The sequence below is a fragment of the Prionailurus viverrinus genome, chromosome C2, assembly GCF_022837055.1.
Source record: "Prionailurus viverrinus isolate Anna chromosome C2, UM_Priviv_1.0, whole genome shotgun sequence".
Lineage (NCBI taxonomy): Eukaryota > Metazoa > Chordata > Mammalia > Carnivora > Felidae > Prionailurus > Prionailurus viverrinus.
Window position 1 is genome coordinate 143,763,273 of NC_062569.1, and position 72,089 is coordinate 143,835,361.

General features: G+C 39.6%; 1 protein-coding gene across 4 annotated transcripts; it reads left to right on the top strand.

Moving 5' to 3' along the window:
- Positions 1-38,953: 38,953 nt before the first annotated feature.
- On the top strand, positions 38,954-60,331 carry N6AMT1 (N-6 adenine-specific DNA methyltransferase 1). 4 transcript variants are annotated; one of them, XM_047875600.1, is made up of 8 exons: positions 38,954-39,104; positions 41,061-41,147; positions 43,114-43,204; positions 43,560-43,658; positions 47,191-47,274; positions 50,043-50,184; positions 51,238-51,358; positions 59,007-60,331. In XM_047875600.1, exons 1-7 carry the CDS (start codon positions 38,971-38,973, stop codon positions 51,354-51,356), a joined length of 756 nt encoding a protein of 251 aa, XP_047731556.1. In that variant the 5' UTR covers positions 38,954-38,970; the 3' UTR covers positions 51,357-51,358; positions 59,007-60,331. The 4 variants fall into 4 exon arrangements, with proteins under 4 accessions (XP_047731556.1, XP_047731557.1, XP_047731555.1 ...); XM_047875601.1 differs by lacking the exon at positions 59,007-60,331 and adding an exon at positions 57,626-58,018; XM_047875599.1 differs by lacking the exon at positions 59,007-60,331 and having other exon boundaries at positions 51,238-52,111.
- The last annotated feature ends 11,758 nt before the right edge of the window (positions 60,332-72,089 follow it).

Below are 72,089 nucleotides of genomic sequence, written 5' to 3' on the forward strand. Positions count from 1 at the left end.
CCTACTTCCAAAAACGTGAGACTGTAAATAAACATAACCAAAAAATTATATACTCACATAGACACACAAATACCAAAAGCCTGTATCCTCCAAAGTAGGCGATTTGACAAGCTTCATTTGTTTGAATTTGTCATTGGGATTTTCTTTTTATTTTTTTTAATGTTTATTATTTGAGAGAGAGAGAGAGAGAGAGAGAGAAAAAGAGAGAGGGAGAATGGGTGGCGGAGGGGAAGAGAGAGGGAGACAGAATGTGAAGCAGAATCCAGGCTCTGAGCTGTCAGCATAGAGACCAACGCGGGTGGGGCTCGAACTCAAGAACCACGAGATCATGACCTGAGCGGAAGTCAGATGCCCAACCGACTGAGTCACCCAGGCGCCCCTCGGCATTGGGAATTGGATTCAGTCAATATCGTGCAATTTTATTTCCCCAACTATGGCTAGTATTCATCCTTTGCGAGTGGAGAAGGGATTGTTTCCTTTAGGAATCTGTCTTCTTTCTCTCCATTCCTCACATTATATGGGCACATATAACTGCCATATAATCCCCAGCCATGTAATTCTATAGGGAAATGTACATGAACTAGGTCTACATATATGAGTAGTATGGGTCATTTTACAAAAGAGGATCTTAACCTTTCCACCTCTTGCTCTTCTCTCTCAAAACTACTTTGTGGAAATCACTGCAAGTCAACAGCTGCACCACTGATTCATTATTTCTAATGAGGTTTTTGCCACTACGAACACATGGCCTTGCATACTGGTGCCTTCCTTTCTATGGGAAAGAGTCCAAGGACTGGAACTGCTGGGCCAAAAAGTATACACATTTTTAAAAATTTAATAGATGTTGGCAGATGGATTTGCCAAAACCTATAACACTTCATATTTCTACCAGCCATGAGACTAATCCTTTCCCTCAATCACCACCAGTAAGTGTTATCAAAGTTCTTTTCCATTTTTGTCAGTCTGGTGTAAAATGACATTTTGTTTTTACTTTCATTTGAATTTTCCTTGCTAATAATGAATTTGAGAATTTTTTTTAAGTTTATTTATTTATTTTGAGAGAAACAGAGAGAGTGAGTGGGGGAGGGCACCAGAAGGGGGCAGAGGATCTGAAGCAGGCTCCACGCTGACAGCAGAGAGCTTGATGATGGGCTCAAACTCGTGAACCGCGAGATCATGACCTGAGCTGAAGTCGGAAGCTTAACCGACTGAGCCACCCAGGTGCCCCCTGGGAATCTTTTTATAAATTTCTTGGCCATTTAGATTCACTATTCTTTGCCCATTTTTCAATTGAGTTGTTTCTTTTTTTATCAAATGTTTGGCTATTTGGACAAATCAGTTACAAATTATTTTGTTCTAAACTGAATGTTTGTCTATTGTTTTATTTATAAGATCTTTTGTCATATCAAGGTTCTTAGCTTTTATAAATTTAAGTATGTCTCTCTTTTCTTTTATAGCTTCTGGACTTCTATAGCTTCTGGAAAAGATGCTTCTCAGCCGATAGATTTTATACAGTCTATAGATTTATACATTTTATACACTTATAGTCTATTTTATTTTTACCATGTAAACTTTTCATCCACCTAGAATTTATATTTAAATGTATAATAGGGTAAGGATTCACTTCTCTTTTCTTCCAGATGGATAGTCAGTTGTCCAAATACCATTTGTAAAATAACTGATCCATTTCCCACTAAAATGAACTACTAACCTCAAAAATACATTAAACTATCATCTGCACTGGGCTCTATTTTTCATTCTTTTTCTTTCCTTTTTTTAATGTTAACATTTATGTATTTTTGAGAGAGAGAGAGAGAGAGAAAGAGAGCAGGAGAGAGGTAGAGAGAGAGGGAAAGAGAGAATCCTAAACATGCTCGGCACTCAGCACAGAGCTTGACATGGGGCTCGATTTCACAACTGTAAGATCATGACCCTGAGCCAAAATCAAGTTGCTTGAGGTACATAGGTGGCTCAGTTGGTTAAGCGTCCAACTTCAGCTGAGGTCATGATCACCCAATTTGTGAGTTCGAGCCCCACATCAGGCTCTGTGCTGACAGCTCAGAGCCTGGAGCCTGCTTCAGATTCTGTGTCTCCCTCTCTCTCTGCCTGCCTCTCTCTCTCTCTCTCTCTCTCTCTCTCTCTCTCTCTCTCCCCCTCTTTCTCTCTTAAAAATAAATAAACATTAAAAAATTTTTTTACAAAAAGAAATTTTATTAGAAATGGCTAATGGTTTCTGCCAAATGAGTTATAAGCATCTATTGACATAATTATATTTTTTTCCTTCAATGTATTGACACAATAGATTATGTTACAGATTTTCTGATATTAGACAACTCCTAAAAATCTGGGAGGGGAAATCTGCTATGGAAATGCACTGCAGATATTATTTGATAAAATTTATTAAGAATTGCCCTCCACATTCCTTAGACAGAATGATATAAGGTTTTATTTGTTGGCCATGTTTAATAGGTTTTGTTTTTAAATGATTTGGGCTTGATAAAATTAATTTGAAAGATTTCCTTTAGCCATTCAAATAAATTGTATAATTACCCACTCTCTAAAGATTAGCTAAATCTTGGTTATGAAAACATCTGATCGTGGTGCCTTTCTCAATGTTAAATCACCTTTCCTGTGCTACCTCTAAGAGTTAACCTACACTTAGGTCACTTTTTAAAAAAATTTTTTTTTAATCTGTGTTGATTTTTTAGAGAAAGAGAGAGAGCACGAGCAGGGGAGGAGCAGAGAGAGAGGGAGATGCAGATTCTGAAACAGGCTCCAGGTTCTGAGGTCTCTGCACAGAGCCCAATGTGGGGCTCCAATTCATGAAAGTGAGTTCATGACCTGAGCCAAAGTCGGACGCTTAACCAACTAAGCCACCCAGGTGCCCCATACACTTAGGTCACTCCTAATCTACCCTCTTATTTTGTTAGGAAATTATTTATTTGTTTCTAGGTTTTTCAAATTTATTACCCTAGAGTCACATGCATCTTTTTTTTAATATATGAAGTTTATTTATTTATTTATTTATTTAGGGGGAGAGAGAGAGACAGAGAGAAAGAGCATGAGCAAGAGAGGGGCAGAGAGAGAAGGAGAGAGAGAGAATCCCAAGCAGGCTCCATGCCAACAGCACAGAGCCTGATGTGGGGCTCAAACCCACAAACCGTGAGATTGTGACCTGAGCTGAAACCAAGAGCCGAACACTTAACCAACTGAGCCACCCAGGCACCCCCATGCATCCTTAAATTAGAATTATTTTGAACTTTTCTCTTTAATTATTTCTTTTCTTACTCTTAATATAATTTACCCTTTTTCTAACTCTTTTCCTTGATCAAGGTTGTAGATATTCATCTATTTAATGGGTATATTAAAAATTATTTTGGATTCATTTATCCTTTTCTCTAATTTTTGTTTTGTTATTCATTAATTTCAGATTTTCTTCATTATAAAATGACTTTGTTATACTTTGTTTTTCATTCTCTAATTTCTTAAGTGGACTCATCATTCCATCTGTTTGGTTTTCTTCTTTTACTACAGATGAAATTAAAAGCTAAACATTTTCCCCTGAAAATATTTTCCTCTGATCATATTTTGATGGTTTCCAAAAGTTTAGCTAGATGTGAAGTGTCCTCCTTTTCAGTTTTCAATATAATTTGAAGTTTCCCTTTTAATATTTTATTTGACCCAAAGGTTATCTAGAAGCATGCTTATTCATTTCCAAAGAGACTAAATTTTAGGCCAACTTTTTATTTTTCTTCAATTTTACTGAATTTGATCAGAGATTTTGAACTACAAAATTTTTACTCTAAAAATTATTGAGGGGCGCCTGGGTGGCGCAGTCGGTTAAGCGTCCGACTTCAGCCAGGTCACGATCTCGCGGTCCGTGGGTTCGAGCCCCACGTCAGGCTCTGGGCTGATGGCTCGGAGCCTGGAGCCTGTTTCCGATTCTGTGTCTCCCTCTCTCTCTGCCCCTCCCCCGTTCATGCTCTGTCTCTCTCTGTCCCAAAAATAAATAAACGTTGAAAAAAAAAATTAAAAAAAAAAAATTATTGAGGTTTTCTGAGACCAAGTACAGTACAAGAAAAAGACATATTTCATAAATTTTATGTGAACATATGCAAAAAAAAATGTGGATCCTCCCTTAGAAGAACATAGGTTTCCTATACATTTATTAAATAAATTTTATTGATTATATCATTCTTTCCTATATGTCTTTTTTTGAACTAGACTTGTCCAGTTCTGGAAGAGGAATATTTTGCCTTCCACATTCATTTTATTTTTTTTTTTCAAATTTTGCCTCCATTCTTAAAATATTTTGCTTTGTATAGTTAACTGCTATGTTGTTTGGTACAAACAAATTTATAAGTGTAATATGATCTTCATGAACTGTTTCTTTTTTTGTTACATAATATAACTCTTCAGTGCATTTAACTTTAAATTTGACCTTGTCTGCTTTCAGTATCGCCATTTGATGCATAAAACAAATTACACTCATATATCAGAAAATAGATGTTCTAGGGCTTATATATAATGTCCAGAGAATGTCCTCCTTTTGGGAAAGGCATTTTATGAGCTACTCTCCATAGAAGCCTGTACAGTGTTTAACTAGCATGCATTTATGCTGTATATGTTCTAGGAATAATGTTCTTCAGTGTTCGGATATTCATTAAAACACTATCCAGATTGCATCAGGTATCGTGGTTGGTTTTTACTTTTAGACAATAACAGATTCTTGTTTCAGAGGTCATGCTGACCCAATGCAGCCTGTAATCCCACTGCGAGGACCTTCTATCCTTGTTGTTATTATGTGACTGGACCACATAACAGCCACAAAGTTCCACTATACGCTTCTTTTTTTTTACTTGAGTTTGTCTCCTATCTACATGTTCAATCGTTCATTTTAGTTTTTAACACTGCCTAAATGAGGTTTTGTTTTCTTGTAAGTAGTATGCAGCTACATTTTATTTGTAGCCCAGTCTACACTCGCTATCAACTACATCTCTACCTAGTTCCTCTGCTGGACCTCTACTTTTCCCTCAACCCCGGTAAGATGAGGCCCCTAGAATATGCTCATCTCCCTCTCTCCTCTTTGACCTTCTGCCCCCAATGAGAACCATAGAGTGTTTCTACTTCCCGCTACTCTCCACAGTCACCAATTCCTAGGCTTTTCTGAGTTAGCATAGTAAATATGAAAAATTTCAAGCTAAAATACTTCTGCACATCAAAGGAAAAAAGTCTACGCAGTGAAAAAGCAACCTACAGAATGGAAGGAACATTTGCAAACCATATATAAACCCATAAAGGGTTAATATCCAAAATATATAAGGAACTCAAACCACTCAATAGAAAAAACAAACAAACAAACAAAACAAAACAAAAACCTCAAATAGCCCAATTTAAAACTGGGCAAAGGATCTGAACCAACATTTCTCCAAAAAAGACATACAAATGGTCAACAGGTATATGAAAATGTATTCAACAGAGCTAATCATCAGAAACATGCAAACCAAAACCACAATGAGATATCACCTCACACCTGTTAGGATGTCTATCAACAAATGTTATCATCCATAAAACAAAAGATAGCATTGTTGGTGAGGATGTGGAGAAAATGGAATCTTTCTGCACCGTGGGTGGGAATGTAAATTGACGTAACCTCTATGGAAAACAGTAGGGAGATTCTTCCAAAAATTAAAAATAGAACTACTACACGATCCAGCAGTTTGGGCATATATCCAGAAGAATTAAAATTGTGTATATATCAAAGAGACAATCTGTATTTCCATGTTCATTGCAGTATTATTCACAATAGTCAAGACATGAAAGCAACCCATATGTCCACTGACAGATGGATAAAGAAAATATGGTATATAAATACAATGGAATAGTATACAGCCTTTAAAAAGAGGGAAATTCTGTCATATGTGACACCATGAATGAACCTAGAGGATATTACCTTAAGTGAAATAGGCCAGACACAAAAGAACAAATACCACATGATCACGAAATCACAAAAATAAAAAAATTAAAATTAAAAAGGCAGGACAAAACTTTTAGAGGCGACGGATATGTTTATGTATTGATTATGGGGATGGTTTCACAAGTGTGTACTTCCAAACTGATCAAGTTGTATACGTTAAATATATATGCTCTATAAAGTGGTTTAAAAACAAAGAAAAGAGGCACTTACAGGTCAGGAGAAATGCCACATTCACTAGGGTAGAATTCTTCAGTGTGAGATTTATTCCTTGTTCTTGAGACTTGCTGGGGAAGGAGGAAGGAAGGAAGGAAGGAAGGAAGGAAGGAAGGAAGGAAGGAAGGAAGGGAGGGAGGATATTTCCTTAAAGCATATTCTTCCTGTTTCAAAAACCTTGCATATTACTTACAGATCACATTTCAAGGTAATAAATTCTATTCATATAGATGTATAGATAGAAACAGGAAGGGAGGAAAGAAGGAAATAAGAAAGGAAGAAGGGAGAAAGGGAGGGAGGGATATTTATTGTTGCTCACCACTGTTGTCTTGCCTCTTTATCTTCCCCACCTTGAGATTTCCATTGTGGTTCATTAGTGATATTTTCACAAGGACTTTTTTTTTAAGGTGTATAGTTGATATGCCCTGAATTCTCATTTATGTTCACTCTATCATTCAGGCCAATGATATCTTATTTGAGAGTACCTTAGGTACTTAAAATACTCTCTTATTATAATATTGTCTTCATCATAATATTCCATTATAATGGTCTGTTCATTATTTAAAGTTCCAGGACTGGAGCTCCTGGGTGGCTCAGTCAGTGAAGCATCAGACTTTGGTTCAGGTCATGATCTCAAGGTTCCCGAGTTCAAGCCCCCCATGGGGCTCTGAGGGGAGGACAGCTCGGAGCCTGTTTCAGACTCTGTGTCTCCCTCTCTGCCTCTCACCCGCTCAAGCTGTGTCTGTCTCTCTCTCTCTCTCTCTCTCTCTCACTCTCTCTCAAAAATAAATAAAAACCATTAAAAAATTAAAAAATTAACTTCCAGGACTTTATTAGTATATATGCCCAAGTATGTGTCTTTTCTCATCAGTAAAGCCTGTAATTTGGGCAGCCTTTACAATCCACAATCTCAGGAATTTATTTACTTCAGAAAATGTCTTTCTAGAAGTTAATTCTGCTTCTCTTCTATCAGATCTTTTTTCACTTTAAAAATGCCAATTACTGACATGGTAGGAATCCTCAAATCATACACCCAGGTTGCCTACATTTTTTCTTCGGTATTAGAATTGCTCCTTTCACACCCTTTACCCGCCCTGGCTGCTTTGCAGATAATGGATGAAGCACCCAGCTGGTCCCCGCTTACAGGCACAGGCCCTGCCCTGCGGGGGAAAAAAAGACAGCCAGCAGTAACTGTGACAAGTCTGTTGCCTGCGCTCTACTCCACCATGCAGAGTTAGTATGGCTTAAAACATTCCCCAGCCACTGGGCGCCTGGGTGGCTCAGTCGGTTATGCATCAGACTTCTGGTCAGGTCATGATCTCAGGGGTTGGTGGGTTTGAGCCCTACATGGGGCTGCGCACTGACAGCGCAGAGCCTGCTTGGGATTCACTCAATGCAACAATGTTCTACAGCCACTTTGAAGGAGTCCGGCTAGAGGGAGGCTGCAGGTGGTTCTAGAACCTCCGCGATGGTTTCAAGGAAGCTTATCTGTAAAAGCTGTCCTGGCTGTGCTCCCCTGGGACAGGACACCTCCGTGGAGTCCCCAGGGCAGCACTTTGCGGGATCCCCAAGCCCGGAAGCTGATTTCACCGACCAGTCTCAAGCTGGACACCCGTGGAGGTGCAGGTGGCCGGGCGGCGGCCTGGCCCTCCCAGTATGGAGGGCAGACCCTGGCCTCTGGCTCATTCACCCAAGATGCAGGCTGCGTGCGGAGAGTCGTAGGGGGGAATGAACACCCGGGAGGTGGACCGGGGGCAGGCAAACCAGAGCACCATTTCCTGCACGCGGGGCGAGCCTCCGGAACATCCGGCCCAGGGCTCCTCGTCTACGCCGCGGGCCCACCGCCCAGCGCTCCGGAGCTCTGGCTCAGATCAGCGGGGAAGCTGCGGTGGTGGGGGGCGGCCAGCCCCACTCCCCGCCTTCCCGCCGCCGCCACCGCTGCTCTTCAGGCTCTTGAGGCCGAGGTAGGAGGCCTGCACCATCTCCGAGTGCCACAGCCTGGCCCTGTGTCTCGCTGCTCGCTCCTGCGGGGAGGAAGACCTTGGACGTGAGCGGGGTTGGTTAGCGCAGCGCATGGCGGAGGCGACCACGGCCACCTCGAAGCTGAAGGCCTCCCCGGGGTGGCACGCGCTTGAACACGGAGGTCCCTAAAGACCACGGTCCCTTTCCAGGCACAGGCGAGGAGGCCATCCCCTACAATCTGCAAGCCTGAGGGGCAGTGGAGCACGTGACAATCCCCGCAAAGGACTCGGAGGGAACCCCCCCATGGGCGTGGCCTCACTTGTGCGCATGCGCCTGTGTGGTGCGCACGCGCGCGCGCATACCTCCAACAACCCTCCCATCCCCTCCCCCCAACTTTGCCCTGCCGCTGGGGCTCTGGCTGCCCCCCCCCCCCCAAGCCGCCTTCACTCAGGGTTTCCCTTTGTGCCTTGAGGTTGTCCTTAAAGCTGTCCTTAAAGTTGTCCTTAAATGCCAATCCAGGCATTAAGCCACGGCAGCAAAAGAGCTAGCATTCTGAAGCTTGAACTTTACCCACTCACCCCCCCCCCCTTTTAAGTTTGTAGAGGTATCTAAAACCAAAAGGCTTCCAACGTAAAGGGACAGTTTTGGTAGATGACGAAAGAAGAGAAGGGAGCTCTGTGAGATCCCTTTTGTAAGGGCACTCATCCCATTCTTGAGATACCCACCCTTATAACCTAATCACCCTCCAAAGTCCCCACCGCCTGATGCTTTTGCCTTGGGGGTTAGGATTTCAACATACGGACTGAAAAGTCCATTCTTATTCATAACTCAATTATGAATTGAATTCATAACTCAATATATATGGTAAACTGAAAGCAAAGTGCTCAGTATGAAGCGAGAAAATAAAAAAGGAGTGAGCCTGTCATGTCAGTTACAGTTGTAAGGAGCCAACTCATTTTCAAGTCTCACTAAATTATTTTTTTTTTATTTTATTTCATGAGAGAGAGAAAAAGCAATGAGCAGGGAAGAGGGGTAGAGGAAGAGAGAGAGAATCTTAAGCAGGCTCCAAGCCCAATGTGGGGCAGAAGGCGGGGAGGGAAGTCAATCCCAAAACCCTGGGATCATGACCTCAGCTGAAATCAAGAGTCAGACCCTCAACCCACTGACTCACCCAGGTGCTCCACTAAATTATTTTTTAATCATGAAGGTTAGCCTAGGTAATCTCTAAGTTCTCTGGAAGAGGAGTTATAAAAACTCCTCCATTTGATTCATACTCCAAAATTCTATTATTTCTGTATCAAATATTGCGTTCTGATTCAAATTATGAAGTCTTTAGATATAGCAGCTGTGCCTTAGACATATTGTTACCTCCCACAGAACCTATGGAAATGTCATACACAGAATAGACATTAACACATTGATTGGTTGTTCAATATTTTAGTCTATGGATTTCTCTCAGAGTCACTTAATTATTTCAATAATTGGCATTACCCACAACCACCAAAGGTGATATTTCTGGCAGGTGGAAGAGTAAAGGTACTACTTCTTAGGGATATTCATTTACTCTTTTACATATAAACCATTCATTTATCCTCTTAGTTTATCGAACACTGGCAGCTCCCATCTATTTCATGTGACTTTATGGAGTTATTACACCTATTCACAGTCATTACTTTTTCTTAAAGAATTAGTTGGGTGATAAGACTTGAACCAGGGAGATTTATGGGGAATAATAATCTGCAAAGGATTGGGGACCCAAAATAAGATGGTCATTAATTTTGTTGAAACGCTAAAGCTCATATCTCAAAATGGTGGGCAAAGTCAGCAAATAGGTAACTTTTAATAGATAGCACACTTTTACTGCTCTTCATATAGAGACTTTAATGAATTTTCACAATCCAACGAAAATAGCTTCTTAGCATTCCATCCAATAGGGCAAATAATCTTTATTAGTTTCTGAGTAGCATTCATATCTAGAGACTATTTAAAGGGTTTACAGCTAATTTAGGAGTTACTAGGTTGGGTTTTTTGTGGTTTTTTGGTGTTACATAAGTATTTTAATTTTGTGCAGCAATGGTATACACTGGAAAGAGAATTTGTAATAAATGTTACGGTCTTAGTCACATTGGAGAGCAGCTATTGGTTTTTATGAAGCCCATGATCCCCATGTACTCTTTGGCAAAAAAGGAACAATAACCTTCCACTCCAGAATAATAGTATATACTTTTTTTTAATTTTATTTATTTACTTTTGAGAGAGAGAGAGAGAGCACAAGCACAAGCAGGGGAAGGGCAGAGAGAAAGGGGGAGAGAGAGAATCCCAAGCACGCTCTGCACTGTCATCATGGAGCCCAATGGGGGGGCTCGAATTCACAAACTGTGAGATCATGACCTGAGCTGAAATCAAGAGTCAGAAGTTTAGCTGGCTAAGCCACCCAGGCACCCCTAGTATATATTGTGATGACATAAAGGAATTTTTACAGAATTACCTTCCTTGCGAAACATCTCACAAAGATACAAAGTTATTTCTAGAATGCTGTATTTGCTCTCTGTATTTGCTTTACCAACTAAATCTGTTAAAACACAGCAGTTCCTCCTTGTACACAGGGAATATGTTCCAAGATCCCCAGTGGACGCCTGAAACCACGGATAGTATCAAACTCTATACATCCTCAGTTTTTTCCTTTACACATATACCTATGATAAACTTGAATTTCTAAATTAAGCACCGTAAAGATTAACAACAATAATTAGTAATAAAATAGGACAATTACAACAATATACTGTAATAAAGAATATGTAAATGTGGTCTCTCAAAATATCTTCTTGTCCTGTACCCACCCTTCATCTTGTGATGAGATGAGATGATAAAATGCCTACATGACTAGATGAAGTGAGGTAAATGCCACAGGCTTTGTGACATAGTATTGGGTTACTATTAGCCTTCTGACCATATGTCACAAGGAAGATTATCTGTTTCTGGACCACAGTTGGCAGGAGAAAGCAAAACCACACCTAAGGGGGTCTACTTTAATTAAGTTTATTACAAATATGCCTATAAAAACAAAGGTCACTGATATTCTAATGAAGTCCCAGATTCAAATCAGAAATTATGGATAGTGAAGCTAAAGATTACAGTGCTGGTTTGAATATTTTAAGACTTGGTGGACAAATGTAATTCCTACAGCAAACTCATTCTAATAAATAATAATTCTAATAAATATAATTATTAGAAGCATATTATAATTAGTATATACTATATAATTAATATAATATAAAATATTATGAATAATTGTGTATAATATATAATTATATATAATCTAATCTAATATATTCTAATAAATATAATTTACTTTAACCATATAATAAGCCAGTGCAACTTCGCATAAAAGACAATTATAGCAAGCCCACAGGTTATGTTCTACAACCACATTTAAAGTCAGAACATCTCAAAGGTAGAAATCAATGGTCCTGAAAACTATTAAACAAAACTTATTATTTCAGGAAAGCTCTTCTCCATTCTTAGCAGACTTAGGCAAAAAAAAAGGAGAAACTAGATACAAAGAGATACAATTTAAATTGTATGACAACTAGCTCTTCATTACACTGCTCACTGACACTCGTAGCTGCTAGAGTGAGTTATAATCTCTAGTTAGGGCTGAATTAAAACAGGCCTGTAACTTTGTGTTGCTGACCTAGTATGTCAACAATAATAGTTCTAACAATAACAACGTTGAAAGCAGGTAACACTTCCTGAGGACTTACAGTGTGCCAAAATCTCAACTGTGAATTTTGTATTTAATCTTCAGAACTACTTTATGAGGTGGCCTCTATTAAGGTGCTCATTTTACAGACGAGGAAATGACGTTTTAAAGAAGTTAAGGTTACAGAGCCAGGAAGAAGCAGATTTTCACACAACCCATGCCCCTTAAGAGTTAAGCCGGTTGTGCCTCTCATGATTCAACAACCTGATGTTCCTGAAATGCCCTTTTTTCATAACATAATTTAATACAGTGGTGCTGTTTTTAATGGGGTAATCCACACACCTGAAGTAGGGTCATCACATGTTTCTTTTCATAAAATACTACTTTCCAATCTCGTTCTCCTCCCTATACTGGCTTCTTTTACTTCTCTCTCCTTTATCTCTTTTATGAATTATTCCTTCCTTTTGCCAATTCCTATTTTCCCAAATTTTCTCCCATTATCCTGGTCTGTACAATAAGCTCACCAGGAGAATTTGGCAATACCAAAAAACTCCTAAAAGGTGATCCTTGGGGCTTTAGAGGCTGATGGTCCTTGAGCCAAAAACTGGAGACCAAAAACAGAGGCTGAGAACACAGAACTGTTTTTCCTACTACAACAGACCCTTGAACAACAAAGGTTTGAATGGCATAGGTCCACTTATTTGCAGATCTTTTTTTCAATAAATACAGTACAATCCTGTACATGTATTTCTCATTATTGTTTAGTAACATTTTCTTTTCTCTAGCTTATCTTATTGTAAGAATACAATATATAATATAACATACAAAACATGTGTTAATCTACAGTTTATGCTATGGATAAGGCTTCCAGTTGACAGTAGGCTATTACTAATTAAGTTATTGGGGAATCAAAAGTTGTATACAACTCTTCAGCTGTGCAGGGGGGTCAATGCCCCTGACACATTATTCAAGGATCACCTGCACTTTCTTTCATATGAAAAGTATAAATTAAAAAAACCTGGAGCACCTGGGTGGCTCAGTCAGTTAAGCATCCAACTCTTAATGTCAGCTCAGGTCATGATCTTATGGTCCATGAGTTCAAGCCCTGCCTCAGTCTCTGTGCTGATGGCGCAGATCCTGCTTGGGATTCTCTCCCTCTCTCCCTCTCTCCCTCTCTCCCTCTCTCTCTCTCTTTATGCCCCTCCTCTCTCTCTCTCTCTCTCTCTCTCTCTCTCTCAAAATAAGTGAATAAATAAACTTTAAAAAATTAAAAATAAAAACAAAAAAACTGCTTCATGTGAAATTAATGGGCTTTTTGTAAGGTTGTTTGAATTTGGGGGTAGAATACTCTGATAAAATAGAAACAGTTGGAAGAGGTCATGTATTTGGGCTTATGCCTTCTAACAGGCAAATTCCTACTGCACTACATCTAAGTCAACCACCTCACTTTATAAAGGAGGAAGCTAAGACCCAGAGAAGTAAGTCATGTTCAAGGTGAGATAAACAAGATAACGAGTTTGCATCAACATGGATGGTACTAGAGAGTATTATGCTATGCGAAATAAGTCAGTCTGAGAAAGACAAATACCATATGATCTCACTCATATGTGGAACCTAAGAAACAAAACAAACAAGGAAAGGGAAAAAAAAGACAAACCAAGGAGCGGACTCTTAACTATAAAGAACAAACTGATGGTTACCAGAGGGATGGGGTGGGGGGTTTGTTGAGTAGGAGATGGGGATTAAAGACAGCACACTTATTGCAATGAAAAAAAATAAAATAAAATAAAACAAGTACATGCAAAAATTAGCGGGGAAAAAAAGGTAATGGAATCACAAGATGGCTAGGGGAGAGGGGAGAATCACTTCAGGAAGGGTTGTGGGGCATATTAGTTTCTTGTGGTGGGCTAACAACAAATTGCCAAATTCCTGGTGTCATTAAAAAACAGAACTTACTGTCTCACAATTCTAGAGGCCAGAAGTTGAAAATCAAGGTATCAGTAGGGCCATGCTCCCTCTGAGGGTTCTAGTGGAGAATCCATTCTTTGCCTCTTCCAGCTTCTGGAGGCTCCAGACTTTCCTTGGCTCATGGCCGCATCAGTCTAACATCTGCTGCTGTAGCTACTTTGCCTTCTCCTCTGTGTCTCAATGAGTAATCTTTGGTGCCTCAGTATTTAAGAACACTTGTCTTTGAATTTAAGGCTCACACAACTGGCCTGCCAAAACTGAGCAGGGGGCCAAACTCTCCGAAGTCAAGGAGGAAGCAGTATTACCCCAGGGTTTGTGGTGGAGTAGCAGCCCTGACTTCTCTGAATAGCCTTCAGGATTACACTTCACCTTTCTTGAAGAATAAACTGTATTTGCAGCTGAAGAGTTCTATCTCCCCAGCTTGCAGAATTCCAGAAGTTCTGGCAGCCTTCCTATATTCCTTTCCACCCTCTCTGTCCCCTCTAGTTTGAACTGGCAGTGTCTGACTGGTATAATCCCATGTTTATCCCTGGCTTCTCCAGAGATGGTTGATTAAATCCGCGAAGCACACATAATCTCTTTATTAAATGGTTGTTCAGCTATACCCTTATTGTTCTTTTAGTACACACTTCCTCACTTTTTGCAGTATGGATAGGCTAAAAACTTTCCAAATTTTCTAGTTCTAGTTTTTTTTTTTTTGTTTTGTTTGTATGTTTGTTTATTTTGAGAGAGAGAGAGAGAGAGAGAGAGAGAGAGAGAGAGAATCCTGAGCAGGCTCCACACTGTCAGTGCAGAGTCTGATGTCAGGCTTGAACTCACAAATGGTGAGATCATGACTAAAACAAAACTTGTGAGTTGGACACCTAACCAACTGAGCCACCCAGGTGCCCCAAGTTCTAGTTCTACTTTGCTTAACAGTTCCTTCAATGTATCTCTCTGCTCTCTATTTTTTTTTTTTTTTTTTTACTATTGGCAGTAAAGAGAAACCAAGCTGTTCTTCCAACACTTTGCTTAGACATCTCCTCCACTAAATATCCAATTTCACTGCTCACAAGTTCTACCTTCCCCAGGACACTGGAACATGCGGCACCTGGGTGGGTCAGTGGGTTAAGTGGACAACTCCTGGCTTCGGCTCAGGTCATGATCTTGTGGTTTGTGGAATCAGCCCTATGTTGGGCTCTGCACTGACAGTGGGGATTCTGCTTGGGATTCTCTCTCTCCTTCTCTCTCTGCTCCTCCCCTGCTCACACACTCTGTCTCTCTCGCACGCTCAAAATAAATAGATAAACAAGCAAAAAGTGTGTCTCTTATAAGGACACTCATCTTATCAGATCAGACCCCCCGCCCTTATGACCTCGTATAACCTTAATTACTTCCTTAGAGGCCTTATCTCCAGATATAGCCACACTGGGGGTTAAGACTTCAATATATGTATTTGGTGGGGGACAGAAACATTCAATCTCTAACATATACCTAAGCTAAAACAAAAATACAAAAAAATTCAAAGTGAAATGATGGACAAAGCCAAAACATGCTACACATCAATCAAAGAAAACCTAGTTTAGCTATACTAATATCACACAGAACAAGCATCCAACTTCAGCTCAGGTCATGATCTTGTGGTCTGTGAGTTCAAGCCCCATGCCGGGCTCTGTGCTGACAGCTCAGAGCCTGGAGCCTGTTTCATATTCTGTGTCTCCCTCTCTCTCTACCCCTCCCCTGCTCTCTCTCTCTCTCTCTCTCTCTCTCTCTCTCTCCGTCAAAAATAAATAAATATTTTAAAAAGTCTTTAAAAAATGAAGCTTTACTAAAAGAAACCTTTCACAGTGATAACAATTCAACTCACTGGAAATACATATTTATTTGCAAATATGATCCTCTGTTTAGAGGTTCAAAATCTATAATGCAAAAATGAAAAAATGTGAAAGAAAAAACCCAGAATATTCACAATGCTAGTGGGAGACTTTAGCACATCTCTTTCTGTATGATAGAGCAAAATGACAAAAGCAAATCAATAAAGGTGTAGAGGATTTAAACATCATGAAAGTGGTTTTCAAAAAGGTAGGACAAAAGCAAAGAAAAAGATAATATATGCCCTCAGTGACCCAGAATTATTCTAGAAAATATCAGCATAAGATGTGGGGTAATGGTGGGGAAAGAAAAAAAAGTTACAGGAGAATATACTGAATTACTTATCCGGTTCAGGGAGAATATGGACATTAAAGAATTTCAGAACTCAATAGAAAAAAAAAAATATGACAATGGGTTTCAGTGAAGAGCAACCACAGTAAAAATAAAAAATAGATTGTATAGCTTTTATTTTTTTTAATGTTTATTTATTTTTGAAAGAGAGAGAGAGAGAGAGAGAGACAGAGCATGAGTGGGGGAGGGGCAGAGAGAGAGGGGGACACAGAATCTGAAACAGGCTCCAGGCTCTGAGCTGTCAGCACAGAACCTGACACAGGGCTCGAACTCACGGACCACAAGATCATGACCTGAGCTCAAGTTGGACGCTTAACCAGCCGAGCCACCCAGGTGCCCTCGAGTGTATAGCTTTTAAACCAAGAGAAGAAAATCTATCCAATAAAAAGTGGGATATTGAAATGATAGACTTCCCCTCTTAAAAAAAAAACATTCCCACATGATAAGTTCTGCTCAACTTCATGGAAAAATCATTTCTCAGGTCCACCCCAGGACTGTGTGAGTTTGGGGGCAGGTTATTTCACCTCCCTGAGTTTTGGTTTGTTGTAGAAAATGAAGTCCTTATTGCATGTAAAGTGCTTACTGCAGTGCCCAGGGAGAAGGCATTCAGCAAATACTGACTAGCACCTTCATCATTCTTGTTACTTTTACTACTATTGTTACTGCTGCTTCTGTGAATGTTGGTCGTATCTCTTTACAGTCTCCTGAGTCCCTGACATAAGGGACTCATAATAAGTCTATTAACATGTTTCAGTTTAACTTATGCAAATAGACATAATTAGATCTTTCAGGCATGGGGAATGTTTCCCTAGCAAGATGAGATCCAGAGAAAGAAAAGTTTGTGTTAACTCCAACATAAGCCAAGAGTAATATTCTATGGTGGCACTGCTTGCCATTTGAAGGTGTCAGTTACACTGAGGAACTGATTTGGGTGTGAAAGTCAAATTCTTGCCCAGTCATTGTAAGTTAGAAAGAACAACAAGCTACGAAGAGCTGGTTCTTGTCCATGATTTGCTGGCAAGTTACCAGGAAGCACATCCCTAACTAGGTCTGTATCTCAAGACCCTCCATCCTCACCTCTTTTAATAAATAGCAAATCTCAATTTGAAGTTGGCTTTGCAGGGGCGCCTGGGTGGCTCAGTTGGTTGAGTGTCAGACCTTGGCTCAGGTCATGATCTCACAGTTCATGGGTTTGAGCCCCGTATTGGGCTGTGTGCTGACAGCTCAGAGCCTGGAGCCTGCTTTGGATTCTATGTCTCCTTCTCTCTCTGCCTCTCCCCCTCTTGCACTCTGCCTCTCTCTCTCTCTCTCTCTCTCTCTCTCTCTCTCTCTCTCTCTCTTTCTCTCTCTCAAAAATAAATAAACATTAAAAAAGAAAAATTTGAAGTTGGCTTTGCAGATAGTGCTCAAGAAACATTTATCAACTTTAGTCATCTTGTCAGTTTAGCAATTTTAATCAATTGATCAACTTATCAATTAAGTCATGCCTAGTTTGTCACTCTTCTCCGGATACCAAGCATTTCCAAAAATGATTTGTTTATCAACATCAGATCTTCATACTGTGGAGACCCTACTTAATGGAATGAAACTCAAATCAGGAGTTTGCTATTTCTTATGGACAACAAAAGAAAATCTGCCTTTATTATCAATCTCTACAAAAATATGGTAGTGTTCTAACTTTCAAGGAGCTTCACTTGAAAATTTAGTAGAGTATTTATGGGAACAAGAAAGATGAACACCTGAACAGGCTGGAAAACGTATCGAGCACAAATGCCTGAGCTCATAGCAAAATGTTTGGCAAGAAAAAGAATGTTAATGTTAGTGTGAAATACACAGTGGATTCAGTTATTAATTTTTCCATCAAAGTTTTACTTCAAAAAACAAACAGTGCAGACTAGTTAGTGTTTCATAATGGAAAAAGAGCATACCTTAGGAACTAGTTCAGGGAGATATTTTAGTTCCTTTGCTTTGTTTTTCAATTAATCATTTGCCTATTTTGTGCACTTCCTTTCCATGGGGAAATATTCTGAATCTGATCCGATTGTTTTTTTAAGCCTATTCGTTGTGTGCAAAATACTTTTGGTATTTGCAAATTTACAAAATGTTCTTAACCCCAAGAGAAAACAAATAACTTAGAGAAAATTAAAACAAGTCCAAATCATTAAGTACATTTTTTGAAATCTCTCAAGTGTAGGAAGAATGTAGGTAGAATTGAACAATAGTCTGGCTTGGACCAGAACCTAGAGAAATCACTGAAAACGTCAAAAATGATTTCATATGAATAATTGTGGGTTTTTTTCTTCTTCTTCTTTGGGACTTCTTGAAAAGAAGGGGATAAATTGGAGAAATGCATGAAAGAGGCAAGCTTATCAGAATTCAAATTTGGCTAGGATATTTTGGTGTAATTAGCCTTCCCCAGTCCATCAAGCTCACCATCCTAGTGATAATTCAGTTCCTTTCAAATCAATGGATAGGTGCCATGCATGTACTGAGGGTGAATAGAAGTATAAACAAGACTGGATTCTCTCCCACACAAATTTTTTAAGATGATTAAATGGGGTTAAAGAAGAAAAAATAATACCATAATGTTGTATACATTTATAATATAATCATATTACAAAGAGGATTTTCAAGGTCATCTCCTAGAAACCAAATGGAGATGAACTCTACTTTTTACCTTTTAAGTCCTTCCTATCCCTCCCGGGCAGTTTTGGTCCCACATCTGTTTCAGACTCTACAAAACTTTCTAACTTTCTTGTTGTTTATACCACAAATGTGATTCCATTGTAAACATTCCTTGATTTTAGTTCTAAAACCATGGAATGAGTCCCTTTTGCCCCGAGCAAAATGGCAGCATAACACACAGGGCAACAGAGCCTAGTGGCTAAGAGCATGGACTTCAGAGCCAGATGACTTTGGTACAAAGCTCCAGGTCACCATTGGGAAAGTCACTCAATTCCCTAAGCCTTGGTTTCCCCATCTCCAAAATGGGAATGTTAATACTTCCTACCTCACAGAGTTGTGAGGATCAATGAGGCAGCACTGAGAAAACTATTGAGCATGAATGTTAGCTATGATTAATGTCTCATATAGGTATATCTATTACTGCATTCCTCAAGTATTTCCTGAGTGCCTAGTCTGTGTCAGATACCATTCTAGACTCTGTACCCTAACAGTGAATAAGATCGACAAGTTTCCAGACCTCAAGGAGCCTCCACTCTCATCTCAATAAGAAAATGGGTTCCGCTAGGAAAGAGTGCACCAGATACCATTTTGTATCTCCCAGGGTGCTTTGCACAAAAGAGACAATAGGTATTTGTAAAGGAATCCTAATGAGTGGAAGAAGGAAGACATGCTTCGACAATCTTGCTTCACCCCTGGGCAAATTAAGTAATTATGTGGACAAACCAATGGTATTCTGCTAAGGAGATCTGGAATCTAATGTTTTCACATTTCTTAAAAGTCAACTGCTTGGTATTTGAATGGATTACACAAAGTTTCCAGTGCACCATGCCATGTTTTGCTCACAAGGCAGAGGAATGTGTGGCAGGGAGCATACTTCTGGATTGTGGGGTTCAGCCAGGTGAGCCCAGATCACCTTGGGTTTCATGGCCATTCAGTCTGTATCATCTGACTGCCAGTTAGGAGGCTCGGCTTTGCTCTCGACCTTAGAGCCACAGGAGGCAAAAATGTGGCCAGAGTGACTGCGGGAGGCCCAGAGACACCTAGCTGAAGAGTTACACTCCTTTAAGATTTGAATTACACATGTTCCTCAAGGACAGTTAGTAATGCAGCCAATTTAATTTTCATTCCCTCCTCACAGCAAATAAGAATCAGATATTTTCTTTCTTTAAAAAAAAAAAAAGAACTTTAGGAATTCTTAGTCTAATTACAAAAATATGTCTTAGGGAGCCTGGGTGGCTTGGTTGAGCATCTGACTCTTGGTTTGGGCTCACGGCGTGATCTCACGGTTCATAAGTTCGAGCCCCAAGTCAGCCTCTGCACTGACAGCATGGAGCCTGCTTGGGATCCTCTGTCTACCTCTGTCTCTGCCCCTCCCCCACTCAGTCTCTATCTGTCTCTCTCTGAATAAATAAATAAACATAAAAAAAAAAGGGATGATGTCCTTTTAAAAAAAATGTCTTATTCATTCCAAGAAACTGAAAGCTTTAACTTGACACACATACACACGTACTTTCTAAAGAGCAAGTTTTGAGAATTACATAAAAACCTAGAGGGAACTTGCAGAAGTCAAGAGATTTGGGTTTTCGTGTTGACTTAAGTGAAATCTGGGCCCCACTTTCCACATCTGGAAGATGGAGCATGAGGTACTCCTTCCACCTCTGTTTTTTGTTAAGTAGATATTAAATGATGATCTACCATGTCCCCATCTCTTCCATACATCATTTAAAACAACTTTATATGATAGTTACATTTTACAATGAGGAAACTAAGGCTCAGAGAAGCTTGTTGATTTACCCAAGGCTACTGAATATGGGCAAAGGTGTGGTGTAAGGGTATCTCCTGACACTAAGTCAAATCCTCTTCCTAGAAAACTACAGCTGCCTTTAATTTACTACAATACAAAATGGCTCTGGGTTTGAGAAGAATGACGCTGACAACAAAACTTCATTGCCTGCTTGACCCTTTGCCTAAGATTGGCTCTGCTCTGTCACTTACCTGTAGGAAATCTATGGTTTTCAACTGTGAGGTAGACAGGTTAATAGGTTGAGTCTGACCTAGAGAAGGCATCTTGAGTTTCACAGACATTCACAGACATTCAAAAGATGTGCTCTCCAATAAAGAGGGTCTTTGTCTTTTTTCTACCTGTGCCTCAGTGATTGTGGAGAAATGTAATCACAACATTTAGATCAATATTGGGCATATAGATCAAACCCAACCACAACAAATTCCCGGGGACTAGCAGACTTATTGGCCTTGCCCATAAATGCTTACCCAAACAGACCAGAATGCCTCTTGCAGGAATCAGAATAGTAATATACAGAAAAGGCCAGCCATTTGGTAGTCATAGAGAAGACACTGGATGCATAATGACTTCACCTTAAAGTCGGACACCCAGAGTGAAATTAATAGGCTCCTACTTTTGAGAACCTCAGACTTGTCTTTGATCCCAAAGCATTTTCTAGTTCCTGTTCCATTTTCCACAGGGATTGTTCTACTCTGAACCCTGTTCTTGGGTTTCTGAGACACTATCTTCCCAAGAAATATATGGCTACTGCTACATTAAACCTTTAAAAAATTTTTGGAATACATGACTCTAGTCTTTACAACACAAACAGCTAAATAAAACTCTGCACAATCATTTTGTTATACTATATACCACTAAATTTTATTTTTCAAATAAGACTGAAGTTAATGGGGATTTGGCACATGGTCTGCAGATTACAAGGCCTGATTCATCATTGCTATATTATACTTTCTGTCACCCTTTTGGCTACTCCAACTGGCTCAATTATAACCATTGAGAATCTTAAGAATTCAATAGGATCTACCAAGAGGAGACGTCTAGTCCATGACTTACCTATCAGCCCAAAGATTACTTCCTTCTAAGACCAATTCCATATTCTCTGGGAGTAAGTTTGAAGCATTTGGGTTTAATCCATCCATACCTTCACCATTAAGAAGCCAGATTTGGAAAAATGTGATAAAACCATATATAGAAAGATGTGTGGTGATTGTTTATGAAATAATTATAATATTTATTAAATATTATTTATTTATATATGATTTATAATGAATGTTCTCGCAGTGGGGTAAGCAAGCTTCTCTTTAGAGAAACTCTTTGGCCAAAAAAGTTGAGCCAAAGATTTCCAACCCCTGACTTATTTGAGGCACTCAGCCTTGTGGATTTCATTTCCATCAACAATAATGACTTCTGCATGCCTTGGAAAAGAACAAAGCACTTGGGGGGCACCTGGGTGGCTCAGTCAGTTGAGCGCCCGGCTTTGGCTCAGGTCATGATCTCACAGTTTGTGGGTTTGAGCCCCACATCGGGCTCTGTGCTGACAGCTTAGAGCCTGGAGCCTGTTTCTGATTCTGTGTCTCCCTCTCTCTCTGCTCCTCCCCCGCTCATGCTCTGTCTCTCTCTCTCTCTCCTTCAAAAATAAATAAAAACATTAAAAAAAAAAAAAAAAGAACAAAGCACTTGGTTCTTTCCCTGAATTCTGACTTTCAGTGCACCTACTGCATCTAGCCTATCTGACACTTACAGGGATCCTCTTTCACATATTTTAATTTAATGTTAACATTTCCTTCCCTGGCTTATTAACTGCTCTCCAGTGCAGGTTAACCAATGAACTCCGAAAGAGGTCTCCAGTTGCTCTGCAAGGGTGATGAGCAATTCTCACCCTGCACTTGAGCCAACAAAAATGTTGGGCCATTTTACAAGCAGCAGAAGTCCCAGAAGGCTACACGGTTCCATGGCATAATATATGCAGAAAAAATAATAAAAAGTTTTATGGCTCAGAGAGAGCCAACCGGTCTTAGTAGGGCCCCAAGGCAGGTAAATCTGGTATGTCCTCACTCAGCCTCATAACTTGACAATTTTAACCAAGAGTACTCAGGTTTTGAAGTGCCTGCTTTGCAAACATAAACAGTTCTGGATTTGGCATGACAACTGGCAAGAGGTCCTGCCTAAGGGCATATATATCTAAGGGTATCTTATCTAAGAAATCAGAAAAATTATTTCTTTCAAGTCTGAAAACTAAGTTATTTTAATGAATGGGCTGTTTTAATATCCTTGGCAAGCCAGGAAATTTACACTCCACTCCCAACGAGGGAAAAAACAAGGACATTTGCCAATGGAAGTCCGCTTGGATATAAGCCTCTGATAGCTGACTTCCATCCAATGCCAGTAGTCTTTGAAAAAGCTTTTCCTATTCCCTGATAATTTTCCTGTACATGTATCACAATGACATATATACACAGGGATATTATCAGGAAGTAGGGAAAGCTTTTCCAAGGCTACCGCTTCATAATAGGCCACTTGAGATGGTCGATACCTACACCACATGGGAGATACTGGGTGAGGCAGCCCTTACACAATAAGGCAGTGAAATGGGGATGAGGGAGGTTGATCCAAGAAATTACAGAGAAATCCTCCCACTGAGAATGACTTATAACATTTACTCACTTATTGAAATTTTAAAGTTGGAATAGTTTAATATATCGATTTGCTCATGCTGAAGGTCAAAGCATGATCCTCATATCCTACATGATATTTGGCATTCTGAATATGGCACGAAGGACCCAGGAGGCAAAATCTGTCTTTGTCTTTTACCAAATGTTCATCACTTTGCTTTTGAACTTATATAACCGTATATATGTATGTGTTAGGAACATATATATTATATATATACATATACATATGCAAGTGCACATATATATATACGCATACCCATATATTGTACATATACATGATATATATGCATTGATATATATGTATACTTAATTCTAAAACATACACATATTCTATATATACAAACATATATATTCCATATATATATATATATATATATTCCTAATACACATATATAGTTTTTTCCTCTCTGAACTCTAAGGTAATCATCACCCCAAATATAATTGCTTACAGATTCTGTCTAGTTTCCTAAGATTTCTTGATCTTACAAACATTAATCTGTTCCAGGAAATTACACTGGCTAGATGCCTTCATGAAACATTAACTGGATTTCAAAAGAAATTGTATTTCTTCAGGAAGAGAAAGATGTGATGTCCATGAAGACAGAAATACTCATACTATCTGCAGGTAAAAAGGCATATGTATCCCAAATGTTGAAGCGGTTATACTGGCTTTCTCCATATTCCTAAACTATATAGAAATCAACCAATAGTCTAGGCATCTCTAACCTAATCACTCATTTGACAGCCTGTTTTGTTTTCATCCAGACACGTCTGTGTTCCTGAGCCCAGAGGATTTAGCTTTTTCTGAATGGCTTCAATTGGATTATTTTATCCAGGCAACCTGCCCCTTCTTTTTAATTCTAAACCTTCGCTGTGAGTATTCCTATATCAGAGGAAAAACATGTTTCAGCTGTGACAAGAAACATCACCTAAAATTGAGGCTTTCCTAGTAACAATGTCTTCAATTTAACACACACCTTTCCTTTCTTGGAAAAACAACAACAACAAAACATGTGCAAAGATCACTTTCATCCACCACAGAAAATAATGCCTTTCCTCATGCAAAAATGCTACCTTTGAACTGCTCATAGTATTTCCCACATCCCTCAGGTTCTCCGTCTAGATTTTCTTTAAAGTCTGACTTAACTCACCACAATTTAACTTGAGATTGTGGAGATCAGATTCTAGGAGGATGGGACTATAAAAAATGTAGATAATTAGTTTTAAAATGTGTAAAATGTATGAAAATAAATCCATTAACTCAGCTGCATTGTTATACTCATTACTCAATAATATACATTTTTTTTAATTTTTTAATGTTTATTTATTTTTTAGAGAGAGGGAGGGAGAGACAGACAGAGAGAAAGAGCATGAGCAGGGGGAGGGGCAGAGAGAGAGAGGGAGACACAGAATCCAAAGCAGGCTCCAGGCTCTGAGCTGCCAGCCCAGAGCCTGACTCGAGGTTCTAACCCATGAACCTCAAGATCATGACCTGAGCTGAAGTCAGATGCTTAACCAACTGAGCCACCCAGGTGCCCCATTATTCAATAATATATTAATCAACATGGTAAATAATCTATATTATGTTAATTACATCGCTACATAGAATTATCTGCTTAATTTTTTTTTTTAGACAGAGAGAGCATGATGAAGGGAAAGGGAGAGAGAGAGACAGACAGAGAGAGAGAGAGAGAGAGAGAGAGAGAGAGAGAGAGAATCTTAAGCAGGCTCTATGCTCAGCGTGGAACCCAATGCAAGGCTCCATCCCATGACCCTGGGATCACGACCTGAGCCAAAATCAAGAGTCAGACACTCAATGAACTGAGCCACCCAGGCGCCCCTAGAATTACCTGTTTAGAGCAGCACTGTCCAATAGAAACATAATGCAACCCACAGGTGTAATTTAAATGTTTTCATTTCACATTCAAAAAGTAAAAAGAAATTGAAATTTAATTTAGTAATGCATTTTATTTAACCCAATTTATCCAAAATAGTATCATTTCAGTGATAATGTGGTCAATATTAAAAAATTATTAGTGAGCTATTTTACATTCCTCTTCATAAAATCCATGGTGTATTTTAGGCGTGCAGCACAAATCTCCTTTCACACTGGCCACATTTCCAGCACTCAGTAGCCCCAGGTGGGTGAACAGTGTGAATCTGAAGCGTGTTGAGCGGTAATGGACAGGTACTGTGTGCTCACTACCAGCTCTCCCAGCTTTCGATGTTCGAGTACATGTCAGAAGGGTAAATTAGCCAGTCTTATGTCCAGCATGCCTGTTTCTTTAGAGACTTTAAAACTAGTGTCTAATGTGTAAATTGCTTTTAATTGGTGTTAGCTGTACCATGTGAAGAAAATGAAATCAGTGGTGATTGATGTACTATTTCCCTATTGCTGCTGTCACAAATTACAAACTTAGTGGCTTGAAACAAAACAGGAGTGCCTGACTGGCTTAGTCCACACAGCATGTGACTCTTGATCTTAGGGCTGTGAGTTCAAGCCCAATGTTGGGTGTTGAGATTACTTGAAAACAAAAACCCCACACATTTATTTTCTTCTAATTCAGGAAGTCAGAAGTCTAAAATGAGTTGGCAAGGCTATGTTCCTTCTGGAGGCCCCAGGGAAGAATCCATTTCTTTGCCTTTTCCAGCTTCTAAAGGCACCTACATTCTTTAACTTGTCCTCTTCCTCCAGCTTCAAAACCAGCAGCCTAGCATTTTCAAATCTCAACATCTTTGGGAGCCTGGGTGGCTCTGTTAGTTAAGCATCTGACTTTGGCTCGGGTCATGATCTCACAGTTTGTGACTTTTGAGCCCCGCATCATATCGACTCACTACTGTCAGCAGGGTCAGTTCCCAGCTGACACGTGTGTGCCTCTGTCTCTCAAAAATAAACATTTTTTGGGGCGCCTGTGTGGCTCAGACGGTTGAGCGACCGACTTCGGCTCAGGTCACTATCTCGCGGTCTGTGGGTTCAAGCCCCGCGTCGGGCTCTGTGCTGACAGCTCGGAGCCCAGAGCCTGCTTCCGATTCTGTGTCTCCCTCTCTCTCTGCCCCTCCCCCACTCATGCTCTGTCTCTGTCTCTGAAATAAACAAACATTAAAAAGATATTTAAAAAATAAAATAAAATAAAAAAATAAACATTTTTTATCTCAATATCTTTGTTCCTCTCCCCCCTTCTCTCTTTTTCTCTCTCTCCCTCTCAGTCTGACTTCTGTTTTCATCACATCTTCTACCCTGACTCTGCTTCTTCTCTCTTAGGAGACTTATGATGATATTCAACCCACCTGGAGAATCCAGCATAATCTTCCCCTATCAAAATTATTAATTTAATCACATATGCAAAGTCCCTTTTGCCAGATAAGGTAACATAGTCACCCATTCTGGGGATTAGGATGTGGATATCTTTGGGGACCTTTATTCTATCTATCACAATGGAATATGTCCTACTCAGGTCTATAGGCAGAATTCTGTCACATTTAGTAACATTTAGTTACAACACAGATCTGCATATGACCAAAAAAAAAAAAAAAAGAGCTATGTCCTAGATGAATCCCTGCTTATTTGAAGCAATATTCCATAAAAATAAAAATGTAGTATGACAAATATTAAACATATGCATTTGTTTTTATTCAGTAGGATTTGGCATTTTCTAGAAGCAATTTAAGCTGGAAGTTTGTACCTTTGGCCAGCCTCACCCAATTCAAAAGGTGCAAAAATGTTGAAGGATACAAACTTTTATTTGTAAGATAAATATGTTCTGGGAATGTAACATACAACATAATGATTATAGTTAATAATACTGACGTGTATATTTAGAACTTGCTACAAGGGTAGATTTTAAAAGTTCTTATCACAAGAAAAAAAATTGTGACTATGTGAGGTGATGGATATTCACTAACAATGTTGTGGTGATCACTGCAGGGTTATATGGCAATTAAATCTCAAAAAGGGGAGGGGGGAGAAGCAAACTAAATATATGCTCTGATGACTTAGGGAAAGTCAAGATAATAGGTACCTGAGTCAAGGCTGGAGAGAAAGGGTCTCCAGGTGTGTATTACCTACTTTTAAGCTGTGTTTCCAAATTTGCCAGGGCAAATCTTCACTCTCACTCCCAAGTAATTAGTGTCACATCTAGTATGAGTGAGTCATAAAGGTATACTTTCTCACAAAAATGTAATAAAGATTTTGATAGGACTCCTATTCTTTGCTAAATTTATGCCATAAAGTAGATCAACAAATATTTATGTCAAATCAACAAATATTTAATATTATCAGGAAGGCATGGTATCCAGTTCAGAATATTCCATAACTTAACCTATAAATTCAACTTTCTTCAAGTTTTTTAAGGTTTATTTTTGAGAGGGAGAGAGAGAGTGTGAGTGGAGGAGGGGCAGAGAGAGGAGGAGACACAATCTGAAGCAGGCTCCAGGCTCTGAGATATCAAGACATAGCCTGAAGCAGGCTGTGCTGACAGTGGTGAGCCTAATGCGGGGCTCAAACTCATGAACCGGGAGACTGTGGTTGAAGTCAGTCACTTAACCAACTGAGAGAGAGCATAAGCCGCCGGGTTGGGGGAGCAGAGGGAGAAAGGGAGAGAGAATCCCAAGCAGGCTCCATGCTGTCAGGGGCTGAATGTCATGAACTGTGAGATCATGACCTGAGCTGAAATCAAGAGTCGGAAACTCAGCCGACTGAGCCCCCAGGCACCCCATAAATAATGTCTACTTTTTAAATTTCCTTTCATTATCAAAAATCAGTACAGGCAGAAAGGTAATTGACTTACAAACTCTTAATTGATCCCACCAGAATGCTGTCCTTCTAATGCCATCTCTTCAACTGAATCTTCTTCTGTGGTTCTATTGATACACTAGAAGAGAATACTGAACCAATAGCTAAACTTTTAAAACATTGTGTTCCTGAACTGTGTAGACCACCATCTGAATTCCCCACTGCACCTTTCCTGTGTACTCAGGCTTCAAATCTCCTGTCTTTGGAGGATGGATAAGTCAGCCGCTTCCATAACAAAACATGGTAGATTGGGTGGCTTAAACAGCAGACATTTGTTTCTCACAGTTCTGGAGCCTGGAAACCCAAGATCAGGGGACCGGCATGGTTGAGTTCTGTTGAGAGCTTCCTCTTGGCTTGCAGACGGCTGACCTCTCACTGTGTGCTCACATGGCAGAGAGAGAGAGAAGCAGCAGGCTCTCTGAAGTCGCCTCTTACAAGACACTAATCCCATCATGAAGGCATGCCCTCTTGTGACATAATATACACCTACTTATCTCCCAAAAGCCACACCTCCAAACGCCATCACATTGGGGTTTAGGTTTTCAACAAATGAAGGGGGAAGCAGGGAGGTTGCACAATTCAGTCCACAGGAGAAGAGACGAAAGATCCAGGCAAAGAAGACCTGCAGAATGATGGCAGGTGCTCCGGCAGACCTGATTCAAGTCCGCCCTTTAGTTATGCTCCAGCTCTCCTGGGGATTCCCCCAGACTGGGAACCAAGAGTGAACATGATTACTGCTGAAAGCTCATTACTCAGGATGACTAAACGAACCTCAATGTGTAACTCCAAAGGACATTTCCACCCAAAAGTGTAGCTCTGCACTTGAACAGTTACATCCTGGGGGCGCCTGGGTGGCTCAGTCGGTTAAGCATCCGACCTCCGGTCACGGTCTCATAGTTCGTGAGTTCAAGCCCCACCTCAGGCAGTCAGTGCAGAGCCCTCTTTGGATCCTCTGTCCCCTTTTCTTTCTGCCCCTCCTCCACTCGTGCTCACTCTCCCTCTCAAAAATAAACATTAAAAAAAAAAAAACCAAACTGTTACATCCTGAAATGATGTCTATATGGAGGTTGAGTTTTCTTGAAATGACATCTCTAAGGAGAAACCAAATGCCTAGGTAGCACTAAGACTTTCCTACCTAATCTTACTCTTTAAAATATTTTCTCTTTTCGGGGCGCCTGGGTGGCTTGGTCGGTTAAGAGTCTGACTTCGGCTCAGGTCATAATCTCACAGTCCATGAGTTCAAGCCCCGCGTCAGGCTCTGTGGTGACAGCTCAGAGCCTGGAGCCTGTTTCAGATTCTGTGTCTCTCTCTCTCTCTGCCCCTCCCCTGTTCATGCTCTGTCTCTCTCTGTCTCAAAAATAAATAAACGTTTAAAAAAATTAAAAAAAATATTTTCTCTTTTCTTGACATAGAAATGGATAGGGTACGGTTTCCCAAACCAGGAGAAATGTTTAATTTATGATTCCTAAACTAAAACACCACTGTGCTGTAAAGAGAAGTGAAGGATGAGTGTCCATGAAAATCATTTCCGTGAAAACTCAGTTTCAAAAAGACACTGAATTTCATTCATGATTTATCTTTAAGAGAAAGGAAAATATAATTATTAACCATAGAGATTAACTGGAATGGTTGTCTATTCTGTGCTTTATTCTGTATAAACACAATGTAATTATGACTTCTGTTGTAAATTTCAGTAAAGCATGACTTAATACTATAGCAAGGGTGCCATTAAAATGTGAATATTAACTTTCCAATAATTTCTAGAAATTGAAATGGAATCTGTTTGGCAATAACATGACATTTTGACACCAATGAAAATATTTTATGTAGTTATGTAAGCAATAAAAATAAATGTTTTATAAAAATTTATCCAGAAGGACTTATAACTAGGAAAAACAATCATAATTAACAAGATTTCATAAAGTACTCAGCAGCCAAAGATAACTTTTAGACCAGCTGAAGGTGATGAGGTCATTGCTGGTCCTAAGTTCATAAGATCTGACCACCTGTAGAGATTTTTTAAAAGCACTTAAAAGAATTAATTTTCCAACTATGGACAGGCTGAGAGAGTCTCTCTTTTATGTGACCTTCTATTGTGCCAAAGTGATGGAATTGAATGCACCCTTCAGCTCTTCGAACAGCTGTTCCTATGGCGTAGGAGTAAATGTGTAAACCCTACCAGGACCAGCTGGAAAAAAGACATGAATCCACTATTTCTGAATGTATTATGGAGCCTAGATTTTGTTTCCAGGACAAGATGTGTCCAAAGCAACCAAATTTAAGAAGAGGGTTGTGAAATTACCCAGTGGATGAGTAACCCTCTTGACAATTCGACTGGCTGTAAGTACAGCTTTACTGTACTGGCCAATGCTGTATTAGAGGGATTCTTTTCCACACTTTTAACAGGTCATTATAGCATGAAAATATTAATAATAGCAACATCAGAAGACAAAAAGCAATGTTTTCAAGTATAGATATGTTTTTTCTCAACATGAACATCACTGATCTCTAAATTTCTAAAGCCTATTGAGGATTTTTTTAAGTAAAATAATAACTATTATGATAATAGTGATAGTAAGAGGCATTTTATCAACCAACATGCTTATCTTTTAACTCTACCTTTAAGTATAATTTGAATAAAAATGCTTAAAATTACCCTGTAGGTATAACCATATAACAAAACCAAACAACAATATATGTTATATATGCTAAAGATTTTATTTTGGGGGCACCTGGGTGCCTCAGTCGGTTAAGCATCCACCTCTTGATTTCAGTTCAGGTCATGGTCTCATAGCTTGTGAATTCGAGCCCCACATCGGGCTCTGCACTGACAGCATGGAGCCTGCTTGGGATTCTCTCTCTCCCTCTCTCTCTCTCTGCCCCTGCCCTGCTCTCTCTCTCTCTCAAAATAAATAAATAAACTTTAAAAAAAATTTTCTTGGGGCCCCTGGGTGGCTCAGTCGGTTGGGCGTCCGACTTTGGCTCAGGTCATGATCTTGCAGTCCGTGAGTTCAAGCCCCGCATTGGGCTCTGTGCTGACAGCTCAGAGCCTGGAGCCTGTTTCAGATTCTGTGTCTCCCTCTCTCTCTGACCCTCCCCCATTCATGCTCTGTCTCTCTCTGTCTCAAAAATAAATAAGAATAAAACGTAAAAAAAAAAAATTTTTTTTTAATTTTTTTAATATTTTTTTAAAAGAAACCTCTACACCCAACAAGGGGCTCAAATTCATAACTCCAAGATCAATAGTTGTGGAAAATCAAAAAGCTATGTCCTGGGTTAGGAAATTATAGGGAACACATTGCAAAGCAGAATACTGCTTTCTGGCCTTGCTGAAAACAGAGGGTCATGTTTCACTTATCTAGTTAATATATATCTAGGGGTTAGGTACTGCTTGTGCTCATAAATTCCTTAGACCACGTTATCGCATGGAATATTTTATCCTGTCTTAACTTGTTTTTCTGCACGTTTTCAATACTCTTTCTGGCACATAGCCCACTGACCTACTGCACATTGTTTCCCTGAATGTATGCTTAATAAATAAGGGAGCTTGAGAGCAGCTGGGGGAGACCTCCCTTAGCCTCCCTCTCACCTCACTTAACTTGCATGGAGTCTTGAGTAATCTCTTCTGCTGTCTGCTGGACAAAGCCAAAAGCCAAACCCACAAATGGATGCATGCTGTACCAACTGTGCCAGTCAGGTGCCCCTAAAAAATATATTTTTAATCTGTCCTAATGTTTCCTTTAAATAGACTTTATATTTTAAAGCAGTTTTAGATTTACAGCAAAATTGACTGTAAAATAAAGAGTTCTCATATACCTCCTACACACACACACACACACACACACACACACACACACACACACACACGCAACATTTGTTACCATCAGTGAACTTACACTGATACATTGTTATCACCTGAAGTCCATTGGTCACATTAAGGCTCACACTTGGTGTACATTCTAAAGGTTTTATCAAATGTATGTATGTTTCACCATTATAGTATCATACAGGATAATTTCACAGCCTTAAAAATCTTCTGTGCCTCACCTTCATCCCTTTCTCCTCATTAACCCGTAGCAACTACTGATCCTTTTACTGTCCCTATAGTTTTGCCTTTTCTGGAATGTCATACAATTAGAATCATACGATATATATAACCTTTTCAGATTGGCTTCTTGTACTTATTAATACACATGTAAGTTTTCTCCATATCTTTTCTTGGCTCGATAGTTCACTTCTTTTTAGGGCTAAAAAATAGTCTATTGTCTGGATGTATCACTGTTTTATGCATCCATTTATGTACTGAAGGACCAAATAATCTTAGTTGCTTCCAAGTTCGGGCATTATGAACAAAGCTGCTATAAACATCGGTGTGCAGGTTGTTGTGTAGACAGAAGTTTTCCACTCAGTTGGGTAAATAAATACCAAGGAGTGTAATTACTGGATTGTATGGTAAGAGTATGTTTAATTTTGTAAGAAACCACCAAACTGTCTTCCAAAGTGACTGCCATTTTGCATTTCCACCAGCAGTCTATGAGAGTTCCTACTGCTCCCATTGTTAACTTGAGATTTCCTAATAACATATAATGTTGAACATAGCTTCATATGCTTATTTGGGATCTGTATAATTTCTCTGGTGAGGTGTCTGTTCAGATCTTTTGCCCTTCTTCTTAATATGTTTTTTTTTCTTATTGTTGAGTTTTCAGATTCTCTGTATATGTTGGGTAAGAATCCTTTATCAGTTGGGTCTTTTGCAAATATTTTCTCCCAATTTGTCTCATACTGTGTTTTTGGTTTTTTTGTTTGTTTGCTTTTTTGTTTTTAGAGAGAAAGCACAAGTGGGAGAGAGGTGCAGAGGGAAAGAGAGAGAGTATCTTAAGTAGGTTTCACACTCAGCATGGAGCCCAAAGCAGGGCTTGCTCTTACAACCTTGGGATCATGACCTGAACCAAAATCAAGAGTCAGATGCTCAACCAACTGAGCTACCCAGGCACTTCTGTGTTAATAGTGTTTTGTAAGTGTAATGATCAACCTTGAAGGATTGATGCTTCATGGAAATTAAAAAAAAAAATTTAGAAAGAATTCTTTGGTTGTAAAAATTTAGAATAATTTTTAAAAGATGTACTTAATATTAGCTATTTTAGGCTCATGAATTATTTCACTAACTACTAGACTATGGTAGAATTAACTAACACCCCCTACAAAGTCCCCTTATATCAAGAGGAGACTTGTAATCAAATTAAGATTTGGGCCACTCTTGGATTCATGGAGAGCTCCAGCTGCAACTTGTGGTTTCTACTAAAACACAAGCCATGGGATGCTTGGGTTGCTCGGTCGGTTGAGTATCTGACTCTTGATTTCAACTCAGGTCATGATCCCAGGGTTGTGGGATCAAGCCCCACATCGGTCTCTGCATTGAGCATGGAGCCTGCTTAAGATTCTCTCTCTCTCTCTCTCTCTCTCTCTCTCTCTCTCTCTCTCTGCCCCTCTCCTCCATTCACACACTCTCTCTAAAATTTTTAAAAATGCAAGCCAGGCTTAGGTGTGATAAGAACCTGCTAAATAACTCTTGCCAAAAAAAGGGAGAAGGGGAAGGGGAAGGGGAAGAAGAGGAAGAAGATGAAGAAGAAGGAGGAGGAGGAGGAGGAGGAGGAGGGGGAGGAGAAGAAAGATATTACCTTTTATACTGCAAGAGGCTTGGACCAAAATCGTTTTAAGAGTAAACATCTTTTGTTACAATATGCTATTAAACTCTGTTGTCTCGGAGTAAAGTGAATCCTCACTAGGAAGATGAAATCAAAATGCCTAAACATATGATCCTAATACCATACCGCCAAAACCACTAGCAATACCCCTAAAATCTAAAACATCTCTGAAATAAGAAAGCAGTACTGTAATATACCAGAAAATGCCACGAATCCTCATGTATCAGTGAGGGTTTTATTGCATACAAAATCCACTCCAGTTTGGTTAAGCTAAAAGGAATTTATTACAGGATATCTAATGGGTATCATAGTCATTGGGAGGTCTGAAAAAGATCAGCTCTCGGCTGAGCTTCAGGGAATACCTCTTAAAGCCACGTTATAGAACTGAGCTTGTGGCCCTGCCAGAAGCAATTGGCTGCTGCAGCTGTTGGCTCCAGATGCAGGCCACCTATGACACCATCCACGGCATCAAAATAAAGAAGCTATGCCCTGCTTCTCACCTATGAAGCTAGAGCTTTGAGAGCCCTGCCACAGTCATTGCAGGAAGATCAAGCTCCTCTACAACCTGTCTTGCCAGTTGAAATAACAGAGGCAACAGAAGTCAACCTCTACCTCAGCGTGTTGCCTGTGTGCCTTCTAAAACTCATGCAATGCTTAAAACCCAGTTGGTTAAGTGTCCGGCTCTTGACTTTGGCCCAGGTCATGATCTCACAGTTCATAGGTTCGAGCCCCGTGTTGGACTCTCTGATGTCCAAAGAGCCTGCTTCAGTTCTTCTGTCTCCCTCTCTCTCTGCCCCTCACCCACTAGTGCATGCATGCATTCTCTCTCTCAAAATAAATAAATAAAATCTAAAACTCCTATGTTGTAAATGATTAGTGGGACCTAAATCACATCCAAAACTAGAGCTTCAAGGAAATCTAAAAAATGTAGTTCTGAAGGTTCCGGCCTCAGTATTTCAGGAAGGCATACTAAAAGAAAGATGGAAAGGATATTCAGTGAGGTGATACAGTGTCCCATCTATCTTGAAAAGAGAGTACAAGGCATGTGATTGTCAAAGGAAAGCTAGGAGGGATTCCAGAAGAACTCCACGTGTAGAGGCTGTGGACGCAAGTTATTGGAAGGAATGCTAGAGTAACTACCAGGGTGGCTGATTTCATCAACCCACAACCAGAGCAGGGACTGGAGCACTGGGTGTGAATGTTGGGCTGGGCCAAGCTCCGGAGGAGGGGAGAGCTCCAGTTTCCAAAGAGAAGCTGCTGTATAGCACTCTCTGGCAGCTAAAGGCGCCCTCTTCTACAATCCCTGTGGCTGGCTGTGGTGCACATACCACCTTCACACGTAGGCTAACCCAATCTCAACTACAAAGATGGGCACGCAACCAGAAAGTAAACATCTAAAGTAAGCAAATACCATGAAAGAGTAACATGCAAGCTAAGGAACAAAGGAAAGGTCACCAGATTAGAATTTATACAGCAAACACATGGAAACTTTGAAAAGAGTATAACTGAAAACCTCAGAGGGAGGAGAACCGATGCTGCATTCATAAAACAAAAGAATAATTGTAAGAAATTAGAGGGGCGCCTGGGTGGCTCAGCCGGTTGAGCATCCGATTCTTGATCTTAGGTCAGGTCTTGATCTCAGGGTCATGAGTTCAAGCCCTGTGTTGGGCTCCGCACAGGATGTGAAGCCTACTTAAAACAAAACAAAACAAAATAAAACAAAACAAAACAAAACAAAACCCATATTAGAAAAAAAATGCTTACCAAATAAAACTCTCAATAGATAAGCCAAAAAGCAGAATATATTCAACTGAAGAGAGGATATGCTAGTTGGAAGCCTGAATTTCTCTCAAAATGGCAGAATGGTATAATGGGTACTGTGGTGCACTACCCAGATTCCCCCTGGGGGCCAAGGCACCAGTGCTGCCACCTGTTGGCTGCTGGCAGCTCACAGGTAAGTCTCTCTCCAGGAATTGCCCTTGGGAAAGAGAGCTACTTTGCCCAGGGTTATGTCCTTAAGAATTTTGAGTCATTCCCAAAGTCCAGTAAACTTTTCTTTTTTAAAAAAGTGGTTATTTATTTTGAGAGAGAGAGAGCACTCACGAACTGGGCAGGGGCAGAAAGACAGGGAGAGAGAGAATCCCAAGCAGGCTCCAAGCTGTCAGCTCAGAGCCCAATGTGGGGCTCAAATCCATGAACTGTGAGATCATGACCTGAGCTGAAGTCGGACGCTCAACAGACTGAGCGCCCAGGTGCCCCTCAAAATCTTTAAATGTATTGGGATGGGGTAGAGGGCAGACAGGGGGTGATCAATTAGAAAAACCTATGCAAATGACAGCATAGTTACTACTAGGTGTTGTGGGTTAAGTCACATTCCTCAAAAAGATATGCTGAAATCCTAAACTCTCCCCCACCCTGCCCCTATATACATACATGTGTCTTATTTGCAAGTAGCGTCTTTGCAGACATAATCAAGTTAAAATGAGGTGGATCCTAAATCCAATGACTGGTGTCTCTTATAAAGAAAGAGGCTTGGAGACAGACAGACATACAATAAAAAAGTCTACTCGAAGACCAGGGCAAAAATGCCTCAAGCCACGAAATGCCAAGGATTACGGCCAACCACCCGAAGATAGAAGAGGCAAGGAAGGATTCTTCCCTAGAGGCTTCATAGGGAGTATGGCCCTCCCGCCACCATGATTTCAGACTTCTGTCCTCCAGAAGTGAGAGAATAAATTTCTGTTGTTTTAAGCCATCCAGTTTGTGGTCATTTGTTATGGCAGACCACGGAGATTCATATACCAGATGATTATTAGCCTTAAGGAAAGCAAAAAGTTGCGCAAGGACAAAAGTAACTGGTGTCATACAGATATCAGTTCCAGGGAGCATTTCTGTTCCAGGGAGCATTTCTACAGACAGAATAATGTAAAAATAAATAAACAAACAAACAAATAAATAAATCATGATATAAACTTATTGGGCAGATAGGGAGAGGGGACCTGGCAATTACATTTGTTTACTGGAGGCAGGAGAATCAAATGCTTGCCTTCTATCATGCAAACTTTACCTTCTATCATGGGAACTCAACAGATAATGCAAAAATTGAGAAATGAAGTAATATCATTATAAGCTTGGTATGCAGAGACATGGATAAATAGCCAAAGAAAGAGCTAAAAGTTGAAAATGGTCACCACTGGAGCAAGACACGTGAGAAACTGGATATTGGTGTACGAGAGTGGACTGGTTTTTGTAAGAAATCATGTAGAATTATTTGGCCTATTAAATTACGCATGTATCAACTTTGATGAAAATAAAAACAAAATTAAGAAGGAAAAATAAGCAAAAATGAACAGACAATTCAGAAAGAAACTCAAATGAACAACATATAGAACACATGCCTAAACTTAATTAGCAATTAGACCATTTCCATTTAAAATAAATAAATAAGTCTAATAATATTAAATCAAATACTAAATCTGCCACCAACTAAGCACAATTAGTTTGCAGAGAAATCTGGAAACTTGAAAATGTTTAGTAAAATTGACAATGTGTATACAACACGATTGATCCACTCTGGCTTCAATCCTAGGAAACTTTCGTACAGGCCCAGAAAAAAACCATGTTTGAGAAAGTTAATTACAGTGTTGTTTATAATAGTGAAAATCTGGAAAGGATTAAATGTTTACCAATAGATATTTATCCATTCCAGATAGGATATTTATATTTTCATGTAATACTCTCTCTGGCAATTAAAAGGAATAAACTAACTTTATATATATGAAAACATAGAGTGAAAATTTTGAGTGAAAAAAAATGTGAAGAACCGTATGTCCAACCCATTACCAGTGAAACAAATCTGGTAACACACAAACCATATGCTGCTCATGATTATCTGAATGTAAAAGCATAAAAACACTGACTAGAGAGATACTTGCTAAATTCATGACAGCAGTTACGTTGGAGGAAGGGTTACAAAATGGAACTGAAGGCGAACATCCACTTCAGCTGTAATATTTTAGTTCTTATATTTAAAAACTCTTTTGGGGCGCCTAGGTGGCTCAGTCAGTTAAGCATCGGACTTTGGCTCAGGTCATGAGCTCACAGTTCCTGAGTTCGAGCCCCACGTCAGGCTCCCTAGTCAGCGTGGAGCCCAATTGGGATTCTGTCTTCTTCTCTCTGCCCATCTCCGTATCACACTCTCTCTCTCAAAAATAAATAAACATTAAAAAAAAACAAAAACAGTAACACTCTTAAAAACTCTTTTAAGGATGGGAAACCGGCTCTGCAGATTTTGATTTGCCAGTCTCCATAACCGTGTGAGCTAATTCCCTATAATAAATATTATATTTAACACACATATTAAATAATAACATATAGTATGATATAATATGTACTTAAAAAGGTAAAATAAAAACTTTTAAGGAAACATGAAAAAGTACTATTAATTGTAAATTCCAGGTGGTAGGTAGTTAGGGTTTTTAAAAATGTAAACTATATTTTTCTGTATATTTATTACGCAAATTTTAAAAACCAGATGTAAAAATGTTTCATTGGGAAATTTCAAAAATTGACTCAAAAAGAATGTAAATGCCTGAATAGTCTAATAACCTATAGAAGATGATCCAAAACATCAGAGAACCACCCACTAATAAAAACACTAAGCCCAGCCAATTTTATGGATGAGTTCTACCAAATGTTCCAGAAACAATGTCCTAACTCATCCCGTGAGGATAGCATAATCAAAACAGAGCTAGATTATAAGCATTCCAAATTCAGCAGGGTATTAAAAGAAAAATCATCTTGCCTCAGTGAGGTTTATAAAAAGAGTGCATGTATGATTTAACATCAGGAAGGTCATTTTTATAATATACAACAGTAAAAAAATTAAATGAGAAAAAAAGCTTAAGTGTTCAGTTGATGTAACAAAGGTAAAATTTAGTAACCATTATGTCTTTTTTTAATTCTTTGCAAACAAGAACAGAAGAAAACTTTCAAATGTAGAAAAAAAAAAAAAAACCACCGCCCCCCTTAGTCAAAAACAATCGAGGATGCCCTGCATCAACTGCTAATCCATAAAATGAAACAAATTTAAATACTCGAAATAAGAAAGCAAATATCAGCAGTTGCAGATTATATAACTGTTCACTTACAAATTCCAAAAGCATTTACAGAGACTGCTAGAAAGAAGCCCCGATTTGCCTCTCCGCCTCCGAAGCCCCTCCCCCCACTGCCGAGCTTGCGCACGCGCAATTTTGGCGCATGCGCGTGGGACGGAGAGAGAAGCGAGATGGCGGCGCCGGGTCTCCCGACGCCGCTGCACCGACATGTGGGCCGGGGCGCCTTCAGCAATGTGTACGAGCCGGCGGAGGATACGTTCCTGCTGCTGGACGCGCTCGAGGCGGCAGCGGCCGAGCTCATGGGGTGCGAGGAGGGCGAGGGTCCCAGCGGGAGAGGGCTCGGGCGTCCTGGAGAGGCGGTAGCGAAGGAGGGCCAAGGAAAGGACCGACGCTGTCTGCCGGGAGAAGAGGCAGTGTCAGCCCACTTGGCGAACACTGAGACCAGAACGCCGTTATTAAGGATTTGCCTGTAGATACATGTAATGAGCGTGCCAGGGATCTGTCTGCTTTTGCCATTTGTTTTGGTCTCTGGAGCTCCATAGCTCCCTACCACGCTAGGATGGATCTTTTCCTTCCAGCTGTTACTATGCAGAACACAAAGCCCCCGAGCGCAGCGATATTATGACACGTCCAAAAACCAACATTGCTTAATATTACATTTTTTAGTAAATGTTAAAAGCCGTGCGGCACTTAATTTACTCAATACACAGAAGCACCCTCGAGCAATGGAAGAGCACAAAAATGAAATGAAGTGAGATACTGGCTTGGGGAAGTATTTTTAAACGCATTGAAGAGCATGCTCTGCAGCAGTTGCCTGTTAGCCACGTGTGGCTACCGAACACCTGAAATGTGGCGAGTGCGACTGCAGAACTTAATTTTTCATTTAATTGTCAGAAATGTAAATAGCTACATAGCTAGCAGCCTATAGAATTTTTCCTAGAGCACTTTATAAATATTAAAATTGGCTTGTTGCAGTGCCCCCATAAATTTTAAGTAACATTAAAAAATGAATACCTATATTGTAATTTTTTAAATGAAAGGTATTTGAGTAATTAGATTTATGTAAAGATCAAGACTTGAAATTGGTTTTCTCAAGATGAAACAGCTGTTAGGCTTTAAAGATTTATATTGTGTTTCTTTATCTGTCTTAAATCTGGTCAGATATAAAATGTCCCAACTCTTATTAAACTAGCTTTTCATTGTAAACGATGGAACTTTTGGATTTACTGGAATATAGAACGGAAAAGTACTGTTTTTATAACTTGTCTTTTAGTCTCAAGATATCCCAGAAAGATTTACAAGCACAAATTGCATTGCAAAGTATGCTGTGAAAGAAGTTGATTTTGTTATAAAGTGGGATTACTTCTGGTCTTGGAATTCTAATTGTTTATGAAACCATGATAGTTATTTTCAAATAAAAGCCGCCTGGTAAGATTCAACAGACCTTCCCACAGAATAATAAAGGTTTGTCAGATGATGTGGACGGTTCCAAAAGTTAGAAGCAGCTAGCATTTTTTGTTGGATACTTGAGGAGTTAGGTGCTAGAAAGGCTCCCTAAGTCTAATCAAACCCATTTCTGTGATGGCGATAATTGGTGCTTTTGATGCATATATAAGATCATAGGGAAATAAATTCAATTGAAGGATAAAATATAACAATTTATTCAGAAGCATTTTAAAGATTATTGTTAATATTCTAAAACCAGATACTCTGGTATTTTCCCGGTTCAGCATATAGCTGTGCAAATATGGAATTTCTTTGCTGCTCTAAATCTGTTAGTAGAAAGGGGGAACTTTTTTTCCCTAGGATATGCTGATCAATTTATGAATGTTAGGTACTTTTAAATGATAGAGAAAACCTCTTTCATAAATAAATATTATAATAACACTGACCCTGTCATTTTAGGAAATACTAAACCAGAAGCTCCTTGTGGGAAGGGCTGATGTCTTTCATGTTAATATTTTCAATCCTCAGTTTTATTCCACAGTTTTTATGTAATGTTTTGTAGAAATTAATTGAAAGCCATCTATATTATGAACTCAAATTACACACCCCAATTTTGAGTTAAATAGCACTAAATATGCAGAAAGCAGTTGTCAGAAATTAGCATGTTTATCTTTTTTTTTTTTATATTTCCATATATGTGCAGACAACTGATGATGCTGGAGAAATACACATTAAAAGTAGGATGAGAGTAATTTCCTGTAATGTGTGTTTTAATCTTACTACACTAATATTTATTTTATTTTGCTTTTTTTAGAGTGGAAATATGCCTTGAAGTAGGGTCAGGGTCTGGAGTGGTATCTGCATTCCTAGCCTCTCTGATAGGTCCTCAGGCCTTGTACATGTAAGTGTAAGTATATCAAATTTATCCACATCCTCCGCTAAGAAATTCACTAGGGGTGTGACTACTTGAATGGAATCATTTTTGTAAATAAATAATATATATCTGAAAGGGTCTATTTAAGTGTAGTAAGGACTCATTGTAAATTATTCTTCCCTAAAAATTGTAACTGCATGTTCAAAACTGTTCCATCATGCTACATAATTATAGAAGCAACAAAACAATTTTAGGTCATTTCTAAATTTGAATTTTTTTTTTAGGTAAACAGTCTGATTACTGGAAAAAAAAGAAAGCTACTTAAATTTTTAAAGAAAATTTGAGGGGCGCCTGGGTGGCGCAGTCGGTTAAGCGTCCGACTTCAGCCAGGTCACGATCTCACGGTCCGGGAGTTCGAGCCCCGCGTCAGGCTCTGGGCTGATGGCTCAGAGCCTGGAGCCTGTTTCCAATTCTGTGTCTCCCTCTCTCTCTGTCCCTCCCCCATTCATGCTCTGTCTCTCTCTGTCCCAAAAATAAATAAACGTTAAAAAAAAAAATTAAAAAAAAAAAAAAAGAAAATTTGAGAGTATGGAAACTATAAAGAAGAAAATAAAAATTACTTCAAAATTTTATCATGGTCCAAATGTGTTTCCTTCTTTTTTTCCTCATTTTCTATGTTTTTCATTTAATATTGTATCATGAATGTTTTTCAAAAATTCCTTTTAAATTTCATTTTGTGGGGGGTACCTGGGTGACTCAGTTAATTGAACATCCATCTCTTGATTTCAGCTCAGGTCCTGATCTCACGGTCATGGGATCAAGCCCCAAGTCAAGTTAAGCATGGAGCCTGCTTGGGATCCCCTCTTTCCCTCTCTCTCTGCCCCTCTGCTGCCTTCTCTCTCTCTCTCTCTCTCTCTCTCTCTCTCTCTCTGTCTCTCTCTCACTCTCACGCTCTCTCAAAATAAATAGATAAACTTTTTTTTTTAATCTTAAATATTTCATTTTTGGTGGCTGCATAGTATTCATTGGATTCGTAATTTATTTTTACATCGTCAATCTCAATGTTTTATTTTATTTTATTTTAATTTTTTTTTAACATGTATTTATTTTTGAGACAGAGAGAGACAGAGCATGAACGGGGGAGGGGCAGAGAGAGAGGGAGACACAGAACCGGAAGCAGGCTCCAGGCTCTGAGCCATCAGCCCAGAGCCCAACGCGGGGCTCAAACTCACGGACGGTGAGATCGTGACCTGAGCTGAAGTCGGTCGCTTAACCGACTGAGCCACCCAGGCGCCCCTCGATGTTTTATTTATTAAAGTTTATTTACTTATATTGAGAGAGAGAAAGAGCAGGGGAGGGGCAGAGAGAGAGAGAGAATCTCAAGTAGGATCCACACTACCAGTGCAGAGCCTGACACAGCGCTTGAACTCACGAACTATGAGATCATGACCTGAACCAGTATTAAGAATCAGACACTTGGGGTGCCTGGGTGGCTCAGTCGGTTGAGCATCCGACTTCGGCTCAGGTCATGATCTCACGGTTCGTGGGTTCGAGCCCCGCGTCGGGCTCTGTGCTGACAGCTCAGAGCCTGGAGCCTGCTTCAGATTCTGTGTCTCCCTCTCTCTGTGCCCCATCCCCGCTCATGCTCGGTCTCTCTCTCCCTCAAGAATAAATAAAACATTAAAAAAAAAAAAAAGAAAGAATCAGACACTTAAACCAACAGAGCCACACAGACGCTCCTGGATTCATAACTTAATAAATTCCTTCAGATGTGTATGCATGTATATTTTTCTACTCTTGCACATTTATGTCAATATAACAATCTTTTTCATTAATATGACAAGTCTTTGTTCTTTTCATTCACCATTATTAAATCATTTTCATTTTTTTCTATATTTGCTTTATGTAAAAGCAGTGGAACATTTTAAAATTTTTCAGTAATAGATGTACCTCCGGGATGTAAGATACAGTTTTCTTTCTTTTCTGTTTATAGGTGCACTGATATCAACCCTGAGGCAGCAGCTTGTACTCTGGAGACAGCACACTGTAACAAAGTCCACATTCAGCCAGTGATTACAGACTTGGTAAGCTGTTAATCCTTGTCTAATAATAGTTCATTTCCTTTTCAAATAATGTTAAGATGATTTAGGTCAAAGAAGCTTGAGTCATAATTAACTTCTAATCCACTAAATAGTATACCCCATCATTTTCAAAGTAAATTCTTGATTGATGCAGTCCATCTTGTCCACAGTTCAAAGGGAATTTCTACTGGTTTTTATGGATCAGTCATGTTTTGGATAGAAGTGACAGAGAATCCAGTACAAACTTAAGTAAAAAGAGTGGGTGGCTTCAGGCACAGCTGGCTCCAGGAACTCAAATGATAAGACAGGCATCTTTTTCTTAGCTCTGACCTTCTCTCTCTATTGGTTCTATTTCTAGGTAGTCTTTAATTTCATGGTAACAGGATACTTGTGTGTCCGTATCTTATTCCTCAGCAAACAGCTTCTTCGCCACCACCCACCCCCAACCCCCCTCATGGTAAGAAGCTCTTTCTATTCAGTTAGTCTGACAAAAGCCCCAGAATGAGTATTGCTTAGATCACCTTGGGTCATATGCCATCTCTCAATCTCTCACTATGGCCAAGAAGGATTGAAATATGGAGACGACTGGTTTAGGCCCAGTGATTTGCATGGGATCACTGAGGTGGTTTTGCCCTTTAAAATTTTAACTTGTTTCTTTAATGTGTCCATAATTAGTATTAAATATGTTTTTGATATAATAATAAAACTTTAGAGATACAATAAATTCAGAATATCTTTTTTTTTAAACAGAGGTAGAAACTGAGGTGAGATTCATTTTTTAGTCACATAACTAATAAAGTGATAAATCCAGAATTTTAAAAAAAGTGTTTTTTTAAATTTTTATTTATTTTTTTTTAATTTTTTTTAATGTTTTATTTATTTTTGAGACAGAGAGACAGAGCATGAATGGGGGAGGGTCAGAGAGAGAGGGAGACACAGAATCTGAAGCAGGCTCCAGGCTTTGAGCTGTCAGCACAGAGCCCGACGCGGGGCTTGAACTCATAGACTGTGAGATCATGACCTGAGCCGAAGTCAGACGCTTAACCGACTGAGCCACCCAGGTGCTCCAAAAGTGTTTTTTTTTTAAGCTTTATTTATTTTTGAGAGAGAGAGAGCATGAGTCGGGGAAGAGCAGAGAGAGAGGGAGACACAGAATCCGAAGCAGGCTCCAGGCTCTGGGCCGTCAGCACAGAGACTGATGCCGGGCTCGAACTCACAGACCGCGATATCATGACCTGAGCTGAAGTTGGACGTTCAACCGACTGAGCCACCCAGGCACCCCGATAAATCCAGAATTTAAATCCAGATCTTGGGAATCTAAATGTAGGTGTCTCACAACTTTCAGGACATGGCTCGTGGTAGCCCATGCTGGAGTCAGCTCTTCATGCTGACGTGTGGCAAAGAAAGAAGAGGTGAGCATGAACATGGGTATTATGATCAATATACAAAACTCTACGTTTGTTTATATTCAGAACACTAGGCATAGATTATCACAATAAAATCATTGTTTTGTGTAACTAAGCTTACCTGTTTACAAAGTAGTACTTTTGCTTTGTTTCTGTTTTTAGTTTTAGAAGAAAGACTTTTTCAAATACATCGTATGCCTTTCCTTACATTCCTAAAACAAACTAAACGTAACTACCTTTTACTGACTCAGGGCCGTTAATATGCACATCATTTATCATCCTGTGCTGTGATAAAGAGGCTTATTCAGGTGTTTCTGCCTTCACGCTGAGGGGCTATAGCCTGCAGAGATTTGAGTTCTTATTTCCTCTCCTCATCTTCTCCTTTTACCTGCTTTATGCTGTCTTATTTTACTGCTGTCTGTTAGTGGCATTTCCTCTCTCTCTTCATGTGCTCTGTGCTAGAATACCAAACAAGTGATTTAGTTAGACTTGTATTTAAACTAAGAGTTCAGGGGCTCTGAACAAGTACCTCTCATGAATAAATAGCACATGTTTTGCTATACGGATTTAAAACTTCTTGTCAGAGGCCTCTTTGCTTACTTCCCAGTTCTTGGATCTTTTCTAATGCCCTGAGACCACACAAAAGCTGAATATGAGTAGGTGAGGGATGCCTGTGATTAGACTTTATATCAGTAATTTTCTCATTTAAATCCATTTTCTTTTAAACTACATTATTTTCCATGTTGTTTCCTTTATTTAAATCCATCAGTTTTTTCCTTTATTTAAAATCCAGTATTGCAATGATTATTAGTATATAGTACCTCAGGGCCATTGTAAACAATTGCAAAGCAAATTCTTTTCTAGTTTCCTTACTGAACATTTCTGGAAAATTACCTTCCGGACTTCTTTTTACAATGTGAGAAGCTTAATTTCTTTATGGAATTGAAAATAAAGCTCTCGGCTGTTTCAGCTGTATTTCCTCACTCTCCAGTGTTGCTCCTAAAGGGAACAGCAGATTAACCTTAGTCATCTTCTACTTGCAGACAAGGATGCATCTTCATTACTTTCCTCAAAAATGGCACTTTTCTCTTTTGAAAAGAATGGAGAAAAAAAAGTTACCTTACAACATCTCCTCAAAGACACTGTTCCAGTATTCTCTTTGAACTACATAGTTAACAGGCTTAAAAATGATAAAAGTAGTATTTCTTTTAGAAACAGGGTAAAATGGAAGCTCTAAGGCAGTGTTTCATAATGTATGTAAATAATAGGCCAGTGATGTGCCCAACATTAGAAGGTATGGCTGAGTTGTAAATAACTTTGAATCATATAATGTCAAAGCTGTTTCCTCTTTAATTCTCTTTCAGCCATTGTGATTACATCCAGGAGAAGGTCTCAGTTTGTTGTTGTTATTTAACACCTTTTAAACACTTACAGATGTCTCTCTAATAGAGACAGATGGCTTGGGTCACTCTCAGCCTGGCAACAGTAATGATTAACTGTAATTTTTTTTTTAATTCTTATCTCATTTATCCTTGTAGTCATTTCTATTTCCAGAAATTAATAGTGATTTCGCTTTACAGCAAATTTATTTAACAACAAAAAAAAGCCCATTTAAAGAAAAATAGTAAAAAATGGTAAGCGCGTGTGCATAAATGGGGAAATTGCAAGAATGTTAATAAGAGAGCTAACACTTTGGACACTGCCGTGAAGTACCTGAGCTATTCCATCTCAAGAAACAACCTCAGAAGTCATGGGTGAGAGTCTGTACAAAGTGATAATTGAAGGAAATGGCTTTAGAGGTGAGAACCCACCCAGATACCGTGTTTTCACTTTACTGTGCCTGTGAAGGTGCAGGGTGACACGACCAGACACGATTTTTTTTAAATACTTACTTAATTCAATCATCAGAGGAGTCAAAGGAAGAAGACTTTAAATCACATCTTACCCTGAAAAATACCCTAAAAAGACATTTTTATTAAAAAAAAAAAAAGACATTTTTATTGCGGTTTCACAGAAAATTGGAACCCAGTTTAAAGATTTACAAAATGCCAAACAATTAATGTTTTCAGTGTCTCTTCCACTCGTTTCAGTCTTTTCTTTGGTCTCTAATTGTTCCAGCCAATACATTTATGAGTCATTAAAGAAGTAGAAAGTAAATATATATATATATATATATATATATATATATATATAATACATTACACCTCGATGATAGAAAATGTTTAAGTTACAGCTATAGCCTTAAAGTGTGTGCATATCTATGTAGAACATAGGAGTGCTCACTTTCTTATTTAATCTTCTAAAAGTGAACCCAGTGTGTAAGCATTAGCTGTTGAAAAATAGGCTTTCTTGAACATTTTCTGTTCATTCTGATAAGTAGTTTAATTTCATATTTTTAGGTAAATGCATATAATCTTTATATGCATGAATGAAAATGTAAAAATATTTATCTCTATCTCTGTCTACATTTTTGGCCCTCTCACACATTTTTCTCTACATGGGAGGAGAGTATTTTTAAAGATATATTTATTTATCTGTTTTAATTCCGAGTCCAGCTTAACATTCTGACTATTGAACATTTAGGTCAAAGGCTTGCTACCAAGATTGAAGGAAAAAGTTGATCTTCTGGTGTTTAATCCCCCCTATGTAGTGACTCCACCTGAAGAGGTAAGACGTGGAACAAAATTTAATTATTAATGTTTTCAGCTATTTTCTTTATAAAATCAAATGAACTTCATTATGACATTAGTCAACTGCTGATTAACACAGACTGCTCCGATTACTCACAATTGTCAATAATTGAGTATGTCGGGAGACGTAGGAAAGGAATCTAAAACTAATGAAATATAGTGACCCATATTCATCCTTAAAATTCCCATTGAAATCAGGCCATGTGTTTAAATTTGCTCATGTGTGTCTTTTATCACAAATGGCAAATTTGCAAAAGAGCATTTCTAATCATCCTTAAATTCATATAGTAATTATTTCTGAAAGTCTCAGTTTTCCTCCTTTCACAGGTGGTGAGGGAGGATTCTTATTTCAGGTAGGGAAAAGAAATCATCTTGGAACAGATGATTTGGAAAATCTTCAATAATGAAGAGGTAAATCAACCATTTCCCAATTTAAAGAGAGAATGGTCAAGGCAGACAAAGTTTAGTAATGGACTAAGGCTAGCTTAACGAAATCATGGTCTACAAATTTCTGGCAAGACTGTGAATGCAGAGGAGATTCTGGAAACATGGGGATGCAAACAGGCTTCCTTTCTTCCACATTCCCATGACTGAGCTACGTACTTGCTTCTCCTGAGCCTTACAGCTGCTGGGACATACAGATAATTGAGTGTAGACAGCACCTTGGGCTATTTTGCAGTCCCAACAGAGAGAGCTAGTGTCATAATTCCCGTGAGCTGAGCTATTAGCTGGGGAGCAGAATCACAGTGCACAACGAAGATCTCCTGGAGCCTAAAAACATATTTTACAAAATAAAACCTTAGGAAAGGAATTAAAAGAGAATATGGTCTCCGTGAAGACCTGAATTAGTGTTCTGGAAACCAGATGAAAGATTTCAGTGCATAGAGCATGAAGATAAAAAGAAGGAAATCATGAAAGTAAAAGATAAGAGACTTAGAGGTTAGATCCAGGAGATATAAAAATAATAGTTTGTGTCTATAAAAAATTTTGGCTATGCTTAATAGTATATCTAGAGACACGAGGTTAGGAACCTCTGGCTTGTACCTGTGAGCTCTAAAGAAACAGGAGCAGGTCTGGCAAGGCTCAGGTAGCAGGCAAACAGCAGACCACCAAACATGACTCCTCCCTGTAAAGGTGGAAACCCTCCCTTTGTGGCCTTAAGAATGTGCCTGGTGCCAGGAGACCTTCCTGTAGGAGCATTTCTAATGCAAGCAGATACACCTGGCTGAGCATCCCTGGGGAGGCGTATGAACAGGGTCTAGCACAGAGAGATCCTGGTCCATTCTGGAAGAGAATGACAGGAGACAGGCTTGGCACAACCTGTCATTCACCATGCACTCTGTCCACAGACCACTTTACCTGATAAAACGTCCAGGGAATGGGCTCCACCAAAATAAGGGGGTAAACCAAGGAAGAGGAACACACGAGCCCCAGAAAAAGAGGTGATTCTAGGAATGCCAGGAAGGGGACATCTCCAGGAGGAAGGAACTGATAAATTTCCCAATATGATTAACTTTGTGGAAATTGTATTGAGAAGTGTATGGTAGATATGGGAATAATTTAAATTAGATACAAAAAAAAGTAAGTAAATGAACACTTTGGCTGCCCATCAATAGCTACATTAAGATATGCTAACTTTTCCATTATAAAATCGTAGACAGCCATTAAAAGAGTAAATTAGAACCATACCTGATCACATGAAGAGCTCTCCATAAAGTGTTGATGATTGACAAAAGCAAGATAGGGTGCAAGAATGTAGAACATAATCCTGTCTTTGTAAAACATGGACAAAAAGGAAAAACGTGTGTATATAAGATGAGGGAGGAACAGACCAGCAAAACAGTAAAAGGGGAAAGTGCAGTTCTTTCTAAGGCAGGTATATGAACATATTTCCCTTATTTACAAAATAATATATGTATATAGTTACAGGCATAAAGAAATGTATTTTAATGGAGAAACATGCCATTTTATATGAATAAGAGCAACAGGCATGATTTATACAATTAATTTAAACTATAGATATGGAAAGAAAATAATAGGGTTAAAATATTTTTTGAATTCTTTAGTTTTGAAACAATATACAATAAGAACCTAAAGATTTTTAATACTGTATGAACTCTCACGGGTTTTGCTTCTATAATAGAATTAGATTGTTACAGGAAGAAAATGCTTTGGTGAGCCTTTATATATTAAATGGATTCCTTAAAAAAGTCTATACGATTCATACTTTAATCTAGAAAAGAGCCAGATGCAGTGGGGCATTTTGAAACTAACTTCCTGCAAAGTAGATATTTTATAATATAGGATCTCTCTTTTAGTTTCTTCCTGATTGTTCTATATTAAGTACAAGAATTACCTATGTCTATCAACATAAGCATTGCAGAAATAGTAACAGCTATTACTAAGCACTTGATATGTACAGGGCCCTGTTTTCAAACTTTAAATATATTTCTTCAGTTATTCCTAAAAATGGAAAAAAATAATTTTTATAATTTTACTGTTGAAACTATTGTTTTCCTGGTTTTATAGATAAGGGAGGAAACTCATAAAAATTACAAATTTACATAAGATCACATGGCTAGGAAATGGTGGGGCTCAGATTCAACTTTACTGCCTCCTGGACAGCAGTAAAATACAGTGTATACAGTATTTGTTTGGTAAATGTTCCTTGTCAAAAAGATTCTGTTTGTGATTCTAAATGATTCTAAATGAATAGATACAAAAGTCTTTTTTAAATGCTCACAGGTGGGAAGTCACGGAGTAGAGGCTGCTTGGGCCGGTGGCAGAAATGGTCGAGAAGTCATGGACAGGTTCTTCCCACTGGCTGCAGATCTTCTGTCACCAAGAGGATTATTCTATTTAGTTACCATTAAAGAAAATAATCCAGGTAATACAGACCAGCTTATCTTTTAACCACTGACTTTGCTGAAATCGTAATTTAATCATGTTAAAGAGTATAATTTATAAAGTAACCTGAAATATTGTCAATATAATCACTGACAACAGCTCATACAAACACAACATTCATCTTGAAAGAAGAGAGAGATTTTTAAGAGATAGTTTTTCTTGGTTTTAGAAAGTACTGTTGTTTTTTTTTTAAGGGGGGGCGCCATTTTCCCCCCAATTAATAAATTAATATTCAGACACAAAATCTGTAATTTATTCTTTTAACACCTCATCCTGAATATTTTGAATTTTGTCTCCCCCTTGTAATCTTCATGCCCTTGACAAGTTGTGCCACGTAATGTTCAGTTCAGGTGAAGTTCCATCATGAAAGCTATCTCATGGTATGGATGTTGAGATCTTGGTTAGATTACTGTGTAACTAAACTGACCTGAGTCCTTCTTCTCTTTCTGTACACAAGTTTGATTTTTATCTTTACCTTATGTTCTCAGCCCCTTAAATCACATCATGATGACTAAGTTTTGTTTCAGTTTGTTTGTAGCTCCATTTTCTTAACTCAGTCTTTAGTATTATTTATTTACAAAAGGGAAGATGTTGCTTTTTTCAATGTGCCCAAAGAGATAAGCTACTTCCTTCCACTGTGTACTGTCACTATACATTTGCCCACCTTCACTGACTTTTTTCATCCCAGAGGAAGCGTGTGAGGCCAAGATTGGAGCCAAGCAGCTGAACAAATCACTTGCTGTAATGACAAGTGTAGTTCATGTTTCTGTTGAGTTCGGAGTAGCTTCCACTGCAGGGCAGGGCCTTTCAGTCTGATTGAGACTCTCAGCGACACCTTGAAAATACAGAGTGCTCCCATCTGACTCAAGTCCATTTTAATAGAAATTTACTTGGAATACATTGTTTTCGCAGATGAGTAGAACTTGTAAATCATTGTCTGTCTTTATCATCTTATTAAACTGTTTAGTGATCATACCGTCTTCACCAGATGGTTTTAATTGGATTTTACCTTTTGTTTTAATTTTCATTTTAGAAGAAATTTTGAAAACAATGACAACAAAGGGTCTACAAGGGACTGTGGCACTTTCCAGGCAAGCAGGCCGAGAAGCTCTCTCAGTCCTGAAGTTCACCAAGTGCCATGTATTGTGCTGAATGTGCGTATATTGATAATATAGATGATGTTGAATGTATGTATGAATATATGGAGAGAGAGAAGCGGAATATATTCAGCATGTTGTGAAACTGAAGTCATTTCTTGGTTAACAAGTATAGAATTGTCAGGTTATATAGAAGAAGGTAGAAGGATATAGCATTCCCTTTTACCCAGGAATCAAGTCTATGGAAATTTTTGCATAAGTGCAAGTAAATGCATATCCAAGATATATTATGTGTATTTTACATATAAAACCTGAACATGAGTCACCTATCCAGCCACTAAACATGAGTTAGGTTTGTGTGCACTGAACCTCAAGGGGTTCATAATGTACCATCAAGTGAAAAAGAGCAAATTACAAAACAGTATTATCCTGTATGTATAATTTTAAAAAAACCAACAGAGAGGGCATGTCTATATGTCTATATAAGTAAGTCTCATGGGGAGCCTGGGTGGCTCAGCTGGTTGAGAGTCTAGTTCTTGATTTTGGCTCAGGTCATGATCCCAGCATCATGGGGTTGAGCCCCATGTTGAGTTCTGTGCTGAGCCTGGAGCCTGCTTGAGATTCTCTTGCCTCCCTCTACCCTTCCCCGCTGCTCACATGCTCTTAAAAAAAAAAAAAAAAAAAAGTCTCAGAAGGGAAATGGCAGGAAGGAACAGAGGGACTTTCACTCTTTTATGGGTTATTTGCACAACCCCAGTTACTTGTATAATTTTAAGAAGGTTTTCATTATTAAAAATTTTTTTAATTTACTTTCACTTGCTCATTGTCTCCATTCTATTTCTATTATTTAGAACGCCTCCAGCCTCCATGTTTCTCACTGGTCAGATTTTTCCTACCTTTTATGCTTTTGTCATATACTTCTATCTTCTTCTTGCATATATCTTGCAAACTGCTATACATTTTTTCTTAGATCAAGGAGAGTTGTATATAAACAAACTCACAACTCTTAGGTTAATCACACTTTTAAAAGCTGACAAAGGGGTGCCTGGGTGGCTCAGCCGGATAAGCGCCCGACTTTGGCTCAGGTCATGATCTCATGGCCCGTGTGTCCAAGCCCCACATCGGGCTCTGTGCTGACAGCTCAGAGCCTGGAGCCTGCTTTGGATTCTGTCTCTCTCTCTCTCTCTCTCTCTCTCTCTCTCTCTCTCTGCCCCTCCCCTGCTCAGGCTCTGCCTCTCAAAAATAAATAAAAACATGAAAACAAAATTTAAAAACTGACATGCATCTTTTAGGAAATGTCAAATTACCTTTACTAAGTTTAGGAACCTCTTCTTCCATAACTTCTATACCATTTAAAATAATATTTATCAAAATCAAAGAACAGGACTATAGGATCTGAGTGAGCAGAATCTAGAATTAATTTTTAATTCGGCTACGTTTAGCATCACTTGGAGAAGCTTTTTAAGATTATAAATTCCTGAACCCCACCACAGACCCGTGGAACCCTCTGCTGAGCAGACCCAAAACCTGTACCATTTAAAATGTGCTTCCCCCTGTTACTTAAGGTAGCCCACCAAATTTTAGAACTACTGTTTTAAATAGCATTCTTATTTAATCCTTAGGACAATCCACAGAAGGAGTGAAATTACCTTTGATGTTCAGAAAGGTTAAATAACTTGTTCAAAGAAGCTCAGTAGTGAAGGGTCAGGCCAGTATGGCAGCACTTAGACACAGGTCAGATTCCCAGATGCTTTCTTTCCATTTGCTTGTGCTGAAAGCAGCAAAGATGCCAAAATTAGTATTTACTTAAAACTAATATCTAAAAATCTGTTCTCCTTCCCAGAAATAGTGCCATCTGAAATCTTACAGCCAATCTCTTGTATCCCAGGGGGAAAAAAAAGGTTATGAAAAGATTAGAACTTTATTGTGAGCTTGGGGAGTGGGGTCTTGAATATTTTCAGATAATGTTTGAAACACTTTAAAATTAGCATAGAGGACTTCTGTCAGCTTAAATTAGAAACATAGAAATAACTTCAAAAACTCCAAAACCTCACTTGTATAGTTGTTATGGAGTAAATTGTGTCTCCCCAAAATTCATATGTTGACATTCTAGGCCCCAGTACTTCAGAATGTGACTGTGTTTGGAGACGGGGCCTTAAAGAGGTTATTACGGTTAAATGAGGCTGTTAGGATGGGCCCTGATCCAGTCTGGCTGGGGTTCCTATAAGAAGAGGAAATCCGGACATGGAGACACCAGGGTGGGGGGTGGGGGCTGGTAGGGACATGGAGACACCGGGGCAGGCAGTGGTTGGTGCTTGGACACAGAACAAAACCCTACAAGATGCAGTGAGAAGGTAGCTGTCTGCAAGCCGAGGAGAAAGACTGCGGAAGAAACCCAACCTGCCGGTGCTTTGCTCTGGGACTTCCAGGCTCCAGAACTGTGAGAAAATACATTTCTCCTAGGGTCATGGTGACTAGGAGACTAATACAATAATTAAAGACAGGGAAATACCTGCATTTCTACAAACAAGAGAAAGCAATACTAGTGTGAAAAGTGGATGCTACGTCCTGGTGGTCAGTAAGAACCATGGCCCTGAGCCTTCAGGAGGAGAGTTGCAAATCCAGCTCTTTTTGTGTTAAAAAGAGCTGTTAAATACAGGAAAAAAGAGGACCTGTAAAACCGCATCATTTGGCCCAAGGGAAGCAACAAAAAAAAAACTTAGTACCTTGAATGAAAAGAAAAACAGTAATAATCTATGAGAAATCAGACCCTGGGTCTGTGCTACCCTCTGCTGTAGGATTTAATTCATATCTATATGAGGCGGCAACATTAACGTGAAAAAACTAACATTAAAATGATCTAAACTGTTGATCATGGAGAAGCTACAATCAATGAGAACAGAAGGAAAAATTAACAGAATTGGACACCTAAGGAATATAAACAGTGGAATTGTTACGTTCAGATTGTGGAATGTTTGACGTGTTTAAAGAGTTAACATAATCAAAGAAAAGCTCACAAGAAGATACTGTTTGGAAAGAACAAATTGAAGTCAACTTTTAAAAATGAGAAATAGAGACATGGAAGTGCATTAGCGTTAATTTATACTCACCCAAAATACACAGTGTATTTTAAAACTGTTAATATTCCATTCCAAAATTTAGTTGTAGTTCTTTTTTTTTTTTCTTTTTCCCTCATACTTTCCCTCATTCCTTTTTCTGGGGAGAAAAAGGAATACAAATTGAGACAGGACTGAAAAAAGAAAAATTAGGACAGGACTGAAATGACTCAGGAACAGATGAAGAGAAATATAGCCATGTTAGGAACCCTTATGAATAAATGTAAATCATCCTATGTGTAGTTGATTCATACATGCACTAAAATTACTTTACATATAAAATAATACATACCAATGTCTATATCCATCTGTTTTCATTTTTCTTTTTATGTAAACTTTGTATTGAGGTGGAACATACCTTATAGACTGTATATGTTGTGTCTAGTTTGATGGATTTTTATAAAGTCAACATCCATTTATACTACACCCAAATCAAGAAACAGAACATAACCAGCATTCCAGAAGCTACACCAGATTTCATTCCCAGTCATGAATGGGAGATTTCCCCAAGGGAAACCATCGTCTGGCTTTTTGTGTTAGTTTATTTCTGCATAGCTGATGACTGTAACTTTACTGGTGTTGGTGTTAAACAACACAAATGTATTGTCTCCCAGTATCTTTGGGTCAGGGCCGTGAGTATAGTGAGCTGGATTCACTGCTTAGAATCTCTCCAGGCTGTAGTAAAGGTGTTGGTCCTGGCTATGATCTCATCCAGGGCTCAAGGTCCTTTTTCAGGTGGTTATAGGACTAAAGCTGCTGTTTTCTGGCTGTCTGCTAGGGACAATTCTCACCTACAGGCTTCTCTCAGATCTTTGTACCATAATCACCTCCACAGTTCACAAAATGGCTACTTCTTTATGGCCAGCAGTAGAATTTCTCTACCTTCAAAACTACATGAGGGCCTAAAGGCCCTTTTAAAGGGCTCACCTGGATAGGACAAGTTCACCCAATATAATCTTCCTTTTATTTTTTTAAAAATTTTTTATGTTTATTTAATTTTGAGAAAGAGCATGGGGGGCAGTGGGTGGGTGCAGAGAGGGAGGCACAGAATCCCAAACAGGCTCCAGGCTCTGAGCTATCAGCACAGAGCCCGATGCGGAGCTCAAACTCATGAACTGTGAGATCACGATCTGAGCTGGAGTCGGACATTCAACTGACTGAGCCACCCAGGCACCCCCCTTTTATTTTTTTTATGTTTATTTTTAAAAGAGCAAGAGACAGAGCATGAGTGGAGGAAGGGCAGGGAGATAGGGGGACAGAGAATCTGAAGCAGGCTCCAGGCTCTGAGCTGTCAGCACAGAGCCGCACGCGGGGCTTAAACCCACAAACTGCAAGATCATGACCTGAGCTGAAGTCAGATGCTTAACCGACTGTGCCACCCAGGCACTCCAATGTTCCTTTTAATTAATTAATTCAGGGGCGCCTGGGTGGCGCAGTCGGTTAAGCATCCGACTTCAGCCAGGTCACGATCTCGCGGTCCGTGAGTTCGAGCCCCGCGTCGGGCTCTGGGCCGATGGCTCAGAGCCTGGAGCCTGTTTCGATTCTGTGTCTCCCTCTCTCTCTGCCCCTCCCCCGTTCATGCTCTGTCTCTCTCTGTCCCAAAAATAAATAAACGTTGAAAAAAAAAAAAATTAATTAATTCATACTCCACTGTTGAGTGACCTTAATTACAACTGCAAAATTTTTTTGCCATTGCCATTTAATGTAACGTAATGACAGGGGAGAAATCAAGTTGTATCCACAAGTCCTACCCACAGTCAGAGCGGGGGGATAACAGTGCATGTACAGCAGTGGGAGTGAACTTTGCAGGCCATCTTAGAATTCTGTTACGTTCCTTATACTATAGATTAGGTCTTCCTCCTTTGAACCTATGTCCATGAGTCATGAATTCTTTCAGTCAATAGTGTTTTTATGAGATTCTTCTATGCAGTTGTCTATGGCAATGATTTGTTCATTTTCATTTTTTGTATATTCATCCTTATTATTTCTATCATATGACTATATCAAAATTTATCTATTCTACTGTTGAACATTTGGATTCCTTCTACTTTTTTTCTGCTGTGACCACATTTGTATCTTCCAGTGCACATGCGTTTGCATTTTCTGATAAATATATACCAACAAGTTTATCTTATCTTAAATAAGAACAGTTTTTCCAGAAGTTATTTTCTAAAAATGAGAAGCAGAATTCCTAAAATCAAAACCCACCATGGACAGCATAAATAGCTAAAAATAGAATTAGTGAACTGGAGAAAAATTCATATAGTGCCACCCACAGAGACCAAAGGAAAATATGAAGGAGCAATAATGATTATGAAGGATAGAATGAAAAGGTCTGGCAAAACAAGAGTCCCGAAAAGTATGTAAGAAAGGCAATATTTGGAAAGATCATGGGTAATATTTTTCCAGAATTGACTTTTAAAAAAGAAGATAGATTCTAGAAGCACAAACAAAAAGAAAATATGCTAGACATATAGCAGTGACATTTCAAAACATCAAAGGCAAAGAGCTCTTAAAAGGTAATCAAGGAGGGATGGATGCCTGGATAGCTCAGTTGGTAAAGTGTCTGATTTCGGTTTAGGTCATAATCTCGTGGTTCATGAATTTGAGCCCTGCGTTGGGCTCTGTGCTGACAGCTCAGAGCCTGGAGACTGCTTCAGATTCTGTGTCTCCGTCTCTCCCTGCCCCTCCCCTGCTTGCATGCTGTTTCTCTCTCTCTCTCTCTCTGTTTCTCTCTCTCTCTCTCTCTCTCTCTCTCTCTCTCTCTCAAAAATAAAAAATTAACATTTAAAAAAAAGGCTTTACTCAAAGGGAAGGTATAACTCACTCTCCAGCAGGGGCTGGCAAACATTTTCATCACTAAGATATTAGAACACAGCCATGCCAGTTCACTTATGTGTTGGGTGGGGCTGCTTTGGCCTCAAGTGACAGAATTGAGTAGTTACAGCTTAGACCCCAGAAACCATATGGCCCACAAACCACAAAGTATTTACTATTTGTCCCTTTAATATGTTTGCCAACACTGCTACAAAGAAACTATAAAGTAACAACAGATCTCTTGAACATCCTCACAACAAATGAAAGCCAGAGGCTAGTGGGATAACATCCTCAAAGTGTTGGGACTAACAGTCTATCTATTTTGTTCCAACAAAACTTGCATAAATGAAGGTTTAGTTTTGTTGTTGCTGTTTTTTTGTTTTGTTTTTAGAGAGAGTACGCACAAGCGGGGGAGAGAGACTGAAGGAGAGAGAGAATCTCAAGCAGGCTGGTGCTGTCATCACAAAACCCAATGGGGGGTTGGGGGGGGGGGGGCTGGATCCCACGACTCTGGGGTCATGACCTGAACCAGAACTAAGAGTCAGACACTTAACTGACTGAGCCACCCAAGTGCCCCACAAATGAATGGTTTTTAAAAGTAATATTTAGAGATAAAAATGACAGAGTTTACCAACAAGAGATCTACAATAAACTTTTAAAAGACGTATATCAGGAGAAAGGAAAAACATCCCAAAAGTCTCAAATGGAAGAATTACTGATGACAAATAAAATGGAAAATATGTATATAAATGCAAACAAACATTATATAAAATACTACTAATAATTATAGTGTGGTTTCTGTGGTTTGAAAATAATAACTAAAATACTGAAAACAGTTGCATATAAATTAACTAGGGCATCTGTTAAGGGTGAAAGTATTCTAAGTCCTCTTTGTATTATTGTTCAGGAGGTAAAGATATGACTTAATTTTGATATGCATGTGTGGTAGGCTGAATAATAGCCCCCAAGATATCCATGTTCTAATCCCTAGAGCCCTGTGAATGTTACCTTATATGGCAAAAGGAACTTCACAGATATGATTAAGGATTTTGAGATGGGGAGATTACCCTAGATTATCCAGATGGGCCCTGAGTAGAATCACAAGTGTCTTATAAAAGACAGGAAGAGGGAGGTTTTAAATCAAAAGAGGAGAGGGTATTATGATCATGCTGCTGACTTTGAAGAAGGAGCAAGGGACCACAAGCCAAGGAATGCAAGGAATGAGCTCGAGAAGCTAAAAAAGGCAAGGAAATGATTCTCCCCTAGAGCCTCCCAAGGGAGTCAGGCCCTGCTGACACCTTGGTCTTGGACCAGAGAAACCCATTTCAGACTTCTGGCCTCCAGAACCGTGAGAGAGTAAATACCTGTTGTTCTAAATCACTGAAGTTGTGGTAATGTGTTCCAGTAACCCTAGGAAACCAATACAGTATGGTCAGAGTTCAAGGGCAACTATGAAAATAGTAGAAACAGGACAAGTAAGCAGCAAATTAGAAAGCAAAAAGCCTAATTAAAACAAATTAGAAAAGGGGGCAAATCCAAAGGTAAAGTGATAGGGGGCGCCTGGCTGGCTCAGGCAGTACAGCATGCAACTCTTGATCTCAGGGTTGTGAGTTCGAGCCCCATCTTGGGTGCAGAGATTACTTGAAAATAAAATCTTTAAAGAAAAAAAAAAGATAAAGTGATATAATTTAGAATACCTCCATTATCCAAATAATGGAAGTAATTTATGTAAATAGATATTATGATTGATTTTTTTTTAATTTCAATTATAGTGATGATAAAAGACTTGAAGTGTAAGTACATTTTAAGACTGGAAATAGAGGGATGGAGGAAGATACATCAGACAAACCCACAAGGTGAGATAGCTACATTAATAGTTGACTGTACTGGGTTGAACAGTTCTCACCACCCCCCCCACCCCCGCCCCGCTCCCAATTCATGTCCAACCAGAACCTATCAGTGCGATCTTATTTGGAAAGAGGGACTCTGCAGATGTAATCCAGTTAAGAGGACATTAAGGTAAGGAGGGGCCAACACGGTGGAGAAGTAGGGGGAATCCATGCTTCCTATGTTCTCAAAGAAGTGTAGAAGCCAAAGGACTCTGAACACCAGAGTCTGGGAGGAAAAGAGACTGAATCTACTAGGAAGAAAATGGGAAAGCTGGAAAAAAGTTTAGGTGGGTAACTGCAGACTGGGGGAGATAAAAAAAGGCCGCATGGGCACGGCGTGGAGGGACCCCCTTTGCAGAGAGACAGAGGGAAGAAGAGAAACAGTGGCTGGGAAAGTGCAGGACCCTATCTGGCCAGGAGAGAGACCTCGGACTGAGGCTGAGAGGGATCCCATCTCTAACTGGGGGGCTTTCTTCGGGCTGGGGCCGGCTCCCTGTTCGGGCCCCTGGGGAGGAGGGGAGCTGGGCCTGGGTGCGGTGGTTGGTCAGGGGCTCGGTCCACAGCTGGAGAAAGCGGTTCCCTCCCTGGAGGGCTGCGCGATAGCACAGAACTGCCTGCGTCTGCCACCCTGGGGGCTCGAGGGGGCAGCGGCTCTGAGTCCGCAGTAGGAGAAGTCGGTCCTCCCAGAAGTGTGGCAGCACAGACAAAGCCAGCCGGGGCCACACATCGCCGCACTGAGAGGCGCTTTCCCAGCGTCAGAGCGCACGGAGCGGGACTTTGAATCCTAGCCAAGTGCGGGGTCAGGGGAGTTGGCCAAGCGAGAAGGACCGACCCATCTGCGCCCGCCGCACAGTGCAGTGCGGACGACTCGAACGGAGTCCACCGGGTGGGCTCCACGGAGAAGAGACGGGGGATCACCATTCCATTCCCCACCCCCACCCCCCACCACGACCAAGGCGGGGCCTCAGGGATCACTCCCGGACCCACAGTAGAGGTGGGTTCAGAATACACCAAACCACGCCCCCTTGCACTGGGTAACTGCTTACCCACCCGAGGGGCACCGACCCTGCGGACAGCTCCTCCCGACCAGCGACCAGCGGCGCAGCATTGCCTGGATTAACTCTAGGTCAATTCTGGATATACAGCTATATTCTCCCCCACCCACCCGCCCATTTCTCCTCCTTACCTCTTCCCTCCCCTAGGCTGGTTACTCAGGTTATTGGTCTGTCTAAACAGACATATTTAATCCGTTGTCTTGACACATGTTCTACACCTCCTTCTTTACGCGCCTTTCTCTCTGGAATAATCAAGCCGTAGAGTTTCTCTGTCTGGGTAACTGTATCTTCGTTTCGTTTTCCCCGCCTCCTTCTTTATTTTCCTTTCTCTCTCTCTGGATTAAGCCTTTTAGTCTCTTTGCCTAGTCAATGTTTATTTTTTCTTTTCTCCCCCGCTCCTGTCATTTCTCTCTTTGTATGTTCTCTTCCATCAGCACCGCCTCCACCCTCTTCTTTACTTGTAGTCGGTGTTTGGGGTTTTTTTGTTTTTAGTCTTTAGGTTTTTGTTTTTGTTTATTTGTTTGTTTGTGTTATTTGTTTGTGTGTTTGCATGTTTTTGTCTCCTGTTTGTCTATCTGTTTTCCTTTACAGGGATACTCCAAGGAACAAATCAAAGCACACCTGCTGGAGGGTCCAAAATATCACTACGAGTAGGGTAATAAAATAACCAAAGTCACAACAACAGAGAGCAAGTAACAATCCCTGAAAAAACACCTCCTGAAGGGCCAGGCCCAGGACAGTGTATGACCTTCCTTTAATATAGCAGTGCTCACAGGTGCAGAGCACACAACAAGCTTTTAAAACGTGTAAGGGACAGAAAACTAGCCAAAATGACAAAATGGAAGAATTCTCCTCAAAAGAAATTCCAGGAAATAGCGACAGCTAATAAATTGATCAAAACCGATTTAAGCAATATAACAGAACAAGAATTTAGAGTAATAGTCATAAAATTAATTGCTGGGCTTGAAAAAGCATAGAGGACTACCGAGAATTTATTGCTACAGAGATCAAGGGACTAAAAAATAGTCATGCTGAATTAAAAATGCTATCAATGAGGTACAAAATAAAATGGAGGCAGCCACAGCATGGATTGAAGAGGCAGAGGGGAGAATAGGTGAATTAGAAGATAAAATTATGGAAAAAGAGGAAGCTGAGAAAAAGAGAGATAAAAAAATCCAGGAGTATGAGAGGAGAATTAGAGAACTAAGTGATGCAGTCAAACGGAACAATATCCATATCATAGGAATTCCAGAAGAAAAAGAAGAGAGAGAGAAAGGGGTTGAACGTGTACGTGAACAAATCATAGCTGAGAATTTCCCTGATCTGGGGGAGAAAACAGGCATTGAAATCCAAGAGGCACAGAGAACTCCCTTCAGACATAAGTTGAACTGATCTTCTGCACGACATATCATAGTGAAACTGGCAAAATACAAGGATAAAGAGAAAATTCTGAAAGCAGCTAGGAATAAACGGGTCTTAACATACAAAGGTAGACACATAAGGGTAGTAGCAGACCTATCTACTGAAACTTGGCAGGCCAGAAAGGAAAGGCAGGAAATCTTCAATGTGATGAACAGAGAAAAACATGCAGCCAAGAATCCTTTACCCAGCAAGTCTGTCACTCAGGATAGAAGGAGAGATAAAGGTTTTCCCAAACAAAAACTGAAGGAATTTATCACCACTAAACCAGCCCTACAAGAGATCCTAAGGGGGACTCTGTGAGTGAAATGTTGCAAGGACCACAAAGGACCAGAGACATCTCTATAAGCATGAAACCTACAGACAACACCGTGACTCTAAACCCATATCTTTCAATAGTAACACTGAATGTAAATGGACTAAATGCTCCAACCAAAAGACATAGGTATCCAAATGGATTAAAAAAAAACACCAAGACCCATCTATTTGCTGTCTACAAAAGACTCATTTTCGACCTGAGGACACCTTCAGATTGAAAGTGAGGGGATGGAGAACTATCTATCATGCTAGTGAAAGTCAAAAGAAAGCTGGAGTAGCCATACTTATATCAGACAAACTAGACTTTAAATTAAAGGCTGTAACAAGAGATGAAGAAGGGCATTATATAATAATTACAGGGTCTATCCATCAGGAAGTGCTAACAATTATAAAATGTCTATACACCGAATTCGGAAACACCCAAATATATAAAACAATTAATCATAAACACATAAACATAAGCAACCTTATTGATAAGAATGTAGTAATTGCAGGGGACTTTAATATTCCACTTACAACAATGGATAGAACATCTAGACAGAGAATAAAGAAACAAGGGCCCTGAATGATACATTGGATCAGATAGACTTGACAGATATATTTAGAACACTGCATCCCAAAGCAACAGAATATACTTTCTTCTCGAGTGCACATGGAACATTCTCCAAGATAGATCACTTACTGGGTCACAAAACAGCCCTTCATAAGTATAAAAGAATTGAGATCATACCATGCACACTTTCAGATCACAATACTATGAAACTTGAAATCAACCACAGGAAAAAGTCTGGAAAACCTCCAAAGCACGGAGATTAAAGAACATCCTACTAACGAATGAATGGGTCAACCAGGCAATTAGAGAAGAAATTTAAAAATATATGCAAACAAATGAAAATGAAAATACAACAATCCAAACGATTTGGGATGCAGCGAAGGCATTCCTGAGAGGAAAATACATTGCAATCCAGGCCTATCTCAAAAAACATGAAAAATCCCAAATACAAAATCTAATAGCACACCTAAAGGAAATAGAAGCAGAACAGCAAAGACACCCCAAACCCAGCAGAAGAAGAGAAATAATAAAGATCAGAGCAGGAATAAACAATATAGAATCTGGAAAAACTGTAGAGCAGATCAATGAAACCAAGAGTTGGTTTGTTGAAAAAATAAACAAAATTGATAAACCTCTAGACAGGCTTCTCAAAAAGAAAAGGGAGAGGACCCAAATAGATAAAATCATGAATGAAAATGGAATTAATACAACAAATCCCTCAGAAATACAAGAAATTATCAGGAAATACTATGAAAAATTATATGTCACAAACTGGAATACCTGGAAGAAATGGACAAATTCCTAAGCACCCACTCACTTCTAAAACTCAAACAGGAAGAAATAGAAAATTTGAACAGACCCATAACCAGTGAAGAAATTGAATCAGTTATCAAAAATCTCCCAACAAATAAGAGTCCAAGACCAGATGGCTTCCCTGGGGAATTCTACCAGACATTTAAAGCAGAGATAATACCTATCCTTCTCAAGATGTTCCAAAAAAATAGAAAGGGAAGGAAAACTTCCAGACTCATTCTATGAAGCCAGCATTACTTTGATTCCCAAACCAGACAGAGACCCAAAAAAAAGAGAACTACAGGCCAATATCCCTGATGAATATGGATGCAAAAATTCTCAACAAGATACTACCAAATTGAATTCAACAGCATATAAAAAGAATTATTCACCATGATCAAGTGGGATTTATTCCTGGGCTGCAGGACTGGTTCAGTGTTCGCAAATCAATCAGTGTGATACATCACACTAATAAAAGAAAAGAACCATATGATCCTGTCAATCGATGCAGAAAAAGCATTTGACAAAATAAACCATCCTTTCTTAATAAAATCCCTCAAGAAAGTCGGGATAGAAGGAACATACTTAAACATCATAAAAGCCATTTATGAAAAGCCCACAGCTAATATCATCCTTAATGGGGAAAGCCTGAGAGCTTTATCCCTGCAATCAGGAACACAACAGGGATGTCCACTCTCACTGCTGTTGTTTAACATAGTGCTGGAAGTTCTAGCATCAGCAATCAGACAACAAAAGGAAATCAAAGGCATCAAAATTGGCGAAGATGAAGTCAAGCTTTCACTTTTTTCAGATGACATGGAAAACCCAATAGACTCCATCAAAAGTCTGCTAGAACTGATGCATGAGTTCAGCAAAGTCTCAGGATACAAAATTAATGTACAGAAATCAGTTGCATTCTTATACACTAATAATGAAGCAACAGAAAAACAAATAAAGAAACTGATCCCATTCACAATTGCACCAAGAATAATAAAATACCTAGGAATAAACCTAACCAAAGATGTAAAAGATCTCTATGCTGAAAACTATAGAAAGCTTATGAAGGAAATTGAAGAAGATACAAAGAAATGGAAAAACATTCCATGCTCATGGATTGGAAGAATAAATATTGTTAAAATGTCAATACTACCCAAAGCAATATACACATTCAATGCAATCCGAATCAAAATTGCACCAGCATTCTTCTCAAAGCTAGAACAAGCAATCCTAAGATTTATATGGAACCACAAAAGATCCCGAATAGCCAAAGTAATATTGAAGAAGAAAACCCAAGCAGGAGGCATCACAATCCCCGACTTTAGCCTCTACCACAAAGCTGTCATCATCACGACAGTCTGGTACTGGCACAAAAACAGACACATAGACCATTGGAATAGAATATAGAGTCCAGAATTTGACCCACAAATTTATAGCCAACTAATCTTTGACAAAGCAGGAAAGAATATCCAATGGAAAAAAGACAGTCTCTTTAACAAATGGTGCTGGAAGAACTGGACAGCAACATGCAGAAGAATGAAACTAGACCACTTTCTGATACCATTCCCAAAGATAAACTTAAAATGGATGAAGACCTGAATGTGAGACAGGAAACCATCAAAATCCTAGAGGAAAAACAGGCAAAAACCTCTTTGACCTCTGACACAGCAACTTCTTACTTGACATGTCTCCAGAGGGAAGGGAAACAACAGCAAAAATGAACTATTGGGACCTCATGAAGATAAAAATCTTCTGCACTGCAAAGGAAACAATCAACAAAACTAAAAGGCAACCAACAGAATGGGAAAAGATATTTGCAAATGACATATCGGACAAAGGGCTAGTATCCAAAATCTATAAAGAGCTCACCAAACTCCACACCCGAAAAAACAAATAATCCAGTGAAGAAATGGGCAGAAAACATGAATAGACACTTCTCTAAAGAAGACATCCAGATGGCCAACAGGCACATGAAAAGATGCTCAACATTGCTCCTCATCAGGGAAATACAAATCAAAAACACACTCAGATATCACCTCACACCAGTCAGAGTAGCCAAAATGAACAAATCAGGAGACTATAGATGCTGAAGAGGATGTGGAGAAACAGGAACACTCTTGCACTGTTGGTGGGAATGCAAACTGGTGCAGCCGCTCTGGAAAACAGTGTGGAGGTTCCTCAAAAAATTAAAAATAGTTCTACACTATGACCCAGCAATAGCACTGCTAGGAATTTACCCAAGGGATCCAGGAGTTCTGATGCATAGGGGCACTTGTACCCCAATGTTTACAGCAGCACTTTCAACAATACCCAAATTATGGAAAGAGCCTAAATGTCCATCAACTGATGAATGGATAAAGAAGATGTGGTTTATATATACAATGGAATACTACTTGGCAATGAGAAAGAATGAAATCTGGCCATTTGTAGCAACTTGGATGGAACTGGAGAGTGTTATGCTAAGTGAAATAAATCAGGCAGAGAAAGACAGATACCATATGTTTTCATTCATATGTGGATCCTGATACACTCAACAGAAAACCAAGGGGGAGGAGAAGGGGGAAAAAAAAGTTACAGAGAGGGAAGGAGGCAAACCATAAGAGACTCTCAAATACTGAGAATAAACTGAGGGTTGATGGGGGGTGGAGGGGAGGGGAAAGTGGGTGATGGGCACTGAGGAGGGCACCTGTTGGGATGAGCACTGGGTGTTGTTATGGAAACCAATTTGACAATAAATTTCATTAATTAATTTTAAAAAAGTTAAGAGGACATCATACTGGGTTAGATTGGGCCCTAAGTCCAATATGACTGGTGTGCTTGTAAGAAGAGGGAAATTTGGATGTAGAGACGCAGCTATGGAAAATGCCATGTGAAGATGAGGTGGAAATTAGGAGTGATGAGTCCTCAAACCCAGCAGTGCCAAGGATTGCCAGCAACCACCAGAAGCTACAAGCAAGAAAGGATTCTTCCTGGGGCACCTGGATGTCTGAGTTGCTTGAGTGGCCAATTCTTGTTTTGGCTCAGGTCATGATCTCATGGTGAGATTGAGCCCCGAGTTGGGCTCTTCGCTGACAGTGCGGAACCTGCTTGGGATTCTCTCTCTCTCCCTCTGTGTCCCTGCCCCTCCCCCACTCATGTTCTCTCTCTCTCTCTCTCTCTCCCTCTCTCTCAATAAATAAACATTAAAAAAATAAAAATGAATGGATTCTTCCCTAGAGGCTTCACAGAGAGCATGGCCCTGCTGACACCTTCACTTGAATCTCTAGCCCAACAGGAGTCTGAGAGGATACGTTCCTGTTGCTCCAGGGCACCTGCTTTGTGGTGCTTTGTTACAGCTGCTCTGGAGCCTGCTTCAGATTCTGTGTCTCCCTCTGTCTCTGCCCCTCCCCCTCTTGCACTCTGTCCCTCTCTCAAAAATGAATAGACATTTTAAAATGTTTAAGTAAATGATATAAAACTTCATACATTTGCAAAATTTAAAATCTGCTTCTGAATAATTCATAGGTCAAACAATAATAATGGGCACTTTTTAAATTACTGAATGATAACAAAATTTCAGTATCAGAATTTAGGGAATGCAGTGGAAGTAAAACTGAGAAGGAAATTTACAGCCTTAAGTGCTTATTAAGAAAATTTATTTTAATGTTCATTTATTTTTAAGAGAAAGAGTGCAAGGGGGAGAGTGGCAGACACAGAATCCAAGGCAGGCTCCAGGCTCCCCGCTGTCAGCACAGAGCCTGACGCAGGCTTGAACCTACAAACTGTGAGATCATGACCTGAGCTGAGGTCAGATGCTCAACCAACTGAGCCACCAAGGCTCCCCATTAAGTGCTTATTTAAAAGAAAAGAAAAGAGGAGGGGAGGGGAGGGAAGGGAAGGGGAAAAAAAAGGAGGGGAGGGGAGGGGAGGAAAGGGAAGAAAAGGAAAGGGGAGGGAAGGGGAGGGGAGGAAAGGGAAGAAAAGGAAAGGGGAGGGAAGGGAAGGGAAGGAAAGAGAAAAGAAAAAAGAAAAGAGGAGAGGAGAGGAAAGGAAAAGAAAAAAGAGACCGAGAGAGAAAGAAAGAAAGAAAGAAAGAGAAAGAAACACTCAGAATTAATATACAAAGTATCCAGTTTGATAATTTAGAATAAGTTCAGGTAGAAAATGGGAACTATAATAAAGATAAGTACAAAAATCAATTTTAATAGACAATAAATGTCAAAAGGTGGAATTTGAATAGATGAAAATCTGTTTATATTGCTACAAAGAAAAGGCACAAATGAGAAGATGATATTATGAACACTTTGATGCCAGTAAGTTTTTCTTTTATTATTTGTTTTTTGAGAGACATAGTGTGAGGCAGGGGAGGGGCAGAGAGAGAGGGAGACACAGAATCCGAAGCAGGCTCCAGGCTCTGAGCTGTCAGCACAGGGCCCGACGCCAGGCTCAAACTTGTGAACTGTGAGATCATGACCTGAGCCGAAGTCGGATGCTCAACCTACTGAGCCACTCAGGTGCCCTGATGCCAATAATTTTTAAATGGAGATGAAATGGACAACATCCTAGAGCAATGGTTCTCAAACTTCAGCGCTCACCTGGAATCACCTGGGAGCCTTGTTAAACCACAAGATTCCTGTTAAAACACTGTTGGAGTTTCTTATTCACCACGATTTGAGATTTGTATCCTAACAAGTTCCCAGGTGTGGTAGATTTAAATAATTGTCCCCAAAGATATCAGGCTGTAATCCCTGGAACCTGTAAATTAGTACCTAGATGGAAGGGTGAATGTTACTTTATAAGGCTAAAGATGTATTTAAAGGATCTTGAGATGGGGAGACTCCTGGATTATCTGTGTGGGCCCTAAATGCAGTCCCAAGTATCCATACAAGAGGAAAAGGAAGATACGACCAGAGAGGAGAAGGTTCTGTGACCATGGAGGCAGAGATCAGAGTGCCTGGAATGCCAGCAGCAACCTTGTCTGGAAGAGGTGAGAACAGATCCTCCCCTAAGGCCTCTGGAGAAAGCATGGCCATGTTGTCACCTTGATTTTGGCTCAGATTTGAAACTGATTTCAGACTCCGGGGCTCCAGAACTATGAGGGAATATAAATTGTGGGAAGCCACCACATTTATCATAATTTGTTACAGCAGCCACAAGAAACTGACATACCAAATGACATTGATGCTACTGGTCTTGGAGGAAAATTAATGAGAACTAAGAAGCCTGAATAATTACATGCTTATTATGAACACCCCCTCAAAAAAGTTTAAAAGTTCAGGCACAGATGGTTTTACAGGTGAGTTTTTCAAAATTTCCAAAGAAAAGATTATTTCAGTTTTATACAATTTCTTCTAGAGAGTCGAGAAAGAGCGCCTGTAGTAGCAAGGGTAAGCTAACGCTGTAGCAATCTCCAAATCTGTATGGCTTAATGAAATAAAAGTGATTGCTTGCTCAGGTCACGGTCCAGAAAGGTTGGGGGGAGGGGGACAGCAGAGCTCTGTTGCAGGCAATTATGCAGGAGCCCAGAATTGCCCCTCCTGTGACACCGCCGTCTCCAACATGAACTTCCAAGGATGGGGGATGACCTGTGGGAGGTTATTATGGGCTGGTTTTCTAAGTGACTTCCCTCACTTCATCCTTAATGACATGGCCAGAACGCTAACATGACCCCAGCCTAATTGCCAAGGTCCGCAAAATTAATTTAGCCATCTCAAGAAGGAGAAGAGATGGAGGGGTGTGGTAGAGCAGTAGCTAGCAGCTGTGGCTCTGGGGAGAAGTCTCCTGTGTTGTTCTCTGTGACTCAGTCCTGCCTTGTCTGTGCTTCCCCTTGGCCACATTTGACATAGGTGTTACCTGGTGCCACTGTCACATACAGCACATAACCTCTAAGTCACCATGAAGAAGGAAAAGAGAATGGAGGATGACCCATGGGAGATTTTTATGGGCATAGCGTACATCCCTTCTGTTCACACTCCAATAGTTAGAACATCTTAGGGGCCAAGAAATTTTTGCCATCGGCTCCCTACCCACCCAGGGCTGTTCTAAGGCACATTCAAGAGTTCAAGAGTCACAGGGGTTTTGTTTTGTTTTTGCGGAGGTGGAGGGAGGGAGAGGAAGGGGGAGGGGACACTGGGTTTCTTTGACAATAGATTTCCTCAAACAATAGGTTTCTGACCCATTTGCTGACAGTCCCTTGTGCCAAACACCACATCCAACTTATTTGTTCCTAGGCATAGTTCTCAAGCCTGCTTTGTAACTTAACTTTACACCTGTGCCTTTCTCTCAATTAAGTGGTGGAAACTGGATGGGAAGATAGCACTCTTGATCCAGTCTTAATAAGACTGTGTTATTACTAACTATTTGAAATCTAGAGGCTTTTCAATCATTCAGTACCTTGCATTTTTAGACTCCCTGTGACTTTCCATTATTTCCTGTAAACCAGTGTGTTTTTTCCTATAACACTGCCAAATGTAGTCAACGATCAACATACACTACAGTCACAGTTTACCAACTGTGACCTAAAGCTCAGGTGACCTAAAGCTTCTCCTAAAGCTCAGCTGGTACTTAAATGTTGTCAATCACAGTTTTATCCATTATTTTGCCAAAGTATAACATAGGTTACCATCTATTTGGTTTCTGTTATCGTTTCTTCACCTTTCCCTAACCCCAAAATGACTAACCCAATATGACATCTCTTAGGATTTTATCAAAATGGCAGTCCACTTCAATGTACCAAGTACTTTATTAGTGACACACAATACAAGTTTTTTATAGCTTGTTCATTTTATAGTGTAACATGTTTGTCTAGGGGGTGGAGAGTGCTCTGTTCCACTCAGAGACTCAGGGTTCTTCTATTTTGTACCACTATCACATTCAGCTTTTAAGTAAACATGGTTAGGGAAAGAAAAGAATGGTAGATTATGCATGGGAGATTCTTACGAACCAGAACTGGAAACAGCTTAACTCACTTCACATTCCATTGGCCAGTTTTCACTCAGATTGTTACCAAGAGCGTATGCCCAAGAAGAAGAGATGATTCTTTCCCAACTAATTGTATGAGGCAAGTATAACCTTAATAACAAAACCAGATAAGGATTGTATAAAAAAAAAATAAAACTTCAACAAAGTCTAGCAGTATATATAAAACAGATGATACACCATGACCAAGTTGAGTTTATCCCAAGAGTGTAAGCATGGTTTAATAGAAAAATCTATAAATTCCATTTATCATTCTAATAGATTAAAGGCCCCAAGTCCCCCACCACATTATCACCTCAACAGATGTGGAAAAAAATTTTTTTTTAATTTAATACTCTTAGAAAACTAGGATGAGTAAGAATTTCCTTAACCTGATTTGACCTTTATACCAAAAATTACGACAAATATTCTTGACGAGAAACTCTGGAAATATCCCCTTTAAAAATCAAGAACAAGGGGCGCCTGGGTGGCGCAGTCGGTTAAGCGTCCGACTTCAGCCAGGTCACAATCTCGCGGTCCGTGAGTTCGAGCCCCACGTCGGGCTCTGGGCTGATGGCTCAGAGCCTGGAGCCTGTTTCAGATTCTGTGTCTCCCTCTCTCTGCCCCTCCCCCATTCATGCTCTGTCTCTCTCTGTCCCAAAAATAAATAAAAAAACGTTGAAAAAAAAATTTAAAAATCAAGAACAAGACAAAGATGCCACTTGGGGCGCCTGGGTGGTGCAGTCTGTTAAGCGTCCGACTTCAGCCAGGTCACGATCTCGCGGTCCGGGAGTTCGAGCCCCGCATCAGGCTCTGGGCTGATGGCTCAGAGCCTGGAGCCTGTTTCAGATTCTGTGTCTCCCTCTCTCTGCCCCTCCCCCATTCATGCTCTGTCTCTCTCTGTCCCAAAAATAAATAAACGTTGAAAAAAAAAATTTTTTTTTTAATTAAAAAAAGATGCCACCTATCACCACTCCTATTCAACACTGCCACTGGAAGTTCCAGCCAGCAAAATAAGAAAAATAAATGAAAAAGGATAGGAAATGAACAAAATTGAGATTATTAGCAGGTGATATGATCAGTTACCAAGCAAACCCCAAAAAAGCTACAGAGAAAATTTTAGCAATAATAAAGAGCTTAGTGGGGTGGCCCGGTTGAGCATCCAACTTTGGCTCAGGTCTTGATCTCATAGTTTGTGAGTTTGGGCCTCGCATCGAGCTCTGTGCTGACAGCTCAGAGCCTGGAGCCTGCTTCAGATTCTGTGTGTCTCTCTCTCTTTGTCCCTCTCCCACTAATGCTCTGTTTCTCTCTCTCTCTCTCTCAAAAATAAATATTAAAAAAAAATAATAAAGAGCTTAGGAAAGTGGTTGCCTATAAGATCAATACTCAAAACTTATTTGTATTTCTATGCACTAGTTCACCAAAAGAAGAAAACTTGTTTTAATAAAACCATTTACAATGAAAAAATAGTCACTGTGAAGTGAATCTAACGTACACACAAGGCTAGCATGCATACATTTTAAAAATTTGATTAAAAGACATTTTAAGGACTTAGAGGGGTTACTCAAGAATGTTCAAGAATAGGAAGACTCGAGGGATGACTGGGTGGCTCAGGTGGTTAAGTATCCAACTCTTGGATTTCAGCTCAGGTTAGGATCTTGTGGTTCATGTGTTCAAGCCCCACATTGGACTCTGCACTGACAGTGCAGACCCTGCTTGGGATTCTCTCCCTCCCTCTCTCTGCCCCTCCATTGCTCATGCTCTCTATCTCTAAAAATAAATAAAACTTTAAAAAAAATTTAATAAAAAAATGCTTAAATGACAATAGAGAAAAATTACCATAATATTACCATATTATTAGGAAAATGCAAATCATGACTCAAATGGGATCTCATT

Coding starts and splice junctions, on each gene's coding strand:
- N6AMT1 (XM_047875600.1), top strand. CDS start 38,971: ATGGCGGCGCCGGGTCTCCCGACGCCGCTGCACCGACATGTGGGCCGG. Junction 39,105..41,060: donor GCAGCGGCCGAGCTCATGGG/GTGCGAGGAGGG, acceptor TGCTTTTTTTAG/AGTGGAAATATGCCTTGAAG. Junction 41,148..43,113: donor GGTCCTCAGGCCTTGTACAT/GTAAGTGTAAGT, acceptor TTCTGTTTATAG/GTGCACTGATATCAACCCTG.